This window comes from Juglans regia, chromosome 4, assembly GCF_001411555.2.
Source record: "Juglans regia cultivar Chandler chromosome 4, Walnut 2.0, whole genome shotgun sequence".
NCBI lineage: Eukaryota > Viridiplantae > Streptophyta > Magnoliopsida > Fagales > Juglandaceae > Juglans > Juglans regia.
The window spans coordinates 6897514-6969602 of record NC_049904.1 but is presented as its reverse complement, the minus strand read 5'-3'; the positions used below and the strand labels follow the sequence as shown (position 1 = coordinate 6969602).

Here is a 72089-nt window from a genome sequence, read left to right as displayed (position 1 = left end):
CCAATCTGAGTCACAGTAACCTTGTAAATGTACTAATGAAGTATATGACAGAAGGATACCTTGACCAGGAGCATTTTTAAGGTATCTCAGGACTTTATGAGCTGCAGTGAGGTCGGTGGTGGTGGGTTTGTCCATGAATTGGCTGAGGACTTGAATGGGGTAGCTTATATCTGGTCTAGTGAGGGTGAGGTATAAAACTTGACCTATAAGTTGCCTATAGGAGGTGGGATCAGCTAAGGGAGTGCCAGTGGTCTTGCTTAACTTGTGATTTTGGTCCATTGGAATTTTCAAGGGCTTAGAAGCTAAGTGGCCAAAATCAGCAAGTATATCCTGAGTATATTTTCTTTGGCAAAGATGAATGCCAGTTGGAGATCTAGTAACCTCAATGCGAAGAAAGTATCTTAAGGATCCAAGGTCTTTAATTCTGAATTTGTGGTTCAAAAAGCTTTTGAGAACAGAAATGAAATCAAGGGAATTACTTGCAAGTGGCACTATTGATGCAAGTGAAGAGGCTATAGTCAGCCTTTGACTGTTTAAAACCAAACTGAATTAAGGATGTGGAGAATTTATCATACCATTGTTGTGAGGCTTGCTTAAGTCCATAGAGACTTTTAAGCAATTTGCATACTTGGCCAGGCTTGCCCTTTTGATATCCAGGTGGTCTTTTCATGTAAATTTCCTCCTTAAGTTCACCATGGAGGAATGCATTGTTGACATCGAATTGTTGAAGATGCCAACCTTTGAGTGCAGCTAAGGCAAGAATGGTTCTAACAGTGACTATCTTGATCACTGGTGAAAAGGTCTCATGGTAGTCCACTCGTTCTTGTTGGGTGAATCCTTTGGCAATTAATCTTGCCTTCTTTCTCTCGACAGTACCATTGGAATGAAACTTGGTTTTATAGACATATTTGCAATCAATAGGGACTTTGCCAGGGGGAAAATCAGTGAGGATCCATGTGTGATTAAGCTCCAATGCCTCAAGTTCATTTTCCATTGCTTTGCACCAGTCAAGGTCTTTAGTAGCTTGTTTATATGAATGTGGAGATCATGGGTGGATGAGATGGTAGCAGAAAATGAAGAGAAAATGGGTGATAAATGAGCATATGAAATAGAAGCTAATAAGGGAAATGGTATACCTGATGAAGAGGATGTCATGTCCACAAATTGAGCAAGTGAGATGGAAGTGGCCTGTTGGCAATGAAAGTCTTTAAGATATTCAGGTGCTTTCCTTGTTCTAGTTGACCTTCTAGGAGGAGGATGAGGTAGAGAGGGTGAAGGTGATTGTAAGGAAGAGAAGGGTGTAGAAACTATTGGTTCAGGAGACAATGATGATGGAGAGGAAAGTGCTAGAGATAATGACATGGTGGGAGTGTTTGAAGGTGATGGATTTGAGAATGGAGTGATATGTGAAATGGGAAGGGACAAAGGGGGAACTAGCTGATGATGGTCAGCTAAAGAATGAGATGAATTATGAAAAGGGAAAATATGTTCATAAAAGGTAACATCTCTAGAAAGGAAAACTGTTTTGGTGGTAAGATCAAGTAATTTGTAGCCTTTTACCCCAATAGGGTAACCAAGAAAAACACACTGCCTACCTCGAGGATTGAATTTTGTTCTGTTTTGAGAGAGAGTGGAGGCAAAGCATAAGCATCCTAATATTTTCATGTGAGAATATGTATGGGTGAATTAAAAAGAAGTTCAAATGGAGTTTTACTGGAGAGAAGAGGGCTTGAAACCCGATTGATAATATAAGCTGCAATAAGAATGCAATCAGTCCAATATTGGTTGGGAAGGTTAGATTAAATCTTAAGGGCTTGAGCTATGTTTAAGAGGTGCTGATGCTTTCTCTCGACAACCCCATTTTGTTGGGGGAGTTTCCACACATGTTCTATGATGGATGATACCTTTCTTATTGAAAACGTCCCTCATTTAAAATTCAAGGCCATTGGCACTTCTAAGTACTTGGATTTTGGTGTGAAACTATGTTTCTACTAAATTAGAGAAAGCTTCAATGCATGATCTGGTATTAGATTTGGCTTTAAGGAGATATATCCAAGTACATCTAGAAAAATTATCCACAATGGTTAAAAAATATTTGGAACCATCATAAGCTTCAACTGAGTTAGGTCCCCATATATCATAGTGAATAAGTGCAAAAGCATGGTTGCTTTTATGAGTGCTAGTTGGAAATGGAAGCCTATGATGCTTTGCAAGGGGACATACATGACAAAGATTTGTATCAGAAATAGTGAAAATGTGGTTTCTATTGAAGAGTCATTGATTACATTTAACTTTGAAATGGGTGTATGACCCATTCTACAATGCCAAACATCAGAAATGTGATTAACACTTGTGGAAATAGTAGAAACAGAAATTGTTTTGTGTAAGGAATTGGAAAAATGATCAAGTAGAGTTGTGGGAGACACTGGTTCAGCAAGCAACTGGTAGAGGCCATCCTTTCTCTCATCCATGCCAATCGTGGTCCATGACAAAAGGTCCTGAACAAAACAAAGTTGTGAAAGGAAAATGAAACAACAAGAAAGTGAATTGGTTAGTTGTTTTGCTGAGAGGAGATTAAAATTGAAAGAGGGAACATATAACACATTGTGTAAAATTAATGTGCTAGTGAGTTGGATAGTGAGTTGGACAATGCCAACATGGGTGACAGGGGTTGTGTGACCATTAGGAAGTCTAACTACACAGGAAACTTGAGAAATAATGGTTGAAAAAAATGAGGTGCTACAGACCATATGATCTGTAGCACCAGTGTCAATGATCCAAGGTGACTATGTGGAAGAGTGAAATGTTGGAGTGAAAGAAGTAAGACACAAATTAGTACCATTCATGGTGGAAGGATGATTACAATCTGCCTGGACATTGCTAACTGAGTGATTAGCAATGGGAACTTCCTTTGACTGCAATAGAGATAAAAGCTGCAGATATTGGTCCTTAGTAAAGGTCAAGTTGGCATCTGAGGAGTCCTCTTGCTCGAGTGAAATCATATTGGCAGAAGAAAAACCAAGTGGCTTACCCTTTCCATGCAACTTGTGCCCTGGTGGGTAGCCATGTAATTTCTAGCATTTATCTACTATGTGTCCTGTCATATGACAATGTGAGCAAGTTGGGGGTTGGGCATTTCCTGCTTTGAAGCAAGTGTCTAGAACATGGCCTTGAATTTTGTAGTGAGTGCAAAATGGCCTGTCACACCTTGATGGTTGAGATGATTTGAGAAAGGGTTTGTGTGAGGTATATGATTGTTTGACAGCAAGGACCATTGAGTCAGGAGAAGGGAGTCCAGACAGCATGAGATGCTGCATTTCTTGCTGCTGGATCATGGAGAAAATTTTATTAATGGGAGGTAAGGGGTCCAAGAGCATTATTTGAACTGGAAACCTGCCAAAGTAGACATTAACAGGATCATTCTCTTGTTGCAAACCTGCCAAGGCCTTTTTGAACTGGAAGATTCGATAACCATTTTGTTGGGTGAAACAATCTTTTAGCTCATCCCATATCTGTTGTGCATTATCCACTAAGGCAATGCCCGATTTGAGGGTTGGGTTGATTGAGTTGTGGAGCCAGGAAACTACTAAATCATTGCAGCATTCCCAAGCATCATGAAGAGGGTCAGTGGTAGCTTTGGGTTTAAGCAAGGTGCCATTGATAAACCCAAGCTTGTTCTTGGCATGAACAGCTCTGCACATGGCTCTGGACCAAGTGGTATAGTTTTCTGCAGTGAGAAGGTCAAGGACCAAGTGAAGGGAAGGGTTATCTCCATGGTCCAATCTGTAGGGGTAGAGAATATTGTTGAAGTCGAGAAAGGGGGATTTGGGTTTTTCAGCAGCCATGGAAGAAAAAAAAAATCTTAACCTGAGGCTCTTGATACCATGTAAGAATAACAAAAGAAATGGAAGAAGAAGAAACAGTAGAGGAGAGAATCTTCTGAAAAGTATTTCCTCACTTCATTAATCCGTGGAAGCATATTCAAGGTGCAGCTGCCTTTATGTACAGAAAAGGAAAACAGCTCTAACTAACTAAAGAATAAAGGAATCTGTACAGCTGTGTAACTAACTCTGAAAATACATAAAACTACATTACAATTCATCTAAAGAAGGGACTTTCTAGTAATTTGACAGCAACATTTACACAAGCAGTAGGTGCATTTGGTGCTGACTGAGGATGCAAATCAGGTCCATTGACATTGTCGTGAGCCGCTGAGCCTTGATGATCTTGTGACTTTGCGGTAGTGATGCCATCTTGTGCATACTGCTCTAATATAATTTGTATTTCGGGTTCGCTGCGAGGGACTGCTCTAAAGATGAATATGTGGTAAACGTTATAATTTGGCTTTGCCATTGGGACCACTGTCGAAGACTCAAAGCTAACATGGCTCCACTTGTGGCAGCACATGTACACACTCCACATTCATTTTCGATAATTTTTTTTTTCTTTTATTTTGAGCAATGACTAATACACATTAGAGGAGTTCCATTTTTATTTAGTAAAATGTGATATTTTTATTTAAAATTTAAATTCAAAAGATGATAGACAATATCATCTCATGGTAATTGAATATAAGTAAGATAAAAGTGTGAAATGCAAAATCTTTCTTTTACCTTAGCCTGAAAATTTTCTTTTATCTTAGCCCTCGCTCTAGACTAGATTATATATATATCGGCACATGGCAAGATTTCTTAAATTTTTGGTATGAGAAATTCTATTTGTAGTCCCCACTTGGGGACTGTATGTGCAGACTCTTTATTAAATGAGAAAAAAATCATTTTAGGAGGGATATTTTTATAATTTTAAAAAATTTTAAAAATAAAATTACCTAGGTTTGCATTGCTATCCCCAAAATGGAGATTGTACGTAGCATTGCTCTTTTAGTATTATACGCCTTAGTTATTGATTGTTGCATTGTTGGTACTCTACCTTTATTTGGATCATGGCTTATTATATTAATTCACTATGATAATGAGTTTGCTGATAATTTCTCTATGTTGGTATCCACGTTAATTAATGATAGCTTATTTTTACATATTAGATGTCCATCTATTCATTGTTACACGTGCTTTATTATCTGTGTACTATTATTTAGTCAGTTGTGATATGGTAATATGTATATATAACGTTTATCATATTTTTTTTTTCTCCACTGTAATACTTTTGTCAATAGTACTCTAAATTGATTTTTGGACCATTTTTTAACTTTCGCTACTATGAAATGATTTTGCTTCAATTAAGAAAATGATCACCTTTTGGTTGAGTTAACACGTTTGTTTGACAGGTACTCGCTTTGGGGATAGCACTTTTACTCTTAAGTGTGCTCTCCTAGATTGGCGAGCACTGTTACTCATCAGTGTGCTTGCCCATATTGGCGAACACTGTTACTCTTCAATGTACTCACTCGCGTTGCAAGCACTCTTTGCTCGCCTTGAAGGAAGCATTCTTTCCTTGCATCAAGTGCCAGCAGTTATGCTCGCCTCAGGCTTGATATCTTTCTATTCTATGACCAAGCACTTTCCTTTTTACTCTTTGGACGAGCTTCACACTCTCTTGCACTGCTCACTTTAGGGCAAGCGTTATTACTTTTCGCGGAACTCACCTGGATTGTAGGAACTCTTCGATTAGCTTGTTGCAAGAAACTTTTGCTTGCCCATGTACAAGCACTCTATGCACAGTAATTCATAAAAATATTATAACTATTCTTATATGATATTATCTAAAAACAAATAGCAATTATTTTCATCTTATTTTGTACAATAATTAATAAAAATAAAATATATTTTTACAATTTAACGTGAATGTGATATCTGATCACCCTCCGAACCAGAGTCCGTTTGGGGGCATGACAATCCAACCTTTCACAACTCAAAGTGATAGTTGCTCATCAATGCCCTCACAAGGTCACAATCGATAGTCACATCCTAGTTACCACCGAACATTCACTTTGTTGATACCTATTTCACTCCTTTGTCACTACAAGCTTGCGATACCCGAGTGATATTTTCTCATATATTCAAGATTTTTTTAAGATATCTCCCTTGATATGTTGATTTATAATTTTCATAATTTGGTTAGAAAATCAGACTCATAATTGATTTAGTGAAATAAGTAAATAATAGGGATAAAATGGCTTTAACTTTGAAGTCACACTCTCTCTCCTCCAAGTTTTCTCTCTTGTCGAAACAGCCACACATCTCAAATCTCTTTCCAATTTTCTCACTAGAGAGGAAAGAGGTGCCAGGTCATCATTTCTTCTCTTTGTTCCCTCCACTAGTATGTCCATAAGCTTTTTTCCTTTTTTTTTTCTTTTTTTTTTCTCTTTCTCTTAGTGCTTTTCAATGACTACGTTAGGCCCAATTCTTTCCCTATTGAAAGGGCCCAGTCCCGGCGAGTTGACTCGAGGGAGACAGTACAACCAATCAGCGCTACCGCATTGCTTGTGTCTACCGAGATGGCTTATATTTCCTAGTAGTTATAGCCCACTCATCATACAAATATCCTCCTCCCCCTGCTCGAATATACCCCTGGCAAAGGAACTCTATCAAATGATTGATGTCGAGCAATGAAGATATGCTGACACTAGGACTCCATAGGGAGGGAGATGCAGTTAAGTCTGCGTGGGACCGCACCTGGGATGAATGGTACAACGACCAGAGCCCGACCCAATGCGAGCCTCATCAGGATCACAAACACCGATGTGCTCAGGAAGCGTAGTGGTGGGCCTCTTCTGACCATGAGATGGAGATGTTTCTCTCGCCCTTAAGCTAGGGCAGCCGATAAACTACAATTGGTCTGAGGAGATCAGGAAACAGTCTATGTTGTCCCTAGTAAAGAGCGCATCATACCAAGTTGCCTTAGGATTCTCCGTAATCCTACTCTATGCGACCCCGTCTTCCCTCCTGGAGAGGGCACATTGAAATCCCAGTTTTTTATAACGCAACCCTATATGGCTCGAACTGGAAATTCATGATTGTTGGCCTTGTTCGCAAGCTACTCCAAACCAAAGCCAGACACAAAGAAAAACTTCTTATGCCAATCCTTAGCATGGGAAAATAGAGGCTCCAAACAAGCCACCCGGGAACCCGTCCGCTAGCGAAAACTGCATTGGTTCCCCTCTACCTGTCAGACACCATGAATATATACGAACTCGCTAACTGTGAGCTCTAGGTAGTCATCACCTGTGGGCTCTAACGCCAGATGCCATGCCACACAGCAGGAAAGCAAGATCCTCCAAGCATTAGGAAGAAGTTGGAACCGAACCAACCCATGAAATCCAAAACTCACAAATGAGGTGACAAAAAAGGAGCTGAAACTCTCTCGAAAACATGTACATCAAGGCCACGTGCCTAGCGAATCCTTCCGAGTCAATCATGCTTGGAGGAATCAAGTCAAACGAGTCCAGGATCCCATATAGACCCCTCACCAAATACAAGTTCATCAGGCTAGTAGTTGTAGACCAGTGAATTCCTTCGAACCTCTCAACCTAGAGAAATCTAACACTGCGAAACCGATCAAGAGACTTGTGGGAAGGAATGTTTCGAGAGTCGGGTTGCGGCACAGAAAGCATTACGAGGAGCCATGGGAATGATGGAACAAAAAGGGCCCAAGGATAAGGGAGGCAGATGAAGTAAGAAAACAATAGAGAAAGCATAGAAGTAGTGTGTAAGAAAGAGATGCAAAGGATTAAAGGGATAACAACGTCGGTTGGCAGATGACAGTCTGACCCAAGGAGGGAAGCTCCATGTGTCGCTAGAAACAAGGAAGGGAAGCATAAATTCCACGAAACACCCAACATGATGGAACGTGAGGAATGCGAATCTACAAGCATCATTCTCAACGCAGGGAAAACCAATCCTAATTATAAAATTTGAAACATGTGAGAAGGTAGTTAACAGTGCTGCAATGCAGCCAAACACAGCAGAAACAATAAAAAGCAGAGAGATGAGTGGATGGAAGAAGAAGAAGAACTTTATTCCTCAATTGCTCTGTGTATCGTATACAGAAGGTGCTAGCATATATACAGCAGAAGATTCTAACTAATCGTAAGCTCAAATGAGCTAATGACATATGTAAAGTAGAATAACAAATCAAAGAATAATGAAATGCGACAGCTTATATATAAGGGATAGTAGGGTCTGAACGGCTTGTAGTTAGGCCTGTATCCTCTAACATCCCCCTGCAAGATGGAGAATAGAGATTAACGATTCCCAGCTTGGAGAGGTGTAATTGCAGAAGGTAAGAGGGTAATGCTTTAATGAAAATGTCAGCCAACTGGGTTTGAGAGGAAACATGAGTTGTTCTAATAGTTCCTGCTTGAATTTGATCTCAAATCAAGTGGCAATTGAGTTCAATGTGTTTCGTTTTCTCATGAAACACCAGATTTGCAGCAATATGGAGGGCTGCCTGATTATCACAGAAGAGGACGGCAGCTTGTGGATGAGGGATGCCAAGGTCTTAAAGTAAATATCGAAGCCAAGTTAATTAAGAGCAAGTGGCAGCCATGGACCTATACTCAGCTTCAGCTGAGGACCGAGAAACCACATTTTCTTTCTCAGATTTCCAAGAACTCAATGAGCTACCTAAGAATACACAATAACCTATAGTTGAGCAACGAGAGTCTAGGCAAGAGGCCTAATCCGAATCATAATAACCTTGGAGCTAAAACTGAGTTGAGGAGGAAAGAAAAATTCCTTGTCCAAGAGCTGCTTCAATATACCTTAGAACCTTATATGCTGCTGCCAAGTGAATTGAAGATGGTTTATCCATGAATTGACTCAACAATTGAACTGCAAAATATAAGTCTGGCCTAGAGATGGTGAGATATAAATGTCTACCAATAAGCCTTCTATAAGTGCTTGTTTCAGAAAGAGAAGTGCCCTCATCTTTGCTGATTTTAAGGTTTTGATCAAGAGGTAGCCTGAGGGGTTTACAACCGAGCATACCAGAATCAACCAAGATATCTAAGGCATATTTCATTTGAGAAATGTGAATGCCTTTGGATGATCTAGCAATCTCTAGGTAACAAATAACGTAGGCATCCAAGATCCTTAATTTTGAACTTACAATGAAGAAAAGTTCGAATGGAATCAATAGAGGTTTGAGAATTGCTAGCAACTAAGATATCATCCACATAAACTAACAAGGCAATGTAAGATTCTCCATCTTGCTTTGTGAATAAGCTATAATCAACTTTTGATTGGATAAAACTAAATTCAAGTAGATGAGAGGTAAGTTTAAAATTCCATTGCCTTGATGCTTGTTTAAGACCATAAAGACTCTTAAGTAATTTGCAAACTTGATGTGGCTTTCCCTTGGTGTACCCAGGTGGTCTCTTAATATAAATTTCTTCTTGTAAATCACCATTAAGGAAGGCATTATTTACATCAAATTGATGTAAATGCCATGCTTTAATTGCAGCAACAGTGACTAGGTTGGCAACTAGAGAGAATTTAGGTAAGTCAATGAGTGTCCAGGTATGATTGTTTTCCAAAGCCTCAATCTCAGCCTCCATAGCTTTGCACCAACCAGGATCTTCAAAACTTGTTTATAAGAATTAGGCTCGGATTGGAGAGAAAGAGAAGAAGTAAAGGCTAGAAAGGAAGGATTGAATTTATGATAAGATAAACATTTACTTAGAGGAAATGACTTACCATTTGAAGCAGGAGCATCCTTGGAAATTGATTGTTCAGGAGGAGCCAGCAAAGCTTGATGATAGTGAAAGTCTTTCAAATATTGAGGGGCAATTATAATCCTAGTGGACCTTCAAAGAGTGGGAATGGGGGTGTGGGGAGAAGCAGAATGAGAAAGGGATTCATTGGTTAGTGAAAGGGGTGACATGCTGACAATAGAGGGGGTAGAATGGGCAGGAGTGGAAATAGTTGAAGGGATGGAAGGTGCAATAGAAAGAGGCTGAAAATTAGAGGCAGGAGGTGGGGAAGATGAAAAATGGGTAAGTGTGACTCTAGAGGAGAAGGTGATGGGGAAGTGTGGGATTTTGGAAAGGGAAAATGGACTCATGAAAAATTACATCCCTTGAAATGAAAATGGTGTGGTTGGTAAGGTCTAACAATTTGTATTCCTTGATTCCAAAGGGATAACCAAGAAAAACACATTTTTGACCTCTAGGGTCAAATTTATTTCTACCATTTAAACAGAAGCTCATATGGAGTTTTATTATTTAAAAGCGGGGTTGGAAGTCTGTTGATGATATATGTGGCTATCAAAAGACAATCACTCCAATATTCTAAATGCAAATTAGCTTGGAAACGAAGGCACGAGCTACATTAAGCAAGTGCTGGTGTTTCCTCTCAACAATGCCATTTTATTGAGGGGTTTCCACATCACTTTTGTGATGAATAATGTCTTTGTCATTAAAAAAATCTGTCATGCAAAACTAAGCACCATTATCACTTCGCAGGGTTTTAATTTTGAGTCCAAATTGTGTTTCCACCAAATTATAAAAGGACTTGATACATGCTCTAGTTTCAGCTTTGGTAGAAAGTAAATAAAGCCAAGTGGTACGAGAGAAGTTATCCACTATTGTCAAAAACTATTTAGAACCATCATGTGCAATAGTGGGACTAGGTCCCCATAAATCACAATGGATTAGTTCAAATATTCTAGATGAAAGATGAACACTGTCAGGAAAGGGTAATTGATGAAATTTTGCTAATGGAAAAATATGGCAAGGTTTTTCATTAATGGAATATGTGTGCTTGCTTACAATAGGGTCAGAAACCAACTTTAATCTAGAAACAGATAAATGACCCAGGTGACAATGCCATAGATCAGCATGAGCAACAGAGTTAACAACAAAAGCTGAAGAAATAAGATCTATGTGAGTGTTGTGAGTAGAATCTGAGAGGGATTGTGCAAGGGCTGAATGAGAGATGTCTATGCAGACCAAGTAGTACAGGCCATGTCTTAGCTCACCCTTCCCAATCGTTTTCCAAGAAGGTAGGTCTTGAATGAAGCAACAATTTGAGAAAAAAAAAACAAACAACAAGTTAGAGAATGGGTTAATTTGGTTGCTGAAATTAAATTAAATGAAAATGAAGGGACACAAAGAACATCCCTCAAAATGGTAGTACTTGTCAAATGTATGGAACCAACATGTGTTACCGAGGCTGAGCTTCCATTGGGAAGCTTAACTAAGTAAGCAACAACTGAGGTAATTGAAGTGAAAAGAGAAGTGCTACAAACCATATGGTATGTGGCACCAGTGTCTATTATCCAACTGGAAGAAGAGTTATGCAGGAAACTGTGTGTGTGTGTGTAGAGAAGGATGTATATATACCAGACATTTTGGAAGAATGGATAGGAGAGTTAGAGGGTTGAGGTTGAGTGCTAGAGTGAAGAACATTGGCTGCAATTAAAGAATCCTGAGATTGAATTAAAGAAATAAGTTGCTAATATTGAAGCTTGGTCAAACCAATCCTGTCATCACTAACAATTTCAGATTCATTAGCATTAGAATGAGTGGCCTGATTAGCAAGAAAACCAGGACTCTACTACTTGGCAAGAAACTTGTGACCAAGTGGGTAACCATTCAACTTGTAGCACTTGTCAACTGTATGGCTAGTTAAGTTCTAGTGTGAACAAATGGGGGCTACTGCATTGCCAAGTTTGAAGTAGTTTTCCAATGAATGGCCAGAGATTTTATAGTGGCTGCAATAGGGCCTTTCCTTTTAGGAAGAAGGATTTGTTTTGAAAAATCTTGCAGGGGAAAAAGGTTTCTTAATGGCCAATGCCATGGTTTCAGTGGAAGGGACAGTGGAGATTATTTGGTGGTGCCTTTCTTGTTGCTGAATGAGGGAGAAGACTCTTGTGACAGGGGGAATGGGGTCCATCAACATAATCTAGTCTCGGATAGGAGAGTAGGAGTCATGTAAGCCCATTAGAAATTGAAGAACACAGTCTCTCTGGTATCAATCCAAAAGTGTTTTCATGGTGCCACAATTACAAACGGGAATAGGGTCATAGATGGAGAGTTCATCCCAAAGAGTCTTCAACTTACCATAATATATACTTACTAAATCATGTTCCTGAAGAAGGCCAGCTAATGCTTTCTTGAGTTGGAAAATCCGTGGGCCATTTTGTTGAGAGAAGCGGTCCTAAAGATCTTGCCAAATTTCCTTAGCATCATCCACAAAAACAACACTAGATTTAATAGAGGGACTTACAGAGTTCTGTATCCATGAAACAACCATGTCATTGCACCTTTCCCATAGGTCAAATAAAGGGTCCATGGAATCAGTAGGTTGCAAGAGGGAACCATTGATGAAACTAATTTTATTTTTCGCACGAAGGGCATGGCGCATGGCACGAGACCAAGTGGTGTAGTTGTCTGTAGTAAGAGGCTTAGAAACGAGGGTAATGATGGGGCTATCTCCATGATCCAAGCGAAAAGGATTGGTTGGATCAGAGAAATTGAGATAACGAGATAAGGTATTTGTGTTAAGGTCTGAATGGGATTTGGGGGAGGTGGGATTTTCCATCAAAAAATATCTCTCAGAGGCTCTATGATACCATGTAAGAAAGTAGTTAACAGTGCCCACCGCCCCTGGCTGTCCATGCCCAGTCGTTTGCTTACCTCATCTTTGTAGCACCGCAACCCCTGCCTGCGGTGGAGATTCCTTTTTGTCAACCAAAAACTTTAGATGGAGAGATTGTTTTCTCTTTTACAATGGATGAAATGGAAAAAACATCTAAATCGTTTCATTATTCTATGGTGTTGAAATTCCTTCGGCAACAGCCATCCCTGGACGCCATTAGAGCTTTTATCCACAGCCGCCAGGGTATGTCTAGTATTCCCGTTGTCTCTGCCATGGAACGTCCTCAGCATGTGTTTGTTCGCATGAATAATGAGCAGGATTTTAATAAGACGTTATCCAAAGAGTCTTGTGAAGTGAATGAGGTGTTTTATCGTCCTTTTGCTTGGAAGCCTGGTTTTGATGAAGATTTCGAACCACCATGTGTGCCGGTCTGGGTATTCTTGTCGGGTCTTCTATTGAATTTCTACCATTCCTCTATTTTGAAGATGTTAACAGCGCCGATTGGGAAATATATTCGTCAGGATAATGCCACAGGTTGAGCTACTCGAACAGATGGGGCTAGGGTCTGTATTGAAGTCGATTCTTCTCTGGAACCAATTTCATCATTCTGGATTGGTATGTCTGGATCACCTCTAAGCCGAAAACAGGAAGTTATTTTTTAGACTTTACCTGCCTACTGCTCCAAATGCCGCTGCCAGGGACATAATGAAAAAAATGTAGGAAAGGATCTGATCATAGAAAGAAAGTTAAGGGGGGCCAAACTTGGGTGAAGAATGGAGATAAAGGTGGAATTTCGGTTGCAGAACCAGAACCAGAAACGCAGGCAATGGATGTTCCATTAATGGTGCAAGTGGATGGTCCCGTGGTGGTAGAGCCACATAATATGGTTTCTATTGGTCCTTAAGAGCATGCCGAGTCTCTGGCATTGGTTGTAGGTAGTGATTCAAAGGAGGGAGGGGATGATGAGGGTTTTCGAGTAGAAAGTGAGGGCCTTAGTGAGGGCTTGTGACCACTGGTTGTGAATTGGTTGAGTTGGAAAATATTAGAGAGGGTGTCGTTGGGGATATAGTTATGTGTGAGAAGGGTGTAGTAGTGGAGGGAGAATCTAGTGGGACCCAGAAAATATGGGATAGTTGTGAAGGGGACCAAATCATGAGTGGTTTGTTGCCTAGTGAATTCGCCCCTTACGTTGAAGATCTGGGACCAGATGGGGAAGAATTGCTTCCATTGTTTCTTTCTTGTGGGCTGGTTGACATTCCAGCAACGGGATTGGAATATTCACGGGCTGCAAATGTGGAAGGGGAATTCAACGTGTCTCTTTCGGATACGAATGGAGAAAATGAGATTAAGCACTTGGGGAAAGAAAAAGATGGGGTCTCAGATTCGAAAATTGGAAAGAAGGTGGTGGCTCAACGTCGACTCTTGAGTAGTTCTACCAGGGCTCCGAGCAGGCCCTCTCGCCTAGATTTATGATTGGTAAAATTTTATTTTGGAATGTTCCAGGTCTTGGCACCTCGAAAAAATGACTTCGGCAGTTATTAACACATCACAAACCAAAAATTCTTATTGTGGTAGAATCGTTTAGAAGAGATAGTGAGATTTTACGTTGGCAAGGTTTTTTCCGTTTTGATGAATCTTTCTCTAATGGTGTGCAAGATGGGAAACTATGGGTGTTTTGGCATCAAGATATACAAGTTAATATTCTGGGAGTATCCAACCAACAAGTTACTTTACTGATAAATTCTACTATGATTGTGTCAGCTATTTATGCTAAATGTATGTACCTGGCATGGAGGTCTCTTTGGTTTGAATTGGTTTCTTTTGGATCTTTGGCTTTGACACGGATCCTTCTTGGTAATTTTAATATCATCTGGCATGATGGTGAAAGAAGGGGTGGGAATCCAAGGCTGCCTTGTCCAATAGAGGATTTTTCTAATTTTACAGATGATGAAGGGTTGATTGAAGTTCTTTTTACAGGAAATAAATTTTCTAGGTGTAATGGACAAGGTCGTTTGGCTAGAAGTTGGGTGCGTCTGGATAGAGCTCTCTGTAACTCCAGGTATTTGGATTTATATCCTTCAGTTTCTTTGACATATTTGGCACGCAGGTCCTCGGATCATTCTCCGTTACTACTTGGGTTGACGGACAGGCCGTTGTGTTATGGTCCCAGTGTTTTTAAATTTCAACAGATGTGGACTTCACATGATGATTTTCGGAGGATTGTTTTGCTAGTTTGGCAGGAAGGTAGTTGTGGTTCTGGCTTGTCGAAACTTGCAATTAAGCTTAAAAGGCTTAAAATAGCACTTAGACGCTAGAATAAAGAGATTTTCGGATGGATTGGGGATCATATTAAACGGTTGGAAGAGAGAGAGGAGGAAGGCGAGGCACAACTTCAAGAACATTATTCGGAAGACGTTGAATCTGATGTTTTAGCATCTAAGTTGGAACTTACGTCTTGGTTAAAAAGATAGGAAACTCGGATTGCTCAAAAAATAAAAAATAAAACATGGATAGATCATGGGGAGGTAAACTCGTCTTTTTTTTGCAGCCTTACAAGTGCGAAAACACATTACTATTCACAATATGCAGCTCAGTGACGGTTGGATTTTATCTTCCCCGGAAGCCATACATGAAGAAGCCGTGCATTATTTTGAGGAATTTCTTCAGGCCCGCTCAAGCATTTCAGCTCCGTCTCTTTCACATTTAATTCAGGCTGAAGTCACATAAATGGAGAATCAGAATATTTGTAGGTGCCCTTCGGAACAGGAAATTAAGGATGCTTTATTCTCTATTCCAGTCAACAGTAGTCCAGGCCCTGATGGCTTTGGGTCAGGATTTTTCCGTCACTACTGGTCTTTGGTGACACCTGAGCTTCTAGAGGCTATGAGGGAATTTTTCTTGGGGTTATCTCTTCCCAGGTATTATACTTCTTCATACCTTGTCTTAATTCCTAAGATTCCTAATCCTTCATCTTTTGATAAATTTAGACCTATAAGCCTATGCTCAGTGGTTTATAAAATTTTCAATAAATTGTTGGTTGGAAGACTTACGTCTGTCTTGAGTCGATTAATTTCTATGGAGCAAGGTGCATTTTTTCCAGAAAGAAGTATATTTGATAATATTAATCTTACTCAAGAACCGGTTCATGATATTAACAAGCTGATTAAAGGAGGTAATATTATGATGAAAATTGACATGGCTAAGGCTTATGATATGGTAGATTGGAATCTTTTATTCCAAGTTTTGCATGCATTTGGTTTTTCTGTTGATGTTTGTCATCTCATTAAACAATGTGTCACACTACTTGGTACTCGGTGGTGATGAATGGTATGGCGAAAGGTTTCTTTAAGGGTGGAAGGGGTCTTCGTCAAGGAGATCCTATTTCTCCTTACTTATTTATTCTCGTTGAAGAAGTATTCACGAGGTTGTTACGTAGTAAGTTTCAAGATGGTCCAATTGGTTTTTTTTCCCCAACCACTCTCTGGTCCTTTGATCTCTCATTTACTTTATGTGAATGACATGGTGATTTTTGCTAATGGCGGTAAAAGGTCTGTTAAAATGATAAGAGATACGCTTAATGTCTATGCCAGCTGGTCGGGACAGGTCGTTAATGTAGAGAAATCCTCTATATTTTTCTCTTCCAAAATTTCTTTGTCTCAAAGAGGAGAACTTTTATCCATGACAGGCTTCACGGTTGGGAATTTTCCAGCTAAATACTTGGGTGTGCCAATTATTTCTGGTCGTATGAAATCCTTGTATCTGGAGAATTTGATTATAAAAATAATAAAGAAAATATAGGGATGGAAGATGCGTTTTTTATCTTTAGGGGCCCGGTTATTACTCTTAAAGCATGTTTTATCAAGTCTGATAGTTCACTTGTTAGCAGTGTTACATGCCCAGAAGTCTGTTATTGCAGTGATTAATCGGTTGTTTAGCACCTTTTTTTGGGGCTCGGTGGAGGGGAAGCAAAAAAAAAAAAAAAAAGGTGAGATGGGATTTATTGTGTAAACCAGTGAATGAAGGCGGAGTTGGACTTCGTAGTTTTATTGATGTTCAATAATCCTTGCATCTTAAGTTCGCATGGAAACTCCTCACAGAAAATTCTTTGTGGACTAATTTTTTTAAGGCCAAGTATGTGAAGGAACAACACATTTCTTTAGGCAATCCGTTAAAGGGGACCCAGTTTTGGAAGATTATCATGGAATCGATCCCTATTGTACTTTGGCACTCAACTTGGTTGGTTAAAGAAGGTAACCTTTCTTTTTTGAGAGATAAATGGCTTGAGCCAAAACCGATATGTGATGATCTTAGCATTGTGGATTTTCCAAATTTGAAGATTAAAGAATGTATGCTCGAAGACAGCTGGGATGTGGACTTGTTGGTGCGTCTTGTGGGGTGCTATTTATCGGACAAGATTCTGTCTAAGATACGGGGTACAAAAAATGGTTATGATATTTTAATATGGTTGGATAACTCGGATGGCAAATTTTCTTCATCGAATGCTTGGGATTTAGTCTGTGTAGCTGCTCCAAAACGACAATGTTCGGAGTGGATTTGGCATTCGGCTTTGCCTAAGAAATTCTCCGTGGCAATGTGGAAAGCTTTTTCACAAAGTTTGAGTGTAGATCGTATAAGGCACCTTGGTATTCCTGTGGTTTCTAGATGTGAGGGTTGTGAAGAAGGGGCTTTTGAGGATTTAAATCATGTTTTATATGGGGGGAGAATTGCTTCGAAACTGTGGAAGACTTGCTCTAATTTTCTGGGTATTTCGTACGTGTCTAATAGATCTTGGATTCTGACGGTGGAAGCTTGGTTTAGAAGAACAAAAAAATTATCTCAAGTTGGCAATTTGATTGGTTTGGTTCCGACGATTCTGATTTGGAGTTTGTGGTCATGGAGGTGCTCTGCTCAAATGGAAAGTCGTCGAGAGCATTTTGATGCTTTATGGAGGTCTGTTAAATACTAGATTGGTTGGGCTGGTAGTAGATTGAGAGTTTCTGACCAATGGAATAAACAGGATATGAATATTATGCAAGAGCTACAGTTGCCGATTATTCAAGCTTGTCCAAAACAGGTGCATACAATTTCTTGGCATAAACCAAATCGAGGATGGTTTAAATTAAATGTGGATGGCAGTAGTCTTAATAATCCTGGTGAATTTGGTGCAGGAGGCGTGTTACGTAATCATGAGGGCATTACTCAGTTTGCGTTTGCTGCATATATTGGCATTGGTTCTAATAATTGAGCTGAATTGATGGCATTGTTGTTTGGTTTGCGACGTTGTAGGGTATATGGTATTAATAATATTGTTCTTGAGTTTGACTCTCTTTTGATTGTTAACTGGTTTAAAGAAGGTCGATGTAATGTTTGGTATTTGGAGGATTTTTTAGAAGAAATCAAATGTCTTCTCGCTGGGATGAATGTGCAGCATCAACATATTTTTTGAGAAGAAAATTCTGCAGCAGATTGGCTTGCGAGACTGGGTAGTAGTGAAAGCTCTAAAGAGTTTACCCATGGAAATATTCCTCATATGCTTAAAGGAATTTTGCGACTGGATCAGTGTGGTTTGCCTACTTTGAGAGTTGTTTAGTGTTTTATTTATGTCTAGTAGTTGTTGAGGTTTGTTGTTTTTTTGGGTTAGGTTGGTCCTTTTTTTGCATGTTGGGTTTTGGTTTTATGTAAACCCCCAGCTACTGATGATGTAACCACGGTATTCCTCCGCCATAAATGAGGGTCTATTAATAAAATTAGAGAGAGGTCATTACTAGACATGTGGCCTAACTTTTTGAATGAAAAATAAAAAAATAAAAAATTTGCATAGTAACTATTAGGCCCAAATCCTACCCTAGTGAAAGGTCCTAGTCCCGTAGAGCCGACTGACCCGCATGCAGTGTGGTTAGATTAGATACCCTATACGCAAAATTGAGAGCAAGGGGCAGGCCCCACAGGGTCCGTTTATCGGGGATGAGAGCCGGCCCATCAAGGAAAAAATAGGAAACTAAGACGGCCATTCGTTTACTCCTAGGCAAGGCACCACAGGATGAAAGAGCACCTTCGAAACTGGCCAACATACTTTGGTTGGCCGGATCAATGGTAAGATCAAATCAGAATGGTCCCCCTTAGCTCAAAATCAGAAGGGTTTCCGTACTAATGCGATAACTTGCCCTCCGGTATCATAATTCAAAATATTGCGAGAAAAAATAAATAGGGAAAATCGACAAGATGCAAATAAAAAAATAAAAAGACAAGCTGTATATGAAACTGGAGCAGTGGTTATGTTACCAAGAGTTGGGCGGACCTGGTGGACTAGAAGGAGACTGGCATAGATGAGCCTGCTGGTGGACTCGATCTCCATCGCCACAGCTCAAATACCCTCACGCATACTTCCAGACTCTTCGAGCTGAACTCGGAAGTCCTTGAAGTGCTTCTCCAGCGAAGGGGACGAAGTGGGAGCTTGGGCTTTGTTAAGTGTAGAAGCTGAAGTGAAGAAAAGAATCGTGGTCGCATAAGGAAAGAAGGGAAAGAGTGGAATGGTGCGTTTAGTTTTAATGAAACGGGGAGTTTTGATTGTAATAAAAGGGCTGATGCTTAGTTATTGATACGAGTTTTGGGAATTAAGTAGATGGCTCGTAATTTCATCTTGACGTAATAAACCATATGATGCGTTTTACTTCTTTATTATTAGTAAGTAATACGGTGCGTTTTTGGGTTAGTTGGGTATAAATAGTTGGAATGAGATAAAGGTAACAATATCTGAGATTCTGAAGTGTATTGTTCTTCAACTATCTGAAGGATTTTCCCCTGAAGTAAGCTCCATCATCGCATTCTTGATTCATCTTCTTGTGTGTTCTTTTTTTCTTGTATCGGTTCTTGATCCCAGAATTCTCCTAACATTTGGCAGCAGTCATACATGATTTCACCTAGGGGAGATATCTATCTATCATTAGATACTCTACCTTTATTTGGACGATCATGGCTTATTATAATTCACTATGATAATGAGTTTGCTGATAATTTCTGTGTGTTGGTATCCACGTTAATTAATGATATCTTATTTTTACATATTAGATGTCCATCTATTCATTGTTACACGTGCTTTATTATCTGTGTACTATTATTTAGTCAGTTGTGATATGGTAATATGTATATATAACGTTTATCATATATATATATATATATATATATATTTTCCACCGTAATACTTTTGTCAATAGTACTCTAAATTGATTCTTGGACCATTTTTTAACTTCCCGCTGCTATAAAATGATTTTGCTTCAATTAAGAAAGGATCACCTTTTGGTTTAGTTAACACGTGTGTTTGACAGGTGCTCGCTTTGTGGGATAGCACTATTACTCTTCAGTATGCTCTCCTCGGTTGGCGAGCATTGTTACTGATTAGTGTGCTCACCCATATTGGCAAACACTGTTAACTCACCCGTATTGTAGCTTATTTTAAAAAATAAATATGATCAGAAGCAAACTAATTGATATACAATTAGTTAATACCTCTGATATACAATTTTTTCTTTTTTTTTAATTTCAGGTCATATAATCATGCAATTTACTGAATGTGTATTGAATACAGAAGATCAAGACGTTCCAAATAATGATCATGTGCAATTTAAATCGCCCACACATCACTATTTGATACAAAATCAATTGGTACCCAAAATGGCCAGAGAACAAATTTGCTGTGGATTTATCACCGAAATAGACATGTATCTTTACAACCCAAATGAGCTTAAAGGTATGTATCCAATACTTCATTTTTTTTCACGGTCTATGATTTTTTTTTTTTTTTTGGAGAAAAAGATATAATACTAATTGATTTTCATCTATTTCGAGAATTCTATATATGTGTCCAAGTAATAGTGATGGGAGGTTATACATAATCACTCCACAACAAAGAATCACCAATGGACTAAATAGAGAAGGGAAAGGTGGTTCCTGGAAACTATTCAAACCAGCAGAAGATGTGAATGATGAGAATAAATGCCAAGTTGGATTTGTGGAGACCTTCATTTGGTTGAAGACCGATGGTGGTTATAGTGATGGGTGGGTGATGGAGGAGCTGAAAGTGAAGGCCACCTATTTAATGGCATGCTGCATTCTCTTTCAAGCTGGTATGCAAACATTATGCATTTAATTATTATATATTGGTTATTTGTCTAAAACTTATGTTACTAATTGCAAGGAAAAATGTACTTCATGAATTTTCGTTCTAATTGCTACCTTTGTTACTTTTTTTTTTTTTTTAATCTAATGTTCTTTTCTAAATATACAGGCCCAGGACACTCAAAGCGAAAGCGACAATAAAAAAAATAAAAAAATAATAGTGTTTTACGTACCAGTCTTTCAATTTCATTCAAGCACGACGATGCCAATTTCATATCCGATTCCTGGTGCTTCTTCCACACCAAGAAAAGCAAAGCTAAGAGAGATTTGTTACTATAAACTTGTTATTAATGGACCTGAGATTGTGGTGACAAATGTTTTGGTTATAGAAGTTCCAGATATGGTGTGAAATCATAATACATAAACAAAACAATTATACAAATACCTTTCATGTCCCTTGCGTTTTGCTCATCCATTGCAATTCCATTCCATATTAAGAGGAGGCAGGACCACATAGTTCAAAATTTCTTTACAGCAAGAGCTATTGGTACCATTCTAGATATTGTTCGAGCAATAGTGTTTAAAGAAATGCTGGAATAATTCCCTCTGAACCTTTTTTATTATTATTATTAGATGTTCCAATAAAGAATTTAAAGCGTCCAAATGCAATTGCTCGTTAGAACACTAAACTTTAATCGTTCGAATGAATATTATTTTTTTTATATATATAAAAAAAAAAATCCTTGGAGAGATACTATAGCCATAAATTTATTACATAAAAATAATTTTACAAATTATTATAAAACAGATCTAACAAATCACATAAATATACGCAAATTGTGAATTTACTTTTCTATAATTCTTCGGTAACCGTAGCATTCCTTATATCCTTTACCATTATAACGTAAATTTCATCCAAATAACACCGTGAAGATTTATTCCCAAAAAACCTAGCTATCCTCCCGTCTCCTCTATTTTTCTTCTCCCGCCTTCCATTCCCCCAACTCTCTCTCGTTCAGAATTGTTGGTGCCTGATTTTTGAATCTCAGTATCAGAGTTGTTGGTGGCTTGACATCTGTGAGCCGTTTTCTCAATAGCTCCCAGCACCACCACCATAGCCTCCTTTGAGACTGAGAAGAAGAATGTTTTTTTTATTTCATCAGTTGTATTTGATTTGTGTAAACCTTTACAAATAAATAGATAAGACAGATTTGGAGAGTGAGATGAGAATTTTATATTTTGTTTAAAAGTTTAAAATATTATGTTTTAATATTATTATTGTGTTGAGATTTGAAAAAATTAAATTAAAATTTGAAAAAATTAAATTATTTATTATATTTTATATAGAAATTTAAAAAATATGTAATAACGAAATGAGATAAGAATTTTGTCTCATCACACCTCCAAAACCTGCCTACTCGTATAGGAGGTGAGATGAGATGAGAAATTTTGAGTTGAGATATTTGAGTTGGTTTTAAAAGAGTATATGAGTCCCATGGTTGCCCCCAGTAGTTGCTGAATTATACAGCCTTCTATGTTGATGGGAAAAAAATGCTTGTAATTTTTTTTCTTCCGTTTTATAGGCATTACAGTCCTTGAAAAACTTAAAAAACCTAATGCTTGTGGTAAATACAAAGGTCAAAACCCTCGTCAGTAGTCCCTGATTTTGACAGACAACTTGGGGTTCGCAACACAAACCTGCCAACTACTGTACTCTAAGATTCCCCATGATTGCCTTGTTCTTCAATTGGATCACCATTGGCCGTCAGACCTCGAATCTTAACATCATAGTATACTTCTTCAACTCTTTTTAGGTCATACTTCATACCTGCCGCAGGTGAAAGGTTAGAGAATATTCACACAAAAGGACCACAAATATCATACAACATTAAGAATTATAAAAAAAGAAAAAAAAATACCAGACATGAAGATGTTGCATTAATTAAGGAGTATTTGGGAATAGAGTTCTAATTAGATGGCCTACCATCAAACTTCTTGCGCAAAAAATCATTTCGAAGATTAAGCATACGAAAGGCTGCATGAAGATCTGTTAAGAACTTCAGCACCTTTCTTGGGCAATCATAGTCTCCAGCCGTCACTTGGTTCACCACGTACCTTGGCTGCAACGGCACAATCCATAAGGAGCTCTTACCTTGATTACTTCTATAAGATGTTAATGAAAAACTGAGCAATATAACCCAATGTCTTTGCTCACCTTTAGCACATTATAATTTCAAAATAATGGTCTGAGACTAGCATCGAGATGACAAACGTGCAAAAATTATTTTAAGCTTGTATAACCAAGATGCCATGCTAGTGGTTTTGGAGAACAGTTCTTACCAATTCATTGGACATGAAACAGACACCTGTACAATTAAAAAAGTTCAAACATCAGTGTATAAAAAACAAAAGAACCTGCATTAAAAAAATAGAAAAAAGAACCATCAACAATACAGGCTAATTTAGTATCTACAAGACTACAATAAAGAGTAAAACATTGGATTCTTGATAAGTGGTTATATAAGCATGAGGATCCAATAACCACTAAGTGCATGTGTTATGGGCTGAAAGAAGGGTGCCTGGGCAGCAATGCTATGTGGTGGAGGTTGATGACAGAAGTGGAGGTTGTGTGAAGAAGAGTTGCAGAGCTTGTGAAGTCGAGATCATGGATGGCAGTTTAGTTAGTTAGTGAAATGTGATACGCTATTGTTTTATTAGTGTAGTTTTATGTGGGAGAGTTGTGTATAAGTAGAACGGCGTTGTTTGGTTAAGAGGTAGCGTGTCGTCGTTTTGAGGAAATAAGCTTGAATTGTAATATGAATTGTGATACGCAGCCGTTTTGGTTTACATCTTGATTACATGGTATAAAAGCATCCACGAGTTGGAATGGAGGCCAACTCTGGAATTCAGTGCACTTCTCTCTCTCTAACTCTCTTTCTCTCTCTCTAATTCTTGACCTTGTTCTTGGAGGGTGACTACCTGGAAGCAGTCAATCTGTAGTGTAGCAGAAGGGTTCATGGTATCAGTAGTCAGTAGCAATGGCAGAAGGTACTCGTCTTATGCACAAATTGTTGCTTCAGTGAATCACATTAGGCAGCAACAAGAAACGCAGCAGAAGCAGATTAAAGAAACCATTACAATTCTGCTTCAGCAACAAGAAGCTGCTAAACTGGAAAGGGAATATCAAGATAAGAGGTTCTCGGAACTCTTGCAACATATTTCATGAATTTCTTGTAATGGGTCTGAGGGTAATGAACAGAATGTGAGAAATCATCAAGAAAGTCAGCAAGTTGGTAGAAATGGTGATTTTTATGAAGGGGTCGGTGAAGGACATGGTCGTGATATGGGTGACAGATCATTTGCTAAGGGAATTACACTAGACTTTCCAAGATTTGTGGGAAAGAATCCTTTGGCATGGATTTACAGAGCTAATCAGTATTTCTTGTATCATTAGGTGCCTCCTGGCCAGAGGATATTCGTGGCATCATTTCATATGGATGAGGAAGCTTTAATTTGGTTCTAGGATGCAAGTGAAGCTGGTACCTTTCATTCTTGGGAGGAGTTTACACAGGCTGTTCAAGTACATTTTGGTTCATTAGCATACGATGATCCAATGGAGGCATTGACACGTTTAAAGCAAGTTAGTTCTGTTACTTCCTATAAAGCAAAATTTGAATTACTTTCTAGTAGAATCAAAGGCATCTCTGAGAGAAATAAATTGAGTTGCTTTTTGAGTGGCCTGAAAGATAAAGTAAGGTTGCCAGTGAGGATGATGAATCCCACTACTTTAAATTATGCCTTTGGTTTGGCAAAGATCCAAAAAGAGTATGTTTTGACTACTAGGAGGTCCTGAAGGGGTAATTCTACGGATTTTAGCAGTCAGTCTTCAGGAGGATCTATTGGGTACGCCCAAAACATTGCCTACTGCTAAGTTACCTTGTCAGAAGTTGTCTGAGGCTCAAATGCAGGAAAGAAGAAAAAAGGGCATGTGTTACTTCTGTGATGACAAGGGGCATCAAGGCCACAAGTGTGTTAAGCCAACGGGAGGGGGGGTAGGATCAAGATAAGGTTGAATTAAATAGAGAATCTGAAGAGTATGGGGATGTTGCTTCTATATGTTTGCAGGCTATTGTTGGCACTCCAAGTCCTAAGAAAATAAGGGTTGTTGGCCAAATTAATAAAAAAAAAAAATGGTGGTGATTAATTGATACTGGTAGTACTCACAATTTTGTGGATACTTCAGTTGTTACTAGATGTGGTTTGGTTGTGCAGAAAGATCAGCCCATTCAAGTGAGGGTTGCTGATGGGGAAGTTTTGAACAGTATGGGTAGAGCTACTTCAACAGCAGTACAAATGCAAGGCACGAAGTTTGTTGCTGATTTTTTTACACTTACATTGGGTGGATGTGATGTTGTGATGGGAATTCAATGGCTCTTGTCACTGGGATCTGTATTGTGGAATTTTGCTGAACTTCAGATGGAGTTTTGTTATGAAGGCAAAGTTGTATGTCTTTAGGGTATCACATCTTCTACCATTGAGTTGATTGATGATAAGGAAATCTCTACCATTTCTAAGGTGGGATCTAAAGGGTTATGGTTACAGTTGATGACAGTGGAGAACACTCAAGATCAGCCTACTCCTTTTGGTGAAATCACTGAATTGCTGCAGAAGTCTTTTGGCGTTTTTTATGAGCCTAAAGGCCTTCCTCCTCATAGGTCTCGAGACCATTAGATTGTGTTGAAGAATGAGGCACTCCCTGTGAGTTTAAGACCATATAGATATCCTTATCACCAGTAGACAAAGATTGTTGCTGAATTGTTGAAGTTTGGTGTCATAAGGCCAAGTCAGTCACCATTCTCTTCTCCTGTTCTGCTACTAAGGAAGTCAGATGATACTTGAAGAATGTGTATGGACTATCGGGTACTTAATGAAGCCACAATTAAAGATAAGTATCCTATACTAGTGGTTGATGAGCTGCTAGATAAGCTATTTAGCTCTACTATCTTTTCTAAATTAGATTTGAGATTTGGATATCATCAAATTACAATGAGGGCTGAGGATGTGCACAAAACAACATTTAGAACACAGAGGGACATTATGAGTTCCTTGTTATGCCATTTGGACTCACTAATGCTCCCTCAACATTTCAAGCTCTCATGAATGATGTTTTTAAACCATTCTTGAGGCAATTTGTAATTGTGTTCTGTGATGATATTCTGGTTTACAGCTAGGATCTCATGTCTCATTTGTTACATTTGGCCACTATTTTGGAGATCTTACAGTAGAATCAGTTGTTTGCCAGAAAGTCCAAGTGCACTTTGCATGCCAAGAGATAGAGCATTTGGGTCATTTGATTTCTAAAGAAGGTGTGGCGGCTGACCCAAGGAAGTTAAATTCTATGGTAAACTGGCCAATTCCAAAAACTCTTAAGGATTTGAGGGGTTTTTTGGGATTGACAGGATATTATAGAAAGTTCATTTGTGCCTATGGCCAAATAGCTGCTCCACTTACTGTTTTACTAAATGATGCTTTTCAATGGTCAAAGGCAGCCACTATGGCATCTGAGCAGTTGAAGAAGGCTGTTATTAGTCCTCCAGTTCTGGCCTTGCCAAATTTTACTCAAAAGTTTGTGATTGAATGAGATGCTTGTGGAGTGGGGATAGGAGTTGTATTGATGCAAAGTCAAAAAAAAATTGGCTTTTCTTAGCTAGGCTCTCAAGGGTAAGAATTTGCTGCTTTCTACCTACGAGAAAGAATTATTGGCTTTGGTGTTGGCTATAAAAAAGTGGAGGTCTTATTTGCTAGGGTCTGCATTTGTCATTAGAACTAACCACCTTAGTCTAAAGTACTTTTTGGAGCAAAATGTGGGTACAACAGCATAACAAAAATGGATTTCAAAGTTGTTGGGCCATGTATTTTCCACTGAATATAAAAAGGGGATTGAGAACAAGGTAGCAAATGCCTTGTCTCAAAGGGACGCTCTAGAAGACTGCTTCATTGTCTGCTATTTCATATCTCACCCTAGTTTGGCTAGAAGAATTGAAGCAAGCTTATGTAGCAGATATGTTGGCTCAGCAACAATTGTCACTGTTCAAGGAAGGCTCTTCTTCCACCTCTTCCATTTCTCTTAAGCATGGATTGTTGTTTAAGAAAGGGAGGATTTATATACCAAACTATCAAGAGTTGAAGCTTAAAGTGTTGAATTTCATACATGCTAGTCCATATGATGGACATTCTGGCTTTCACAGGTCACTACAAAGGACTAGACATGAATTTTATTGGTCTAGCTTGAAGCGTGAAGTGAAGAATTACATTAATAAGGAATGTGAAGTATGTTAGAGGAATAAGGTAGAGAACATACATCCTGCTGGTTTATTACATCCATTATCTGTGCCCCCAAAATACCTGGACAGATTTGTCCATGGACTTTGTGGAAGGCCTGCCAGTTTCAAAAGTGTATTTTGTTGCTATGGTTGTTGTGGATAGACTGTCTAAGTATTCACACTTTATGCCCTTAAAACACCCCTTCACAGTAGCAAAAGTGGCATTAGTATTTTTTGATAACGTCTTTAAGTTGCATGGTATGCCTCAGAATATAGTTTCTGATCGAGGGGCCACTTTCACTAGTTCATTTTGAAAAGAGTTATTTAGGCTACAAGGAGTAACTCTCTTATTCATCTACATACCATCCTTAGAGTGATGGTTAAACTGAGGCAATTAACAAATGTTTGGAGCATTTTCTGAGAATTTTTACAGGAGACAAGCCAAGGTTATGGTTTGACTGGTTAACCTTAGCTGAGTGGTGGCTTGCAAGCTTGAATTGCCTCAACATTCTTCCCTCCATCCAGTCTTTCATGTCTCTTGTTTGAAGAAGAAAGTGGGCCAACATATTTCTCCTTTATCAACATTGCCACCAGTCAATTTACAAGGGAAATTAGTACCAAAACCTGATTGTATTTTACAACGCAGAAGTAGAAAGCTTAATAATAGAGCTGTAGTGGAGGTCTTGACTCAGTGGAAAGGAGCTAGAGTGGAAGATGCTACTTGAAAGTCTTATTGGCAGCTTCATGACAGGTTTCTTCACCTAGTGAGCAAGGTTCTCTAAAGGGGGAGGGTATATTTTGGGCTGAAAGAAGTGTGTTTGGGCGCTGCAGTGCTATGTGGTGGAGGTTGATGACAGAAGTGGAGGTTGTGTGAAGAAGGGTTGCAGAGCTTATAAAGTCGAGATCATGGATGGCAGTTTAGTTAGTTAGTGAAATGTGATATGTTGTCGTTTTATTAGTGTAGTTTTATGTGGGAGAGTTGTGTATAAGTAGAATGGCATCATTTGGTTAAGAGGTAGAGTGTCGTCGTTTTGAGGAAATAAGCTTGAATTGTAATATGAATTGTGCTACGCAGCCATTTTGGTTTACATCTTGATTACATAGTATAAAAGCATCCGCGAGTTGGAATGGAGGCCAACTCTGGAATTCAATGCACTTCTCTCTCTCTCTAACTCTCTCTTTCTCTCTCTCTCTAACTCTCTCTCTCTAATTCTTGATATTGTTCTTGGAGGGTGACTACCTCGAAGCAATCAATCTGTAGTGTAGTAGAAGGGTTCATCACAGCATATGTATCATGATATTGATAATCATCTTTCTTTATATGCATCTGCATTGAGAAACCATCCACAAGGAGGGACTTCGATATGCATCTACAATATAATCATATGTCTGCGCATTCATAGTGTTTGGCCCATAGATAGAGGAAGAAACATAAAGACCCTATCTATGGCTGATGTGGATGATAAATATTTAAATTGATATGACAAATTATTTTTTAAAAATAGTTGACAAAAATATATATCTGACACTGCTAGAAAACATACCAACAAGATAATCTTCAATATCCAGGCCAAACCCAGAATTGTTCACTGCGTATTTGAAAAATGAATAATATTAGCATAGATTTTACTGCATAAGTGATCAGAAATTACTCTGGCAATTCAGACTTATATGACCAGACACGAGGCAAAACATTATAGGCAAGAATAAATTGGTGACAAAGATTCAAGAATGCAAAGGGAGTAAGAAAAGATCAAATGAGCAAGTTTTTGCCACTTCTTTCTCATCCCTATATAAAAAGAGAAGTAACATCTAGAGACTACTATCATTTACTCATAAAAAGAAATGAAGACAAAATATTAGAAAAAGAAACATATAACAAACATGAAACCAAGTCATAAGTTCCTTCTGGCCATAAACTCAAAGATGGGGGAGTTAGCTATAGGTTATGGCGAAATGCAGTGTGGGCAGTGTAGCATTGCGCTGATGTGAGAGGTCCTAGGATCAAATCATATGGGAATATGGTCCTAGCAGTTTCAGCTGTTTCTATAACTTGGAAAGATATGAAATGTCATGTGCATAGCTCAAGTAACAATGAGTCATTTCCTCACAGAGTAGTATCAAACCAAAGTAGTATTATCAGAGAAGCAAAAATAGAGTAAAAAATATACACCCAAGTTTTTCCTCGGCTTCAGAGTGCATAAGAAGACTTCCTGTTTCCAACCAATGCATGAAAGCAAGCAACGAAACTACGGTCTGTGTCTCACTCCTCCAATCGCCATGATACCTTTAAGACAACAATAAAGGCAGTTGCCAATCATACAGAACAAAGTAAAACCAGAATTGAATGGGCTTCTAAAATGTCTCACTCACCTGTAGTACTGCCCATCGCATTCACGAAGAACCTCAGAAAGTCGATTGTAAAGCTCCTTCAGTACACCAATCTGCGCTTTGGCCTTCTCTAAAAGCTCTTTTTGCAAACACAAAAAGAATCAAATTTTTTTAATAGTCCGTGATTGATCTCCTGAGACTAACAACATTAAACTTTTTTTAAAAATAAAAATTGGACGCTCGTCTTGTTCCAGTAACCAGAGTCATTTTCTCCTCAATTTTTCTCACTAAACAAACAGATAGAACCCATCTTACTTGTATTTGACCTTCAAAGCCCACCATAACCTAACAAGGTTTTTGTAGGTGGTGGAAAGAACCCAGGTTTCGTGATTCCAAATATTACACGAAAACAAAAATAGGGAAAATCGACAAGATACAACAAAAAAATACGAATACAAGCAGTATATGAGACTGGGGCTGTGGTTATAGTACCAGGAGTTGGGCGAGACTGGTGGACTAGAAGGAGACTGGCATACATGAGCCTGGTGGTGGACTCGATCTCCATCGCCATAGCTCGAATACGCTCGCGCAAGCTTCCGGACTCTTGGAGCTGAACTCGGAAGTCCTCGAACTGCTTCTCCAGCGAAAGGGACGAAGTGGGAGCTTGGGCTTCACCGCCACCCGCCATCGAAGAGGAGCAGAGAGAGAGAGAGGGAGAAAGAGTACGAAACGAACCGCTTGCGAATCGAAACGTCGGTGATTGAAAGGTAGAGAGGGTGAGGAATGCGTGGAGAGGGAAGAAGATGGGTATCTTAGAATTAGGGTTTAAGGATCGAGAGAGGTTGAAATAAGAGTTTTTAAAAGCCGGTCTCATATTTTTCTAATCCTGTTACGTTGCATTTTGGCTGTGCTTTACAAATTCCAAGTTTATACTTTACATGGCGGGGTTCATCTCCGGTAAACGGTACTGTGTTTACTGGCTGTGCTTTACAAATAGTAATACATATACTGTGCTCTAATAAAGTCAAGAGCACAGTTACGCATTAACCGCACTTTCTGCGTACTGTAATTATTTTTTATTTTTTTTTAAACTCAACAATATTGAGAGGACGTTTAGATTCGAAGATAATTTAAGATGATTTGAGATGAATTGAAATAGATTATAAATAATAATGAGATGAATTATGAATAGTAGTGAGATTTGTGAGTTAAAGTTACTGAATAGTAGTGAGATGAGTTGAGATGAGCTGAGATGACTTACAAATCCAAACGTCTCCTGAGTGTGTCGAGGCTTACATCAATAATAGGCTGATGTAAGTAATTTTTCTAAAGTCAAATTGTATTCTATGTCTTTTAACTGGTTAAGAGGTTTCGTTTGATAAGTAAATCTATTTTATTATTATAATTTTTTAAAATTTTAATAAAAAATATAATAAATAATTTAATAAATTTTAAAATAATAATAATATTAAAAATTTATATTTTATTATCTCAACTCAACTCAATTCAACTTAACATTTAAATGTAATTAAAAAATGATATTTTCTCCGTTTTATTTACCTCTTCATTTTCTTACCTTATATATTTTAATTTTTGTACTTAATAATTAAAAAAATAATTATTAATATATTGATAATTTTTTTAATATTTTTTAAAAATATTTTAAAATAAAAAAAATATGAATAAAAAAATTAAAAAAAATAAAATAAGAATTCTGATCAGGTTGAGCGGTGTAAGAATAATGTTATTATCATTTTAATTTTTGTTATTTTATGATATAGCATTAGGTGATAAATTTAAAAATAAAATATTATTAGAAGAATAATGATATTTTTACTGAAAAATATTATCTACAAAAATTATGAATGAAATATTTTTTCATGAATTTATAAAAAAAATGTTTAAAAAATTAAAAAAATGTTTAAAGAATGACCCTTCCGAGCCTCAGTGGGTCAGCACTCAGCAGCACCCTTTTTATTAATAAACTGTTATAACTGTTATAACAGCACTAATGGCAGTTTGATGTTATTTGACAGGCCAAATGCGTGATAAGTGTGTAAAACATAAAAACAAAATAAAACAAATATATATAAGAGCATAAAAGAATCATTTAAAATGTAAAATGATTAAAAAGGCCAAAAACAAAAAATTGAAATACAACAAAAATAGAAAATAAAGAATAAGCTTAAAACAGAAAATAGAAATAAAATACAAAAGCCTTAAAATATAAAAATAATCTTAAAAACATAATATCTAATAAAAGCCCGAAAATCATTTAAATAAAAAATAAAATGAATTATTTTATAAAACAATATGAAAAATTGGGGGGACCACCCTTACTATATCCAAGGGTGGTCGCCTAACTACTACTTGGTTTTTGTTAGGGGTGATTCAGTCCGATTTGATTTGATTTTAGATAAAATTTTAGATCGAACTGATAACATCAGTTTTACATTTTTAAAAATCGATTATGTATCTGTTACCTTTCTAAATTAGTACTTTCGATTTTACCGGTTTTCCTCTGATTTTCCAATTTTAATAAAGAAGTAATTTGTCATAATAAGTTTGTTTTTAAAAACTGTTTCTTAAAAAAAAAAAAATGTTCTATTAAAAATCTGCTATAAAAAAACTATTTATAAAAATCTGCTTTATAGAAAAATCTAATATGTAAATGTTATAAAAAAATCTGCTTTGCTTTATAATAAATGAAATAGAAAAAGTCTGCTTTTATAGAAAATGAAAAAAAAAAACTGTTATAAATGCTATAAAAAACTGAAAAGAAAAATCTGCAATAAAAAAATACTAATAGTATATTATATCATTGATGGTAATGGTATTTGTATTACTATATCATTATTTCATATATAATTATTTAGTATAACTAATATTATAGTGATTTATATAGTAATTTATCTATAAACTTAAAGTATATTACTAATAGTAATATAGTATTAGACTATTAGTATTAGGCAATAAAATGTAAATTATAACTAATATATATCATATATTAATGTATATTGATGTATATTAGTATTACTAATTTACTAATGTACTTATCAAAATGAATATATTAAGAATTTATTAGTCCATAAAAAGTTATTAATATATATTTTATATTTAAAGTATATGATCAAATAAATGTTCATGTTTAAGATTAAAATTTTATGTTATAAATTATAATAACATTATCTTATATATAATTATAATTTATATTATTATATATATTATATATAAAATATATATATAATGTAAAAAATATTATATCTAATATTAAAAAATTAATTTAAAATATATAATGTATCGGTCCACTCCTAAAAAGTGTAGAACAAGTACCGACCGGTTTTGAAACTAAGGGAACGGGTCCTGACCAGTGGGGACCGGTTCCACGGGTTTGAGGGACCGATTTTCCAGTTTTCCAGTTTATTTTTGCACCCCTAGTTTTTGCATAGTGTCACCTCCTCATGTTTGCCCCATTTTTTAGGTTGTGTTTGGAAGATAAACCCAACTCAAACTCATATCAAACCAATCATTGATGAGACTTACTACTTTTTCAATTTTTCATAAAAAAAAATTAAACTCCTTTCAATCTATTTTATATATTTTAATTTAAAAATTTAACTCTTTTCAACTAATATGAGGTATCAGTTATTTGGGAGAAAATAACTGATACCCCATATTAATTTGGATTTGTACCATCAATCTAAAAAGTTAAATCCATCTCAATGAGACTGATAAAATACTTATATTTACAACTCAATTCAACTCAACTTATCTCAATATCCAAATATATTAATCATTGTCATTGTTCAATGCGTAAATTCGATTGTCAAAATTTAAATAAAAATATGTTACGATGACTTGAACCAATGTATGCCTCTTGAGGATATGAACCTTAACCACTTCGTAACCAAACAAAGGGTTGTACCCTTTGGTGAAATAAAAATATTTTCAATATATTTTTTATGAATTGAAAAGTTGTGACTTTTTACAAGTATTATTTCATTTATATAAGTTGTGACATTTCACAAATACCCTTTTAGTTATATAAGTGTGACTTTTCGCAAATGTCATTTCATTTTAATTGTAACTTTTCACAAATACATTTTCATTCTCTATAAATAGGGAACCCTACTTACAAATTTAATTATTTAAAATTCTCTACAAAAATTAAAAAAATACTTCTACATTCTTTTTGTCTTTATTTCTTTACGTTTTGGCTATTTTATATCGAGTTCGAGGATCTCCTCTTGTATGCTATAAAAAATGAGATTAACGGGAACTGACGTTGTTGTATCTTAGGAGCAGACTGTCAAGAAGCTTAGTGCATGTTTAGATTTGGAGACGACATAATATACTCTAAGGAAAGCGTTTATTACAACGTGCCTCAAAATTGAGTTCTCTCTTTCTAATTTTTTATTGTTATTTTTATATATTCTTTAGTTTACAAAGCATTTTTACATATATATATATATATATTATTATCTAAAATTTTTCCAACAATCTTAGCGTAAAAACTCTCTTTGTTAAACTAGAGGAATATTGTTCATTATTTGACTGTTACAATGACTATTGCACATGAGAAATTTAAGCATTGGCAATAAAAGATGAAAATAAAGATACAAATCTTTATTTCAATGCTTAGATTATATTTTTTATTAGAAATTATCCTCATTCTGATGATTTACATGAGCTCGCATGTACTGTTAAATTGCAAACCCAAAGAAGATAATTTGTGTAGATATGAGATTTTAAATTATTTAAATGATACACTTTTTTATATTTACCTACACATTAAATCTACTGAAGAAAGTTGAAATGCTCTTGATAAGAAATATGGTGTACAATATGCGAAAATGGATAAATACACCACAAGACAATATCTTGGCTTTAAGATGGATGGTTCCAAATCCATTGTAGAGCAAACCCATGAGTTAACTATCATTTACTATAAATTGGGCTAATGGGGAATGAGTATTACTGAGCGTCTTCAATTTACTTATACAATAGACAAGTTGCCTCATTTATAGACGAATTTTATCCTATCTCTTAAAAATAATACTAAATATATTAACATGGAAACCTAGATCTCCACAATTAGGATCCAAGAACAACACTTAGAAAATTATCATATCTCACCATTAGTTTATAATTTTCAGTCTAAACCAAAAATTGTTGAAGGTCATAGAACATATAGAAACCCATTACACTAGAAGTTCAAATTCAATAAGGGTAAAATTAGTTATGGACACAAATTGAAGCCAAAGTCTCATATCAACAAGGATGATAAGGGACCCATTTGTTTTAACTATAACAAACTGGGTCATTTGGTCAAAGATTGTCGCTATAAGAAGAGGAAAGATCAACGCAATGAACAACCAAAATTGTCTAACCCACATGCTCATATATTACTCTCCGGGACTGACTCCATTGGTATGGATGAATGGTATGTAACCATAGTTTTTCAAATTTATCTAGTTTATAGTGCCACTGATTGGACAATAGACACAGGAGTCAACATACATGTCACTTCTAATTACAATATTTTTTTAATATATCAGAATACAAGCGGCATGAAAAGTGAAGATGGATAACTATACCTCTACAAGTATTTGGAATATGAAAATTTGAACTCAAAATAATGTCTAGAAACACTCTTCCATTAGAAGAAGCGTTTTACACGCCAAAAGTAAGGAGGAACCTAGTTATTGAATCTTTACCTAGTGCGGCAAGCTACACATTGTTATTTCAATCCAATAAATTTATTATAACTAAATATATGTCATTTTTTGGGAAAGATTATGTGCGTGATGATTTGTAATAAATATTCAAAACAATGTAGTAGACAAATATGATTCTAATAATAAATTTACATTTTCTATATGTTCCTATTCAATATAACATGCTAGATTAGACCATGTTAATTATCATAATGTTAAAATAATGATGGATTTAGATATTATTTCTAAAGTTCCTGTTGATTTGGATGAAAAATGTTTAATATGTGTTCAATTGAAACAGTCGAAAAAACCATTTAAATCTATTGTAAGAAATTCATCACTACTTGAATTAATTCATAGTATTGGTTGCTATTTAAATGGTGTATCTTCTAAATGTCGTAATAAATACTTCATTATTTTTATAGATGATATGTTAAAAAGTTTGTTATGTTTACATGATGAAAATAAAATATGAATATTTTAATAAATTTGTCGTCTATAAAAGTGAAGTTAAAAACCAATGTGAGAGAAATATTAAGATTATCAGGTTTGATAGAGGAGGTGAATACTCTTCTAATCAATTGGTTCAATATTATAAAAATAATGGTATTATACATGAGGTAACTACTCCATATTCAACTCAATCCAATAGTGTTGCTGAAAGAAAAATAGAACCTTAGAAGATATGGTCAAATGCATGCTCTCTAATTCTGACCTATCTGAGCAATGATGTGGGAAGCAATACTTACATGTTGTTTTATCTTGAATAAAGTACCATTTAAGGGTTGTGAAAAGATATCACATAAATTTTGGAATGGTAGAATACTCAATATTAATTTCTTCAGAGTTTGGAGTTATCTAGTAAAGGTTAATGTTCTAAAGATTAAGAAAATGAAATTAGGTCCCAACACAGTAGATGCAATATTTATTGGGAATGCTAGACACAGTTATGCATATAAGTTTTTTTATTATCAAATTAAAAGTCCAAAGTATTGATCCCAACACAATTAAGGAGATGTTTGGATTCGAAGATGACTTGAGATGACTTGAGATGAGCTGAGATGAGTTGAGATGGATTGTGAATAGTAATGAGATGAGTTGTGAATAGTAGTGAGATTTGTGAGTTAAAGTTGCTGAATAGTAATGAATAGTAGTGAGATGAGTTAAGATGAGTTGAAATGAGCTGAGATGACTTGCGAATCCAAACAAGCCCTAAGTTTTCCTTCCACCAATATTCAACCGACCATTTTATCTAATTTCGAAAGTTCATTTGGATTAGAAAATAAACTTGAAAGAGAAAACGTGTGAAAAAAGAAAATGATTTTGGACATTATTTTTTTAATTATTTTGTGGAGGAAGACCATTTGTCTTTCAAGGATGATATGTTTTCTATTAACTATGCGTTCTGAAAAGAAACGGTAAATAATAAGATAAAATCTCTTAAGACTAATGACACCTGAAACTTATGTGTTCCTCCTAGATGTAAAGACATTAGATGTAAATAGATTTTTAAAAATAAATTGAGACTTGATGGTACTATTGATAAATTTAAAACTAAGTTGGTTGCAAAGGGTTTTACACCCATAGAGAATACGATTATTTTGATACGTATTCTCTTGTTACTAAAATAACCACAATTCGTGTTCTAATTACTTTAGCTGCGATCCATAAACTTGAGGTCCACCAAACGAACATAAAGACTACATCTCCTAATGGAGATTTAGAAGAAGAGATATACAAGGATCAACTAGAGGGTTTTGTAGTTCGAGGACAGAAAAGAAAAGTTTGTAAACTTAATCTCTTTATGGTTTAAAGTAAGCCTCTAAACAATGTCACCAAAAGTTTGATGAAATAATTTTATCTTATAATTTCAAGATAAATGAGTCTGATAAGTGTTTATACACTAAAATAGTTTATAGCGTATGCATAATGCCATGTCTTTAGGTTGGTTTCTTATCTTTGGTACCAATATAGATATTGTTTTTGATGTTAACAACTTTATATCTAAAAGTTTTGACATGGAAGACATGAGAGATGCACAATTAATTCTTGGTATTAAGTTCATGAGATCTTGGGATGGTATTAGCATAAAACAATCTCATTATATTGAAAAGATTTTTTAGAAGTTTGAGTGATTCGAATGCAAAACGTTAGTACTCCTCTTGATCCTTCTTTGCATTTAATTAAGAATCTTGGTTATCTTGTGTCACAACTGAGATATTCTTAGATTATTTGTATATTGTTGTATATTGCTAATTAGAAGGCATTGGACAGAATGCCAGAAAGGATCCATATGTAAATGACAGAAAAAGTATACACCAACTGGGGTAATGTATATTTTTCTCCTATCTAAAACCCACATCTGACCCATAAAGTGAAAGCTCCTGAGCTTATATTGTTTTCAACTCCCAGCAGGCAAAGACAATATTCAACCACCAAAAACATAAAAAGAGCTAAACAGGCACCCATCAGGAAGCATATATGGATTAAACTTGCATACACATGCACAGAACGATCCAAAAAACCCATATCTAGCCAGAAAACAATCTGTGAAAAACAATCTAAAAGGAAAACATGGCGACCGAGATTTCTATCAACCAGTTAAAATGTAGACCTACTCATGCGCAAAACGGTGTAAAAGAGAAATGATAGTTGTAGTCGTTAGTATGCAAGTGCCGTGCAATCACTTTGAAAAAGTGAATAAATACGACTCACATGAAAAAAAAATTGAATAGTAGATCTCAATCTTTTTCAAAGCGATTGTACGTCGCTTACACACTCCACGACTGTATGTAGCATTATTCCGGTGTAAAAATGTAATATGGACTCGATTGTAAGAGCATATGTTTATTACTTCAATTTTTTTTATGTTTTTTTTTAGCTTTTTATTTAAAAAAAAAATCTTTATAACACTTTTTTTTCATTCATGTACACAACAAATGTATATATATAGAATATTATTGACAGTTATCTATCTTACCATATACTTAGCCTCTAGAAAATCAGCAATCACCTTTAGTCTAGGCATTAGTCTAATTAGTCCACTTACCATATGTAAATGTTTCTATACTAGTCCACTTAAATGTTTCTATACTAGTCTAATTAGTCCACTAATATAAGTGAGAAAACACCCATTTAAACAAATTACTCACATACTATTTTACCTGTAAAACTAATGTCATATAACGAAATGAAGTAAGAGTACTATTAATGCATGCCAAGTTGCCCTTGAAAGATTAACACTAATTATGGTGTTCGGAAGAGTTCTCAAAACATGTCCCAGAAGGATGTGCAGATTGCTCCAAGAAATGTCGAGATCAAAAGGCCATATATAGTCATAGATAGTAAAGTTTTTAGAATTAGTAGAGGAAATATAGAAGCTAGCCCAACTGGTCACAAACCGTTGTTTATAAATACCACAATGAACAACTTGCCTCATTTTTCATAAAGGATGAATAAAAGCTTAGAAATATCAAGGGAAATGATAGTTGGCATGACCAATGACAACCCTAACATCTAGAAAAATATTAGTGATATCTTAAAATAATAAAATGATTCTTTCTTTTGTAATTCTTTTTTCAAAATCTTGCATTTTCAAAGAAGACAATATCTTTTAGGGCTGTACAAGAAATCGTAAAACCGGCTGGAATCGACTCAAACCGGCTGCCGAAGTTCGGAATTGGCCTAAACCAACGTAGGAACGGTCAGCTGGCGGTTGAATTTGGCCAGAACCGATGTCCAGCGGTTCAGTCCCGGTTTGGGGGGGCTTCATGTCCACTATTGCACCAATCTCCTCTGGCTTAGCCTCGATCCCTCTTTCTAAGACCATAAAACTTAGGAACTTGCCCGATTCTATGCCAAAGACACATGTGGCTGGATTGAGTTTCATCCTGTATTGTCGAAGGACGGCAAAGGCCTCTCTAAGATTTTCCACATGGTTGTCAAGCTTATCGCTTTTGACTAACAAATCATTTCTATAAACTTCCATACTCCACCCGATTTGTTCCTTGTACATGTAGTTAACCTAGCCTCTAGTATCGCTCCAACATTCTTCAGACCAAAGGGCATCATTTGGTAATAATATAGACCCAAATTAGTGATAAAAGCAATTCTCTTGATCACTCCAATTCATTCGATTATAGCCAGAGTATGTGTCCATGAAACTTAGCATTCAGTGGCCCACCTTAAAGTCGACTATTAAATCAATGCGAGGTAAGAGAAAGTTATATTTTGGGCATGCCCTGTTTAGGTTAGTGAAGCCCACGCGCATCCTCCATTTACTATTGGGCTTATTCACTAACACGACAGTATAGAACCATTCCGGATAATGGGCTTCTCGGATGAAATCCGCGACCAAGAGGCATTCAATCTCCTCCACAATTTCAGCATACTTGTCCATGCTGAAACACCTTCATTTTTGTCGAATTTTCTTGACCTCAGGGTCCAGGCAAAGACGATGTCCATTATTACAGAAAATTCTCGTGACTCCAGATGAATACGTACATGTGTTTGATCAAGAGATATTCCAACTGCTACTTGATTTCGGGAGTCATTCTAGTCCCAATTCGTGATGTCGTTCCCGGCCAGTTTGGGTCCAGGACTATCAGCTCTAAAGGCTCGTCGGCTTCTCCTTGCTTTGGGCGTTGCTTGTCCAGTGCTTCTACCCCCTATTTGATGAGTTGGAGTGTCTGGGGAGGAGGGATTCCACTCAACCAGTGTGTTTTCGCTGTGCATACATCCTTTCCCCCATTCTTGGGCTCTTGTACGTAACATTCCCTTGCCATGGAGCTCGTCATTGCCCGTTTCCATTCAAAATTTCATCTTTAGATGATAGGTGAAGGTGACAACTTGTAAGTTGTTCAGGGTTGGACATCCAATGATTGCATTGTATGATGAGTGGGCTTTAACCACTAGAAAATATGTCATGATTGTAGCCAATACGTGGTGCCATCTCAACATACACATGCAATGCGATAGTGTAGATAGGTTGTATAGTTCCCCCGAGAAACCTTTCAAGGGAAAAGCCTGCTCTGGTCGATTCTCATCCTCACAAAAGCTCCCCAAAACAAGACATTGGTCAAACTCTCATTGTCTATCAAAATCCTTTGGGTGGTGTAGTTGGTGATCAACAGTGTTATTACTAAAGCATTGTTGTGCAGGTATTATGCTTCTTCACAATCTTTGTCGCCAAAAGCGATAGTGGTAGCCTCTCGAGTTCTCACCCACTTGAGTGACTTTCCTATTGCAAAGATTTCCCCATACCTTGCCCTCTGGCATAAGCTTTCCTACCGAAGGTGATGGGGCTACCTCTGGCGAAGCCTCCTGCTATGGCTTAGATTTCACCTAGAGGCACATTTCTCTTGGCCAAGCTGTGGCGAGGGCTTTTCTTGGTACCATCTTGTGTGGTCCTCCTCCGTCTCAGGCTCTTGCTTCTCCGAGGTTCCCTAACTCGCTCTCGCCATCTATTTTTCGATTGCCCCATAAGGGGCTCTTACCGGGCGACAAACCTATCTAGCTCCCTGGTCCCTTGGATGGTTTCTATTCTCTTCTTGAGGTTGTGGTAATCATCTGTTCTATGTCCTTCTCTTCGATGGTAGGGGCAATAGAGGTGTGTGACTCACCTGTTTATGTCTCAATCATCGTCCTCTGATGGTTATCTCTCACATTCTGCTTGGATGCTTAAACTTGAACACACTGGCCTCGACTTTTACCTTCCTGATAGGGTGTTCCCTCCCCCTCCTTCTCTTGTATTGGCCTTTTCTCTCATTTTCCTCCTTTTTGTGACCCTTGTCATTCTTTTCATTTTTCGACATCATGTTCACTTGCTCAACCTCGGATCTCCTAGGGGTGGTCAGCACCTTTAAAGTGTCCTCCCCATTAAAAAAGTCATCTGCCCTATCAATGAACTCACGTAGAGTCATCGGTGTTTTCCTCACTGGCTCCGCCATAAAAGGGCTTCTGGGCAAAATCTCTCACAGGAGCGCGACAAAGCATGATTTTTTCGTCTTGATCATCTGATGTAATTCACTTCTTGTTCAATTTTGCCAAGTATGACTTCGCACTTTCGTGCTCTTGTTGTTTTATGGTGAGAAGGTATGCAGCTAGTCTCCTCCTTCGTCTACTGACATGAACTATATCAAGAATTGCCTACTCAGTTCGTTAAAGCTACTGATGGAGCCTGGCTGAATACTCTGAATCATCCCTTAGCCACCCCTTTAAGAGTCAGGCTTGGCATGCGATCTCTTCTAGAAACATGTGTAGCATCCTGTGGGTATTGAATGTCTCCAAGTGCTCAACAGGGTTTTTCGATCCATCGTACAACTCGAACGATGGGACTTTGAACTTTGGAGGAAGGGGGACTACCATGAGCACCGCGTCATACAGCAGGTCTGTGCTACTAAGTAAGCTATCCACAGAGGACGACGTGCCTATTTTATTGGCCATCTCCTCGTATTTATCCATGAGGTTGTGGAAATTGATGTGTATTTTTCTTTTTTCCTCCTCATCACTTGGAGATGGACCACCTTCACCCTGCAAGTTCTCTCCGTTCAGTCCCTTGTCATTCAGTGCTATATCTCCACCAAGTCTCGTGTCTCTGCATCTCAGGGTCTCATTTTCCCGTCGTAGGGCTTCCATTTCTAATGTCACCTTTTTAAGCTTGTCTTCCATTTACACGAACCTCCTCTCCATCCTTACGCTCGTTCATTCAGCTATTGTTGTGGCCTCCTGATCACGAGTTGCCTAAAATCGCCAATCGTTCGCCTTCGTTGTGACCAATCGTTCACAAAAACTACACCAACTATTGATGACATGTTTAGCATCCCTGTCTTAGAGTGTCTACCTACAAGCCGCTCAAAAGAAGCAGGGCCCTGGGTGATGGCAGGGATCGCCACTCTAATGCCTAAGTCAATCCTTGTGCATGATGTAAATTCTAAGAAGAATTGGAAAAAAGTATGTACCTCCCTTACTCTTTCTTTTTTGGCTATATTTATCATATTAGGAGGTTGGTGCCGCTTCTTCCACTCCAAGTGGCCTGATAGCTCCTGCCTCTGTCCCACTCCGAGTGGCCTGATAGCTCCTGCCTCTGTCATAACATTGGGCTGGTTTGGATTTAGAAATGAGATGAGGTAGTTTTAGCTGATAGATGAAAGTTGAATAAAATATTGTTAGAATATTATTTTTATTTTTAGATTTGAAAATGTTGAATTGAAATTTGAAAAAGTTGAATTGTTTATTATATTCTGTGTGAAAATTTGAGAAAATTGTAATGATGAGATGATATACTTTTATAAATCCAAACGGGGCCTTCATGCGGTAACCCCTCAGGATTTTTGGATCAACGTGGCCTAACACAGGCACGTTCCTTGAGAGGGCAAATTACCTCATTTAATGTGGTAACCCCTTCTTATTATGAGATAAGGGGGCCATGCTGATCTAATTTGACCACAGACCTAGCCAACTGGGGTACGTTGACCAGTTTTGAAAGTGCCCTTTCATCCTGTAACGTCCTGCTTGGGTGCAACTGAATGGCCATCTTAGTTTGCTATTTTTTCCTTGATAGGGGTAGCTCTCGTCCCTAGTAGACGAACCCTAAGGGGCTCGCCCCTCGCTTTGATTTTTGTGTATATGGTATCTAATCTAACCGAACCTCATGTGGATTAGTCAGCCCCGTGGGACTGGGCCCTTTCACTAGGGAAGGAATTGGGCCTAACATAGTCATTGCAAAGTACTAAGAGAGAGAGAAAAAACTTATTGACATGCTGGTGGAGGGAACAAAGAGAAAAGGAAAGGAGGACTTGGCTTCTCCTTCCTCTCTAGCGAGAAAATGGAAAAAAGGAGACTTAAGATGTGTGGTTATTTCAGTAAGAGAGAAAACTTGAAGGAGAGAGAGTGTGTGACTTAAAAGTTGATTCCATTTTACTCTAATTCTTTACTTATTTCCACTAAACCAATTCTAAGTTTGCTTTTCTAACCAAATTATGAAAATTATAAATTAAGAGTTCAAGGGAGACATTTTAAAAAATTCTTGAATATATAACAAAATATCATTGGGGTACCAAAGCCTATAGCGACCAAGGAGTGAAATATGTAGCAACAAAACCAATGACCGATGGTAACTAGGAAGCGACTATTGATTGCGACCTTGTGAGGGCTTTGATGAGGAACTATCACTTTGAGTTGTGAGGGGATGAATTGTCACGCCCCCAAACAGACTCTGGTTGGGAGGGTGATCAGATATCATGTTCGCGTTAAATTGAGAAAAATATATTTACTTTTTATGAATTATTGTACAAAATGAGATGAAAACCATTGCTATTTTTTTTTTCAAATAATATCATATAAGAATAATTATAAATCAAATAATATCATATAAGAATAATTATAATATTTTTATGAAATACTATGCATAGATTTCTTGTACTGTGGCAAGCAAAAGTATCTTGCACATAGGTAATCGAAGAGTGCCTACAACTCGGACGAATATGCAGAAAAGTAATAGTGATTGCTCTAAAGCGAACAATGCAAGAGAAGTGTGAAGCTTGCCCAAAGAGTAAAGAGAGAAGTGCTTCTCACAAAATAGAAAGATATCACGCCTAGGGTGAGCATAAGTGCTAGCACCTGAAGCGACTAAAGAACACTTGCTTCAAGATGAGCAAAGAGTGCATTGAAGAGTAACAATACTTGTCAACATGGGTGAGCACACTGAGTAGTAATAGTGCTCGCCAAACCTAGGGAGCACACTGAAGAGTAATAGTACTTGCCCCAAAGCGAGCACCATGTCAACCCAACTAAAGAGTGTTCTTTTCTTAATTCAACTTAAATCATTTCATACAGTGGAAGTTCAAAATTGGTTCTAAAATCAATTTAGAATATTGACAAAAGTATTATAGTGGAGAAAAAAAAAACAAATATATATGATAAACATTATATATATATATATATGTATGTTTTACAATATCACAACTAACTAAAAAATAATAATTTCTCACTTTTTCCTCTTCTATTTCTCCTAGTAAGTGAAATCAATATATAGTAAAAATTGCATTGCTATAGCTCATTCTTCCTCATACAGCTACCTCACTATCTCATTGAGGCTTCTATCATAGTCATATTTTGCTTTGAAATCATTTCTTCAGTTATTCTTTATAATTAGTAGCATCTGATATATTAATCAAAGAGGTGAGTTCAACAAATTAGTAAGTGGGATGACTCGATGATGATAGTGTGAACAAGTGAGAAGATTATAATGAGCAGATTATATTGATCATATATTAGTTCGCAAATAACATTCATTAAATAATAATACACAGATAATAATGCACGCGTAACAATGAACAGATTGACATCTAATATGTGAAAATAACCCATCATCAATTAATGTGGATACCAACACATATATAGAAATTATCAGCAAACTCATTCTCATAGTGAATTACAATAAGCCATGATCCAAATAAAGGTACAATACAAACAATGCAACAATCATTTACTAAGTTTTACCATGATTGGATATGTATAAATGAGTCATGATCAAATAAAGAGATCATCAAACAATCAACAATTATCTCAATAGCCTTTTTTTCATCTTCATCTTATCTTATTCCAAGTTTTCACATTTATCATTGTTCACTGTTTACAGTATCCTATAACCTGCATGTTTGGTTTCCCCCTCAAGTGGGTTGTGTGCCATGTACTCCCTTTTACTATCTAGGGTTGTCCTATCAAAGAATTTAGTTGTCTCCTGCTATATGGGTATGCATTCTCCCAAGGATTATATCCACCATTAGATGTATTATATTGGCGTAGTTTGAGTCACAGAGTTTTTGCATGGCCTCAAAGTGTAATTTGACAAAATGTGATATTTTAATGTAAATTGATGATTTTGATGAGTTGGAGTGTAAATGATTCATTTTACTAGTTAGTGGTGTAATCGGTTCAGTTCGGTTGGTCCATGGGGATTTTTGGTCCGGACCAAAAATTTTGGTACACCTATTTTCCAACTGGATACCAGACCAATTACACCTATAGACCAGACCAAATCGTTGTCTATTAGTCCGGTAGGTCCAATTCGGTTCGGGCCAATGCAAAATGGGCCAACATATAAAAAAGGCCCAAAATTATCTTTCAAATGTTTATTTTGGCCCAAAATTATAATTGTAAATAGCATATTAGTTAATATTTAATATTATATTTAACATATATAGTCAATGATCATAGTTTAGATAAAAGTTACATAATAAGTTATACAAACTATATAAATATTATATAAGAAATAATTAAAATATATATATGTATTTCGGTCAATTCAGTCCGGTCCAAAAAAGCCATAACCCAGGATCAGACCAAAAACCAAACTTTTGCAAACTATTGGATTGAGACCGAACCATTAATGTTATTAGGCTGATCTAGACTACTAAAATCATTCTGTCCAAACCGATTAACTTACACCCCTAGGACCCTATTACTAGTTGAGATATAAGTTATTCATTTTAGTAATCCAGGGTATAAGGTTAAATAGAATAATGCGATAAACTACATTCCTATCCAAGTTTCATCCTATTAACTTTTCATCACTCTTGGATCATCCTTTATAATTTTAAAAGAAACATTCAAAAGCTGATAGTCTATGCTACCTTATTATAGTAAGATATAATAAGATAAATTTATAGTTTGTAGAATTTTCTATTTAAATATAAGAAATTTTGCTATATGTCCATATATATCTAGTCTAGATCGAGGGGCTAAAATAAAAGGAAAATTTTGCATATCACACTTTTATCTTACTTTGTTAGGAGCCCTAAAGTTGAGAGGAGAAAACACGAAGTGAAAGGAACTGAAGTGGAGAAAGTCAGCGAAGTGAACTTGAATTGAGAAGTCTAGAACTCAGAACGGTACCGTTTGGAGTTAAATCATGGTGGAACGTAGCGTTAAAGAAGAATAAAAGAGGATGCAGCTGTGCAGCGTTTTTATTTGTTTTTCATTATGTAACACGCAACATTTTGGTAGTTATAAACCAAAACAATGTGTTTTCAATTACTGTGAGTTTTCATTAAGCATCTAGGGTCATTTTATCTTACTTTTTATGGCTGTTAGACTTATTGGTATAAGGGAGGAAAAAGGACGTGTAGTGAGGCGTCTAAAATGTGGAGTCTAAAGTTGTTAGTAATTGTAGCAGGAGAAAGGAATTGTCTCGAACTAATTCCGGTGTGATTTATGTTTATGAATTCAATCTTCAACTTCATCCCTGTATCTCTTCATCATTTCATCAAATAGTTTACATGCATCCTCCTTACTGCTCGCAACAGCCATAGTCCATTTATATATTATTTCCTTGTTATAAACAGTGGTTACAACAGTGAAGAATATCAAGGCTCTTAACAAGTGGTATCACTTGAGTACCGATCCTGCCAAAATCACATTCTGCACCCTCACCTTTAACCATACAACCAATGGATTTACAGCCCAGAAAAACAATACAAAGCCTAAAAAAAAAAAAAAAAACACACACACACACACAATCCAGAGAAACAATACACATCCACATTCCATCAACCAACCCAGAAAACCAGAAAATACAACCCAGAAAAGCCACAAACAGCCATACACATTTGCCATCCAAGAGCTCAGAATCCTTCAACAATGGTTGAAGCCACTAGATCCAAACAAATGCAACAACAGATTGATGCCTTGGAGGAGAACCATCTAGCCACTTAAACACGCTTCAACACCATTGATGAGAGGTTGGACCAGCTCACTGAAATGGTTCGAACCTTGGTTGCTCACCAGGGGAATATGGCACTGGACCTGCAAAACCATCAAGATAATGAACAAGTGCAGCAAAGGGGGCTAGCTTTAAGAGGTATTCATTTGGACTTCCCTCACTTTACTGGAGAAAATCCATCTGCTTGGATCTTTAAGGCATCACAGTACTTTGAATACCACCAAAAAACTCCTGCCCAAAAGCTATTATTGGCCTCATACCACATGGAGGGAGAAGCATTAGTATGGTATCAAGAGGCCTTGGATACAGCCCAGTTGTGAGTTGAGAAACTTTGGTGAGGGCCATGTTGGTTCGCTTTGGATCAACTGTCTACGACGACCCTATGGAAACCTTGACAAGGTTGAAGCAAGTAACCACAGTAATAGCCTATAAGGCTAGTTTTGAGGCACTCTCGAATAGAGTGAGGAGCTTATCCGACTAACAAGCTGAGTTGCTTTCTCAGCGGCCTTAAGGACGAAATAAGGTTGCCTCTTTGCATGTTTAACCCACACAACTTAACGGCAGCATTTAGATTAGCACGAATTCAAGAAGAATACCTTAATAGTGCTAAAAAACCAATGAAGTTTTTAGGTGAGAAATGGCAGTTTAGTTCAAGTAACAACTATATTTCTTGTGGGAATAGTGGTGCTACTAGGAATAACAACCAGAAATACAACCCTCCTATCAAAATTTTTTTTTCCACGGCATGGGATGAGAAGCGTAAGAAAAGGCTGTGCTATCATTGCGATGAAAAATGGAACCCCAACCACAATTGCAAAAAAGCTAAGGTATACCTTCTACAAGGAGTGGAGGACTCGGAGGAGACGGAGGAATGTGAAGAGGAAATTGCTATGGTTGCTGATTTACTTATTGAAGGGGACTCAAAACAGAAAGGGATTGTGGTAGAACCCGAGATACCCTTAAATGCAATTATGGGGACCCCTAGTTCTAAGACTATCCAACTCATGGGGTGGATGGGAAGCACACAAGTGGTGCTTTTGGTCGATTTCGGGTCAACACAGTTTTGTTGACCCCTCTATTGCTCAAACAGCCAAGGTGGTGGTTGATGAGGCGAAGAGACTTGCTGTCAAAGTTGCTAATGGATAGATTGTGCAGGGCCTAGGCTTTTGCAGCAATGCCAAGCTCAAGGTGCAAGGTATATCATTTCAACCCTCTTTTTATGTTTTACCCCTTGGTGGTTGCGATGTAGTTCTCGGGGTGGATTGGTTGGAGACACTTGGGCCTATTGTTTGGGATTTCCATGAGCTGTTCATGAAGTTTGTGTATTGTGGACAAATGTGGAGTTGTTGGGGCTGAAGTTAGAATGCCTAATTGTGGCAACAGGGGGAAAGGCCATGCTTGCATCTATGCAAAAGGGAAAAATGTTGTTTTTACAGCTGGTTACTAAAACTAGTGTGGGACAGCCTTCGGGAGGGGGAGAGAAGGTGCAGAATCTGATTTCACAGTTTGCAAAGGTGTTTGACATTCCGAAATGACTTCCACCCTTAAAGCCCCAAGACCATAGAATACCCCTTAAAGAAGGAACCCAACCCATTACCACTAAACCTTACCGTTACCCACACTACCAAAAGTCGGAAATTGAAAAGATAGTGGCTGAGTTACTAGAATCGGGTGTAATAAGGCTCAGCTCAGGTCCTTTCTCGTCACCGGTGCTTTTAGTTCGCAAGGTGGATGTGAGTTGGCGTATGTGCGTCGACTATCGAGCACTTAACCAAGAAACCATAAAGGATAAGTTTCTTATACTCGTTATTGATGAACTCTTGGATGAGTTGCATAGGTCGGTGGTTTTTTCAAAACTAGATTTGAGGTCCGGTTACCACCAAATCCTGGTGGTACCCGAGGATGTGGCAAAAAAAGCATTTAGAACTCACGAAGGGCACTATGAGTTCCTCGTGATGCCATTTGGTTTGACTAATGCCCCCATCAACTTTTCAAGGGCTGATGAATGAGGTGTTTCAACCTTATTTGTGGAAGTTTGTTTTAGTGTTTTTTGACAACATCCTAGTGTACAACAGCTGCTGGACAGACCGTTTAATGCATTTGCGTGTGGTGTTGGAAGTACTACAAAGAAACCAATTATACACTAAATTGTCCAAGTGTCAATTTGGGGTCGATGAAGTAGAGTATTAGGGGCACATAGTAAGTGAAAAGAGGGTGATGGCTGACCCAAGGAAGCTGGCTGCTATGCTGGACTGGACGGTACCAGTAAATGTAAAATCCTTAAGAGGATTTTTGGGATTGACGGGATACTATCGGAAATTTATAAAGGGGTATGGGACGATTGCTGCACCATTAACAGATTTACTTAAAAAGCATGCCTTTGTGTGGAATGAGGCTGCCTTAAAAGCTTTTAAGGAGCTGAAATTGGCTGTGACACAACCTTCGGTTCTTAGATTGCCAGATTTTACTCAACCATTCACGATTGAGTGTGATGCAAGTGGAAGAGGAATTGGGGCGATTTTGATGCAGGTGGGGTAGCCACTTGCTTATATGAGCAAGGCTTTGAAGGGTAAGGAACTCCTTCTCTCCACATATGAAGGGTAAGAAAATGGAGGCCCTATCTTCTAGGGCAGTCTTTTGTAATTAAAACGGACCAGCAGACCCTGAAATTTTTGTTGGAGCAACGTGTGGGCACCGTAACTCAGCAAAAGTGGGTGAGCAAATTAATGGTGTATGATTTTGTTATTGCTTATAAGCAAGGTAAGGAAAATGTGGTGGTGGATGCATTGTCGAGGAAAGGGAATGAAAATGAAGTAGAGGGTGGATCCTTAGCAATGATAACATTTCCAACACCCAAATGGGTAGAGGAACTTAAGGCCAACTACGAAGAGTTAGTTGAGCTTAAGGAGGTCCTTAGACACCTAAATGAGGGTACTGTTCCAGCTAAAAGTTATCAATTACAGCAGAGCTTGTTATTGAAGAAGGGCAAAATTGTCATTGCAGTTAACTCATCATTTAAATGGAAGGTTCTGCAGTATATATATGATAATCCTATGGGGGCCCACTCGGGTTACTTAAAAACCTACCAAAGGGCAAAGCGAGATTTTTACTAGAAAGGCATGAAAAAAGACATAAAAAAAGTGGTGAGAGAGTGTGTGATCTGTTAAGTAGTGAAATATGAGACATCACCATCAGCAGGGTTGTTGCAACCCTTACCTGTGTCTCAACAAGCTTGGACAAATATTTCTATGGATTTCATAGAGGGATTGCCTATGTCTAGTAGTTTTAATGTGATCCTCGTTGTTGTGGATAAGTTCACAAAATTTGGGCATTTCATACCCTTGTCTCACCCTTACACAGCAGTTGGGGTGGCCAGCTTATTTTTGAATCATGTGTTCAAGTTACACGACTTACCCCGTACTATTGTGACAGATCAGGACCCAATATTTGTGAGTTCTTTTTGGCAGTCTTTTTTCTCCTTACAGGGGTCAGCACTCAATCTCAGTTCTGCCTATCATCCCCAATTAGATGGACAAACAGAGGCCCTAAACAAATGCCTAGAGGGTTATCTACGATGCTATGCGGGAGCTAAGCCTCAAAGGTGGTCACAGTGGCTACCATTCACTGAATGGTGGTACAACACATCTTACCACACAACCATTAAAATGACACCCTTCCAAGCCCTCTATGGGTACCCACCACCGATGCTATTATCCTATGTACCAGGAACCACAACAAATCAGACAGTTGACCAAACACTACAAAGCAGGGATTAGATTCTCAAAATATTGAAAGAAAATCTTGAAGGGCAAGAAATCGTATGAAGTTACATTCTGATAAACACAGATCAGAAAGAACATTTGAAGAAGGAGAATGGGTATACTTGAGGTTGCAGCCGTTCCGACAGAAATTCGTCGTCCACCGCCTAAACATGAAGCTGTCTCCTCGATTTTTCGGGCCCTTTCAGATGGAGAAGAAAATCGATGATGTTGCATACCATCTCAAGCTACTGTCGACTTCCCGAATCCATCCCATTTTCCACTTCTCGTGCCTCAAGAGGAAGGTGGGAAGTTCGATCTAGCCTCTGGCAACCCTGCCTCCTGTGGATGCGCTCAGGAAAATCCAACCAGAACCAGAAGACATTGTAGAGCGACGCCTGATAAGGGAGGGAAACAGAGAAGTTACCGAGGTATTAGTCAAGTGGAGAGGAATGACAGAGGAAGAAAATACCTGGGAAAGGCTGTGGAAGCTTCAACAGAACTACCCACATCTTATGGGCAAGATGCTATAAAGAAAGGTAGGAACCCTAAAGTTGAGAGGAGAAAACACGAAGTGAAAGGAACTGAAGTGGAGAAAGTCAGTGAAGTGAACTTGAATGGAGAAGTCTGGAACTCGGAATGATACCGTTTTGGAGTTAAATCATGGTGCAATGCAACGTTGAAGAAGAATAAAAGAGGAAGCAGCTGTGCAACATTTTTATTTGTTTTTCATTATGTAACACGCAGCATTTTGGTAGTTATAAACCAAAACGATACGTTTTCAATTACTGTGAGTTTTCATTCAGCAAGTAGGGTCATTTTATCTTACCTTTTATGGTTGTTAGACTTACTGGTATAAGGGAGGAAAAAAGACGTGTAGTGGAGCGTCTGAAATGTGGAGTTTAAAGTTGTCAATAGTTGTAGCAGGAGAAAGGAATTGTCTCGAACTAATTCCAGCGTGATTTATGTTTATAAATTCAGTCTTCATCTTCATCCCTGTATCTCTTTATCATTTCATCAAACAGTTTAGAGGCATCCTCCTTACTGCTCGCAATAGTCATAGTCAATTTATATATTATTTCCTTGTTACAAATAGTAGTTACAACAGTGAAGAATAGCAAGGTTCTTAACATATTTCTATTTCATTATAATGAGGTGTTATTGTCTACCAGCTTTTGAATTTATTTTTTTAAATAAAAATATCACATTTGATCTAATGAAAGAAAAATGGAACTCCACTAATGTATTAGGTTTCATTCTTCTCGAGATTACGATTTAAGTAAGAGGTCATGCTTATGGATTGTTGTGCTAGTTTCTCCTGGAATTTAATTTCTATTGGTAAATCTTAAATACTCTGTCGTGAGGTGGTTTTCGTCAAAAAAAAAATTATCATTAATCATTACTCCAAATAAAAGTAAAAAAATTTGTGGCTAGAGCGGCCCGATGGCACGAAAAGAATTTATCGAAGATGAATGTGCGGTGTGTGTGCCATCGGTGGAGCCATGTCAGCTTTGAGTCTTCGACGGTTGTCCGAATGGCAAAGCCAAATTGTAATGTTTACAACGTGTTGATCTTTAAGACGGTCCCTCGCTGCTGACCCCAAGGGTCCAAACACAAATTAGGTCACGTTCTGTGAAAAATTACATAAATAAACAAAATATTTCAGATTCCGTCTAATATATATATATATATATATATATATATATAAAAGAAAGATTAAAAAAAGAAAATAAAAAGAAGCAAGGAGTAGCCTGTAGCCCCAATTTCGTGTCGCTTTTTGGCGGTTTTGAGGCTTTTCGGTTTCGAACATTCGCTCGAATTTATCTGACATCTCTTTCTCGCTCTCTCTCTACTGGTCACAGGTCAGATCTCTTTCCCCACTCTCTCTATCTCTCTCCCTCTCGCCTTTTTTTTTTTTTTTTACTTTTCTTCTGATAGATCTCGAATTTGTTTATTTTTTGTTTAGAATTTCTGAGCTCACAGATCAGAGAGTTTGAGCTCGTCGGGGCTAACTTTACTGATGAATAAGGTATCCATTTTTATATATTATTTCTCTTACTTCCTGTTTATATCCTGGCAAAACGAAGAATATGATTCAGACAGACAAATCCTGAGTTCATATTTTCTTTCTTTGTATTTTCTATTTTTTTTTTCCTTTTGTTTATTAAAATAGTCATGTTTGACTTAACTTTGCCAAATAGTTCTTAGCTGCTTGTTTATCGTCTCTCTTTCTCTGTGTTTTTTTTTTTTTAAAAAAAAAAAAAGGAACTGTCTTTATGGCCGTGAATGGCTTGTTTGTATGTGGTCCTAGATAACGAAGAATATAATGTTGGATCATTGTGATTCTCTGGTTTACTTCAATTTCTCTGCCGCCTAACTTAGCTTTCATTTATTTTCTTTTTAATACTTTATCTTCTGCTTGGAGAGGCTTATCTATACTTAATTTGTCCTAGTACTGATTCCTTACATGCATTCTTTTTTACAGTTGTAGCAATATCTTGATTTTATTTCAATGATTTCTTCAGTGTTGTCGAATGACTAGTGCAAGTCAATGCAGACTGTAAATTTGTTTTCTGCCTATCATATTGACTTCGTTATGATATCAAAACTCAATTAGCAAGATCTTCCACCTTTGATGTCCCATTCTTGATTCTCTGAAATTGTTACCTATCAAAAAAGAAAATAGTGTATTAGTGTCCTCACTTATTATGATGCAATTGGAAAATAAAACGGTATATGAACTGATGTGATCTTTTAGGATCTTTAGATATACTCTAGTACAGGAATTGTTACACCATTGTTTGGTAGTGTGCACCAGAGAAAAGTCTAGGATGGTAGTAAAAAAGATGTACTGGCGATTGATTGGTATATGGGATGATACGTGATTGTTGATTGAGAGAGTGCGGTGTTTTAATCCTTATGCTTATGTTTTCACTCCCCCCTGCCAATTGTATCCTTGTAATGGTGGTGTTTGGAGTTAAATTTCTGAAAAATACCCCACTTGGGCCAGGTCCATTAACTTACATGTGAAGTGCTAGATCAAGATCCGCAATCTTTTGGGCGTTAGCACAATTAGTAAGCACTGTATTGTCTAAGAGAGTAGTAGAAGCAATTTAATTCTTACCATAGACCCAAAACTAAATGCTTCACTAGTTCCAACAACTTGGGGTAACCCTATCATATCAAAACCTAGAATATTAGATTCTACAAGAGGTTATATACTTCAAAGATTGATTGATAGGTGTGGTTTAGATTTTTCTGTAATGAAAAAGACTTCGAAAAGATTAGACTATCCAGAAGAATCTACTCAATGGCAGCTATAATGTTAGAAGAGATGAATGGAAAATGCCTTTTTTTTATCCTTTTAATTTTTTAAGTGTTCACGAATATGTTAAAGCCTTTTCTTTCTTCACTAATTTCCCTTTTCTATGAAGCTATTCATCTATAAGATTTTGTGTTTTATTCTCATTTTTCGGCTTCCTCCTTATTTCGTATTTTTTGATGATCAATCCTTTTTTTTAATAAATAATATTTTGATGATCAATCTTATCTGCATAATCTGGCTAACGGCGGGATTTATGATGGCTATGAAAATTATCTCTACCAATATGCCCCTTCCTTCTAAGTGGTAGGCAAAACGAGCAAAGCGGTGCATATATGAATCTGTAAGGCCAAGCTTAAGAGTATAAATGAAATGGGGAAAGAAGCTCTGCATAAGAAGGTTGCCAACGTTGAGTGCCAGAAGGTGAGAATATCTTAATGGGGTTCTATAACTACGCAATTTTGCACGTAACTCAACTGCATCATTTTTTTAATTTGGCATGACTTATTTTCTTCCCACATTGCAACTTGCAAAGAAAGGAATTACATACATTACTAATTTCTAAGATTTTGTGGAGCCATTATGGGATCGATGGGATAAATATATGTGCGAATTGTTTGATTTGAAAATTATTATAAATAGTTTGAGATCATGAACCTTCCTATGGCTACAATTCATTATAAAACCCCCGAGATTCTGTGCTTTTCTGTCAAGTTTCCACAGATAATTACCAATATGATTTTTTCCCTGCTGGAATGAATCACACCACCATATAGTTGTAGGGTATTTACATTCTGTTGGTTTTAGTTATGTGGAAGCTCTTTAATATGTGATGTTGATTTTATTAAAAGCATAGGGGGGCAACCCAAGTATACAAAAGAATTCACCCAAGCATAATGATTGTTGAATACAATGGCTTTTAATTCTGTTATGAACAGCTATCCAAGCATAAAGATTGTTGAATCAAGAAATAGGTCTGAGAATTGGGAGTTGTTATGAAGAGCTATCCAAGCATAAAGATTGTTGAATACAATGGCATTTAATTCTGTTTTCTTTTCAAGGTCTTCAAAAGTTCTGGCATTTCTTTCTTTCCAAATACACCAGATTAAGTATGAAGGGACCATCCTCCAAATGTCTAAATTTCCATGAATTCCATAAGGGTTCCACCAAGAAGCCAACTTCACACGTTCTAGGGCATAACCACTCAATTCCAAAAGCACTAATATTACCGCCCATAAGTCCCTAGTCAACTCACAATATAGCAGAAGAAAATCAATACTTTCTCCATTCTTCTTGCATATTCAACCCCACCACAGATGTATCTTTCTCAAATTATATCCATTCTTCCTAAATAGGTGTAATCACATATATACTTCCTGTGTACTTGGGCTATGCCTATCTTTATATCAATAAAATATCTTTTACTTATCACAAAAAAAAAAAAAAAAAATTATATCCATTCTTAAGATCTTCCCTAAAATGGCCATCCACACAAAAAAGCTACCCTCAAAGGGCTCTTTGTTTCACCAAATACATTTCCAAGGAAATGAAGAGCCAACTTGAGAGATGACCAGATGTGTGCATTGAAAAGGATTTAACTCCAAAGATCCATGACCTAACCTCGAATGCAACCAATTGAAGAGCGAAGGGAACAACTCCATCTCTCAATCATGGATTGATCTCCCAATCATGGGCTGATCAAATAAAAATAACGACCCATTGGGGAATTATCAAAGACCTGTGAGTGTTTTTGCAACTGAAGCCTCCTTGTGATAGATAATCAAAACAACTGCAGGTAGCTTGTAATCAAGGGCTGATCCAGGTACCACACATCATACAAAAGTCTAATTCTAGATTTGTCATCCCATTACTGTATGACCCGACCCAAAAGTCTCATTAACCTCATTTGAGCAGCATCCTCCCAACATGATACCGTATTTGATTTCCACCACCAAACTCCACAACGCTTACCTCCATAACATAACGCCATAATTATTTCCCAATAGAACTTTGTTGAACAAAAACAATTTCTTATGCCAAAGCCACCGGATAAAATTGAGATGCAAATCTTAGACCACTTGATTGGGTGGAACTTGAACTCATCACAATTCCTCTCTCAAGATTTCCCTTTGAAGCTCCTCAAAGTGTTGGGCTTTACCTACAGGGTTAGGGAAGAGATAGATAAGAAATAGGTTGGTAGGTACGAGAGAGTACTCATAATGAAAGCAAGTCGCCCTCCTTTGGATAAGTATAGCTGTTTCCACTCTGCTAAGCGGCGTTCCATCTTTCCCATAACGCCATTCCAAATGGATTTTGCCTTAAATGGCGCCCCCAATGGGAGACCCATATACTTCATGGATAAAGATGATACCCTACAGCCAAGGATGCTTGCCAAACTGCCACTATTGTCCACTGCTCCAGAAAGTATTAATTCTATCTTGGCCAAGTCGATTTTCAGCCTTGAGACAACTTCAAAACATAGGAATAAACAATTCAAAGGATGGATATGGTCCGGATACCTTCACAAAAGATCAGACAATCATCAATGAACAAGATATGAGGTTTCATGAGCTCTTGGTTATTCTACAGCACACTGAGAAATGGAATATTCACAGCAGCTGATAGCATTCTACTCAATGCCTCCATTTCCACAACAAAGCTTATATGGTAACATAGAAATTTTCTTTTATAGGTATATGGTGAGTTAGATTATAGGTATGAATATATCATCAAGTAAGAATCTTAAAATTAGATGAAGTAACTAGGAGGAGAATTGAGTGTGTTGAACTGAAAAAAATGAGATAAGTCTTCTATTTAATCATAAAAAGGTCTTAATCAAACTCATATTATTTAGTAAATAGAATAATAAAAAGCCGTTTATTGATGACATCCAATCTAATCAAACTCCAACATTTTGAAAGCAATTGGGAATCCTTTATTTATGAAACCTAATTGGAAACTTCTGCTCTAAGTCCAGTAAGGTATTACAGTGAAACTCATTTTAAATAGCAGAAATATTATCAGAAGTTGGCTTGTCAACAAAGAAAAAAGGATTAGAACCTGGTAGGATATGATAATGGATTGTAGTTGGTGTTACTTGGGCCATGCCTTTTGCAAAAGTTAGTTATGGGAAATAAGACGTCAAATAAGTTGAAACAAGGATTTTGAGAGATTTTTCAGAAGTTGAAGCAATGTTTTTCATAAATCTATGGGAATCGAGCTAGTTAACTCCTAGGGATTGGATCAAATGGTAAGGACCTTGGTCACGAGGGTATGCTTCCCCGAGGTCTAAGGTTTGAGCCTTGGGTGCAACAATTTCTAGGGGTCGCGTCCCATCAGTGAAAAACTGATCATTTACCTAATCCATATGCTGTGGGTACATGACGTGGGTCCGAGGTTTAACTGGGTAAAAGACAGGTGGTGTTTGTATGGTCTCCGGAGTTCCTCTCCATCAAAAGTGGGAATCGAGGTAGTCATCATCCTTGTGGTAAAAAGCACTTACTGGCTCACTCACTTTGGATATAGTTCTTCTTCTTCTTGAACATGCAATATATCCTTGAATTTTTCCTTTGCATGATGTTGGCACAAGTAAAGAGTGTAGTGGTGCCTCAAGAGTACATATTTGGATCTCTTGCATGAAGCATGTCTTGATTCATATGAAGCACATAACATGCCTGTCTGTTTCCTGACCTTTGGCCTAACTTTTTTGCTGCCTCTTTTGATGTTTCTTTTGTGACATCCTTTGGTTGTGTTTCTACAGGTAAAGAAAGATGAATCTTGTGTTTCTGCTTTAGAAGATGAAGCAATTGAAGTTGAGCACTTACTTGCGGAACCAAAAAACGAGCATGTTTCAGTAGATGGAGTCTTAAGTTTTGGTGAGGAGAGTCTGGAAAAATGCTTTCAAATTGAAGATTTTTCATGTGGATTTGGGTTTGGACTAGCATTGAATAATGGTAATATTCTATGAATTTAGTGTCCTCTTTGTTGATGCCTTTATCTTTAAAAGTTGTACTTTAAACTCCTCACGTTTAGTCAGAGAAGAAAATAGAAGTTTCTTGTGTAAATAAATTCCCTCTATTTCTTGAAGCCATCATCATATGAGCAAATTCTATAATCCTACCTCTGCCCTTCTCTCTCTCTCTCTGTCTCCCCCCCTCTCTCTCTCTAAACCAACCATTTGTAGTTGAATATGAAATTAGTAGCACAGAAGTGAAACTAGAATGAAAGAACATCCATAGGTTGCACAGAAAGACAATGTTGGAGTAAAGAGTTTCTAAGAATGTTCAGAACTCCATCATAAAGTTTGAAATAGATTCCTGATTCCTTCATGGTGTTTCTACTTAAGTTGTTTCATAGTTTGCTGTGTCTGAACTAAATTACAAGTGGAAGGCAGATTCTGTATTGACTTGTGATACTGCCTTTTTAATGCATGCCTGTACATATTACATTGTTGAGTGCACTAAGGGTTTCTAATATTAAACAGACATGATATCGGCACCAGTACCTAGGTTGATTCGATCTACAAAGATAATCCCAAGACTTATAAAAAAGATAATCCCAATAGCTGTACATGAGGGATTGAAGATTTCTTTGACTTAACAATTTTCCTTTGACGTTATTTTTCCCCTTTTTTTGATTAGTTTGTTTGTATTTCTAATACTGGTGAATATCCTTCTTCATCTTAAGGTGGTTTGGATTCTAATACAACTCAGGAAGGAGAAGACTTACAACTTGAAGTACGTATCTCTTTTGGTGTATATTTACATGTCAAAATTATTATTCTGTACAATCTTCTCTTCACCTTGTGGAAGCAACCGTTATTATTGGCTTGCTGAAAGTTTGGATTTTCATCCCCCTTTGTGAACTATTCCAAGATCGCTATTCTGTGACCCTTACTAGAATTATTCTTTCTGTACTTCATCTCTGATGGATTACTGTTTAGTAGGTTCTTGATGGATTGCTGGATGAACTTGATGAAGTGGATGATCTGGATGCAACAAATGGTCTCTCCAGCGCATGTGACTGTGAAGATTTTCTTCTGGGTAAGTTTTTTAGGGCTTGTTTGGGGAGTGAGATGAGATGAAAATTTTGTGAATAGTAGTAAGATAGTTTGAGTAGTATTTTTTGGGATTTGGGAAAGGAGAGAGAAAAAGCTGAATTAAAAATATTATAAAGTTAAAATATTATAATAATATAGTTTTATAATATTATTTTTGTTTGGGGATTTGAAAAAGTTGGAATTGTTTTTTATTTTTTATTTCAATGTTTGAAAAAGTTGTAATGACTTTTTTGAAAATTTTGTATTTGAATTATGTTTAAGAATAAGATGGGATGAGATGAAATGAGATCATATGAGAATTTTGTGTCTCATCTAAGGCTCCAAACTTGCCCGTCTTTTGTGTTTATCAGCTATTGTAATCTGATCGTATAACAGCCAATGTAATTATTTTTTTCCTTTTACTCTCCAAGTACAGACATTGAATTTGCTGAAAAGGCTTCCAAATTGGATTCTGGTCCCAGTGAGGCAACGTGTTTGGGAAACTCGAGTTTAGAGAGTCTGTCTCCTGGATTAAGTGGAAGTTGTAATGGTGCTGTAGGGATATCAGAATCATCAACTGCAACTATTCTAGAATCTGAATGCAAGAACAATGCTCTTGACAAGATAGTAACTTGCAAGTTGCATGGTGGCTTCATGAGCAAATGTGGGTGTCAACCACCAGCTGAAGACAGTATCCACATGGCTTCAATTGAGTTAAGAAAACTTGATGACTTGGATCATGACGAAAATCTTTTAGCGTGTGGTATCTTGTCTACTGGGACTGGAAAGCGATCTTTAGAAGTGAGCAGGATTGACGAACTTCTTAGAGAGAAGAGATTGCGTAAGCCTACTCGAAGGTACATTGAAGAGTCTTCAGCTAAAAAATCAGGATATTTGAAGGGAAGAGAAAAATATCCTGTGGCATCTACAAAAGATACGAGTCTGAAGGTCAAATCTTGTAATGAACTTCATAATACAGGACGTAGAGCATCGACCGTGATTCATGAGGAGAAATCTTTATGTGGTATTAGAGTGCGGAGGGGACGTCCAAAGAAACTGGTGCCACAATCGGTAGGGAAAGTTTTTAACCCTATAGATCCTCCATTTTCTTTCAGTAATTTAGAAGATTCGTATAACCTATAATGGAAAATTCTTAAAAGTTTTCTCCCCTTCTACCCTACCCAAAAATTGTGTGCACGAGCTTATGCAAACTTTCACACGTTTTCATGACTTAGTTGACGTGTGTCCGATTCTCAGTTTGGTAGATAGATTTTTTTGTTTTTTATAAGACAATAACAGATAGAAATTATAAAATTATCTGTTGCCAGTTGCACATTGCTGGCCTTCTTTTTGTCAAGATGTAAACAGATAGTGTAAGCAGAATGTGGGCATGGGGCTATGATGAAATTAGTCCCTTGTACATGCCAATATCAATATCTGAATGGTCATTATAATATATATTTAACACTTTCAGTAGCGGATGTCCAGCTACAGTCCAGAGGGATCTGCATGCTGACATTTGTAATAATCATGCCTGGGATCATATCCTTCAACATTCTTATTCTTTTAGGCTTTTTTTTTTTTTTTTGAGTTCTTTTGTTGTACTGTGCTGGTGAAATCATCCTTTTTTTGTCTAAGAGGATAGCTGCCTGAAAATCTTCAGGAGGAAAAGTGACTATAGATTATATGAATACCTAATCTTCCACATCTAATGGTAGATTAGTTTCCTGTCCTTTTCCACCCTTTTAAGGGGAAAATATTGTTTTCCTTGTAATGCTGAAATTTGTCAGTTAGCTTTATAGTGCAGCAGTTTCAGAATATCAGCTGTGTATCCCTCTGTACAGGGGCTTGAATCTGACAAGGAACCCCTCTCATCTGAATCTGAAGATAACTGTGCAACCAAAAAGAAAGCTAAGAAGCATGATAGGAGGAAGCATCAAAGGATGTGGACTCCTTCCGAGGTGATAAAGTTGGTTGATGGTATTTCTGAATATGGAGTTGGCCGATGGACTGACATAAAAAGGCTCCTGTTTTCAACAAGTGCTTATCGCACACCCATTGATCTCAGGGTATTTTACAATGCCTTTTTCGACGAAGCAGTTGTATTTATAATTCAAGTTTTGTTTACCGTCTTTGCATGATACAGGACAAGTGGCGAAATCTTTTAAGAGCTAGCGGTGCTGAAAAACCAAACAAGAAAGGGGTTAGCTTTTCTCGTTTTCTTTGATTGCATTATTAGGGCCTTTTCCATTATCTAGCTTGTTCTGATATTTTACTACAATTCTTGTGCCACAAGGAGTTAATGCTGCATTGCTCTAATATGTTATGCTTGTTTGTCAAGAATTCACATCCCCACAGAGAGAGAGAGAAAGAGAGAGAGAGATAGACACATAAAGTTGGATCTTACAGCATTCATGGCTACTCGAGTGAATTTCTTGAGTAGCATTAAATGTTCAATGATTGCTTAAGGACACAAAGTGCCTATCTCTCTCTCCCTGGATCCTAAACTGTGGGGGATCCAAATTCGTTTCAGAGATAAGTTGCAAATGTAATCTGGACTTGTTTTGGTACAATGATAATGCTAATTGCATGGTTTATACAGGTTGAGCAAAAGCAGGAGCATTCCTTGCGGCCCTTACCAAGTTCCTTGCTACGCAGAGTCCGTGAGCTGGCCAAAATTCATCCGTATCCAAGGGTGCGCATCTCTAAGAAATCATGCATTGGCCAAGTTGCGCCTGCAATGCATCCTGGTGCATGTAAAAGTGCTCCTCCATCTAGTCTTAGCGGGAGACGTGTGCGAAGGAAGAATTTTACTTGAAGCACCATTTCCATCTGCAGGAAAGCAATGCTTAAGAAAATTCACATTAATCTTAGTTGTAAAAAATCTGCATTTTCATTTACAGTATCTTCGTTAGCTATGCTTTACACATAAACATCTAATTTTCTGATAATTATCGAAATTCTGGTTAGAGAAATGTGATGTATGCTAGCATAAGTGTTTCCAAAGTTTAAAATTAAAACTGCCGGGAAACATCTAGCTGATGTTTATGCAAAAGTAGTTGTCTTTTTTTTTTATTATTATTTTATTGAATATCACTGCATTACTTAAAAAAGAGATGATGCGGAGTCCCAGTAACTACTAGAGTGCGTTGAATTAAAAGGTGGCCAAAAGGCAGGTAGCATTGGTCTCGACTGTTTCAAAGTGTTTGGAAGATTAGAAATTTTCTTATGATAAGTGAGGACGCAGTTATCTTTGAAGAGGGGAGAAACACCTGTGTCTGAGCGAGTCCAATGCGCGTAGCCTGGTGGATCAAACGGTGGCCGACCTTTGTGGACAACGTGTAGTGGTTGATGGTGGGTGACAATGTAAAAGAAATTGGTATTCCAAATCATGATAGGAGGTTGAAAACGCTCCAAAGGGGTGTCTGGTGGACATGCGGATTGCCTGTGATGGCCGCATCGGTGAAAATGTATCGTGGATGGGAGGGGTGTGGCGGTCACGCACAACACCTGTGATGACCCCATCAGTGGAAATGGACTCTGGATAGGTGGAATTCCGTAAGTAGAGAGGCGATGGTTTCATTGGTTCGGGGTGTGTGGGTTAATGATGTGCAAAATTGGCCTAAGGAAAGGGGAAAAAGATGAGAGGCCGAAAAGAAAGGAAAGGAAGAGTCTTTTCTGGAGAAACTTTTCTTTCCAAAGGAAGAGTTTTTTTATTTTTCAGAAAAGATATATTCAATTTTGTGCTTCTGCTTATTTTTAGTTGATGGCTTGTGGGTAACCGTGGTTTGCTGCGGAGAAAGGTATTCTTGAATCTTGAGCAAGGGTTTTCAAGACTTGAAAAGAGTTAAAGAGCATTATTAGTATTGGTCTGGTTAAAGTTTTAGTTAAATTTTGGCTAGAGAAATGATATTTGTAGTTGTGGAGTGCACAAACGTCGCATAATTATTTTGAAAAAAAAAAAGAAAGTAAACTCGGGATCCACAAAAAAAAAAAAAATTTTTTTAATAGTAAATTCCACTATTTTTTAAACAATTGCACAGCGCTTGCACACACTATAACTATATGTAACATTATTCTTATTTAATAATAAAATATTATTTTTTTTTCTACATACATTTTTATTTCCCCTTTCATAACTTCCAATAATCTATATGTCAAAATATATAAAAAAATGTCCACCAACCTAAATTAACTTCATTTTCAAACACAAAAGCGTCAAAATATATATAAACTCGACTTCATGCTCATATCCAACAAACTAGAAAACAAAAAATATAAAAATTATGTCCACCACATTGTACAAAAACTGTACCAACTTAATAATGCAAATAATATGAACAATATATATATATATATATATATATATATATATATAAATGTACAATGAAAAAATCGACATAAAAAAATGTAGCAGTTCTCGAATCATAAACAAAACTACCAATCAAAACCATTTAAATAGATATATTATACGAAAAAGTCTATTTACAAGCCGACGTCCTTAAACTCTCTACACTATAGACATGTCAGATTGAAAGAAATTTAAAATTTCTTACGAATCAGATTTTGCCATGTCAGCAATGTAGAAAGTGTTTTATCTGCATCAGCTTGCAAGTAGAAAAACGCGTACTATATTATACGCATCAAATACTCCGTGCTAGCTCAAACACCATTACCCACTTCCACCATTACTACCATCATCACTTTCTCCGCGAGAAGTGCTACTCCAGTCACTGTAATACTGTCTAGGTATGTTATGATGGTTGTCGATACTGCCATCAGCATACTGAACTCTGCTCTCTTCTTTTCTACTTCCCACTGCTTTTCCTTTCTGAACATGGTATCTCTTCGGCACCGCCAAGCAAGAGTTGATTCCAACCATTAGAACTAAGAGCAGCGCTACAAGCTTCAGCATGGCCATATTCTGCAACTTGCATAAGGAGTCAAGTTGGCACATTATATAAGAGTTAAATGCCACTGTCATATGGACGAAAGTATTAAAAACTAAATAATGGAGTCTCCACCAAGAATGAGACAAGACAGGGGGCTTTATATAATTCGACTAAAAAAGTTTGTTTAAGGGCTAATACCTCTGTAATGATGGTCGAGGGGAACTGTGTCTGCATTACCTGCCACCGGGAAACTCCACATCTTAAGTGGGATTCTTAGCATTGGCTAAGTCAATGAAGCATAATGGGCTATCTGTTTGAGTTGCTTTATGATGTCAAATCGTGGGGATACTATTTCATGTATTGGTACTGAAAAAATCTATTGGTATTTTGATTTTTCGATAATTACAATGAGACAAATAGTGTAGCATACAAATGACATAATTCATTAGTACCCATCGCCTGTGGAAGATATTAGTTAAGAGGTGGGAACCATTTTGGCCTTTCAACCTCATCTAGCAGGACTAGGGAGCAAAAATAAACACCTTGTGAAGGCCATCTGTCCATCCTTTTTTTTTATAGATAAACTAAGTGATTACAAGATACTAGATTCCATGGAGTGAGAGCCTCTGACAATCATCCCAAAACATACAAATGCAACACATGAAGAGAAATAAAGAAGAGGTATCCGGAGCAAAAAATTTGGCTTCCACCCATTTCCCACAAAGGGGAAGCTGCTTGAAGCTGTTTTTGTATAACTTGATAAACAGATTATAAAACTACGACTACAAGTCATAGTGGATTGTTGTGTGCTACATTTTGTTGGTCTGGACTGGCTGAAGGAGACTTTCACAACTGTTTTATCTTGATCCTTGGTTAGGAAAAGCGGGAATATAGGGAAGTAGTAACCGGAAGATGAGTCAATTTGTCGGCAAATGACCATCACTAGTAGTGGAGACGCCTGTGCTGTGTGGTTCACGCGCCACTCTTGGAAAGAAGGTAAAGGTTGGATCTAAGATATCTGAAGCCGCTAATCTCAGTGGTGCCGTGCGTGGTGGCGGCAGACTCCCCCTAGTGCTGCAGCGCGTGAGTTTCTCATGAGGTTCACATGGCGTGGGAGCCTTTCGCGCCGCTCTTTTGGTCAATTTTCTTCCACCGTCCGACAGATCGGCGGCTGGAGAGTTTGCTGGTGGGGTCTGTGGCAGTCGTAGGAGGCCAGTAGACAGCAGATCGGCACATCTTGCTGCTTCAGACTGAAAACTATAGAAAAATCGAAAAAAAATAAAAGCTCTTTGGTTCCTTTGGTAGAGAGAAAAAATGCCTCAGGAGAGAAAAACGAAAAAAGCGTCTTTCCCCTTTGTGCAGTCCATCCTTAATTTGCAAGTTGAGAACATATATGTGATCTTTTGTTAGAAAATGAAAACCATACTCAGGGAAAGAGAATCAAGATTGTTCTAAAAGTGCTTCCACAAAGATGTCTTAGCCATTTAGGGAAAGACGAGTGTGGACAGTGCATTTCTTTCCCTTTTTTTAAACTTAATAGTTTTCTCCATTTTTTTATATATAAAAATATATATTCAATATCAGTTATCAACTAATATACAAGAGGAGGGCTGGTGAACACCAACCAATACCGAAAAGAATCAAAACAATTGACGACAAAAAAAAAAAAAAAAACAATAACAATAAGAAAGATGTGGCTTTTTTTTAGCAGAAACTTTTATTCAATACTTTGAAAAGAGTTACAACATAGAATCAGACCAATTAACTTGGGCAATACAATGAGGATAAGAACCCCACCAAGTTATTAAATCATCAACATTCCATGCATGTCTAGCCATCCCATGAGCTGCACTATTGCCTAAATGGCCACTATGTTGTATATAGCACTTTGGAAATCTTTGCATAAGATGTTTTATCTATGTCACAAGATTTTCATGAAGTGATCTTGAAGCTTTGTCATTTCGTATTTCATCTACCAGAAGCAAATAGTCACTCTCAATAACAAGTTGTGGTATCCCAAGAGGAAGACAAATCTGGAGACCTCTCAAGATTGCAAGCAGCTCGATCTCAAGAGGGTCATTAATCTCATTTTCCTTCTTACAAGCTAAGAGGATTACACCACCTTTGTCATCTCGTAGGATAACTCCCACCCTCGCCCTTCGTTGGTTTGCAAACACTGCCCCATCCACATTAAGTTTTAGCATCCCTTGTTCAGGAGGCAACCATCGACACACTGTCTTTCCACCATGAGGTTCTTGGATTTGCAAGTGAGATTTATAGGTGATCAGAGCATTCTCAGTTGCCTGTCTAGAAGTAAGAACCACGTCTGCTTGTAGTCTCTGGTTTCTTCTATACCACATACCCCATGCTATCAAAAACAACTTCTCCAAGTCGCCATTGTTACCCCTATATTGTATCTGCATTACAATATCTAACAAGTTTTTATTTCAAGCATCTGTGGTGGCCTCTGGAAGCAGATCAGCCCACACCTCTCTGACAGTTTTACAATTTAGTAGAGCATGATTGATATCTTCATCATCCTCATTACACCACTCACAGATAGCTTCCTCAACAACCTTGCCTGTTTTAAGGTTTAGCAAAGTTGGTAGTCCATTCCTACGGGCCCTCCACGCAAAGACCTTGACTCTACTTGGCACATTCATCCTCCAGAGTTTTGGCCAGAACTTCCTTTGGTTTTGAGCTTCTTAGCATTCCCCCACCTGTCCATCTTTCCTTTGTGAATGGAACAACCTGTATCTTGACTTAACACTATACTCAACTCTCTTCTCATGTTCCCATATTAGACAGTCAACTGTAGGTTCTGAGCTTAACAAATTTTTGAAAATTTATGTTGCTTGTTGGGCAGGGATGAGGCTTTGAATTTTTTCCACATTCCACCACTTTGTTTCTGAATCTATTAGGCTCTCAACTGTATCATTTTGGTGACCCAACATTGTTGCTGAAAGCTTTGGAATTAGCTTGTGTTGTGGCAGCCAGTAGTTAGTCCATACATTTATAGACTTCCCACCCCTACTCACCATCGACAGCTTTTTAGCATCTGTTCCTTTGCCTCCCAAATTCCTCGCCAAACAAAAGAGGGGTTTGATCCTATTCTAACTTCTTGGAATCTGTTCTTAGGGAAGTATCTGGATTTAAAGATCAAATGTAGCAGGGAATCCTCATTAGTCAAAATTCTGTAGCTTTGTTTTGCAATAAGGTCCAAGTTAAAAGTCTGCAAGTCCTTGAAACCCATACCCCCATTTCCTTTGGTCTCACACATCCTCTTCCAACTTAACCATCGAATTCTTTGTTCCTCATTCCTTTGACCCCACTAGAATTTTGCCATCATACTCTCTAGCTCATTGCATAAGGTTGAGGGCAATTTAAAGCAGCTCATGGTGTATGTAGGGATAGAGAGAGCTACAGCTTTAATCAAGACTTCCTTGCCCCATTGAGATAGCAATTTCTCTTTCCACCCTTGCAGTTTTGTCCACACTCTATGTTTCAGATCTGAGAATGCCTCTTCTTCTCTCTACCAACCATAGGAGGGGGACCAATATATTTTTCATACCGCTGATGGCTTTGTACCCTCCAGAAACTGAGTATCTCCTGCTGCTGTGTTGGGAGCACATTCTTGCTGAAAACCATGGAGGTTTTCTCTTTATTCACTCTTTGACCTAAGGCCTTATCATAAAGTTGTAGCAGGTGTTGGATCAATAGGTTAGTCACCATATTTGCCCTGCAAAAAAGAACATTGTCATCTGCAAAAAGAAGATGGTTTAGCCTTGGTACTCCTCTGCAAATGCACAGCCCTTCGAGTTGTTTTGTCCTTTCAGCTTTCTGTAATAGGGAGATCAATCCCTCTGTGCAAAGCAGGAAAAGATAGGGGAATATGGGGTCCCCTTGTCTCAATCCTCGTGAAGGAACTATTGGACCTTTTGGCTCTCCATTAACTAGAATTGAGAAGGAGACAAATTTGACACACCATCATCATCAACTTTACCCATTATTCCTTTAAACCCATCTTCAACATTACCATTTCTTGAAATCTCCACTCAACTCTATCGTAAACTTTGCTCATATTGAGTTTCAAAGACATATAGCCATGTTTACCCTTTCTCTTCTGTCTCAAGAAATGGGCCATTTTTTTTTTCATTAAAGAGTGAGTAATCGCCTGTCCAATAGTGACCCCCATCCAAGTTTATTAATAAGCCATCACTTGTGGCGGATGAATACCGTGGTAACAATTAAATATACTCGAGCATTACAATAATAATTAGCCCCAAGCACCAGACACCAACACAAATAACTCAAACAATATAACCAAACTTACAACTGAACAAAACCAAATTAAACATGCCTATATAAAGGATTCTTATGCAAATAAGTGCACTGACACGCATGCCGTCCTTCCTAAAAAGTATTACCCATACTAAAGACATCCACACTTCCTGAGATAAGCCAATCCACATGAATCTGTTCTAAGTATACCTTTTAATAGATGAGGAACTTCTGTCTGCCCTAACCATTCATGAGAGACCCCATTACTTCCCAGTTGTGCCAAAAAATCTGCAGCTTTATTCCCTTCCCGATAGATATGCTTAATGGAAAAATTCATCTTTGCCAACATATTCATAGTGTCTTCCCAAATATCCTCTAAGTCCAAAGACTACATCTTCCGTCCTGAACCCAATTAGCAACCAAAAGCGAGTCCATTTCAATAATTATATTATTAAGCCCCAATCTTTTACAATGCTCAAGCCCTCTTCTCAAGGCTATAACTTCCGCAAGATTATTGCTACCACTTCTAATGGATTCGGCAATCGCAAAAACCATCTTCCCAAGCTCATTTCTTACTACTCCCCTGGCACCCAAAATTTCAGGATTATTAATACTACTTCCATCCACATTCAGTTTAAACCAATCTTTCTTCGGCCTCTCCCATCTTACTGCCATTAAAATCTCATTCTTTTTTGAATTAATAGAAAGATTCAAAGACTTCAAGATCTGTACATCCTTTTCCACTAGTCGGGAATCCTTATGAATCTTAATACCCACCCAATTAATCCAATACTTTATCAATCTCCATAGAACCTGAACCTTCTCTTTCCTACCTTCCATCCGCGTAGTACATCGCCACTTCCATAAATTCCATGTGATGATGACAGGTATAACTCCAATAAGAGTACCTAATTGAGACGACTTCGATGCTCTTCGAAACCAAGCCTCAACAGTTGCCCTCCAAGACCGAAACGGGACAAACGGGATACCCAAAGTATTTGAACTAAACTTACATATAGCCTTAGCAATATTCCCACTATATAACTCATGATTAATATCCTCAACAGCACCTTCCCGACAACATTCACATTTCGAGACTAAAGACACACCAAGTCTCCTTATACGATTATCCACAACAAGGCATGAGTTTAAGGCCTTCCACATAAGCACAGAAAATTTCTTTGGTAAAGCTGAATTCCAAATCCAATCCGACCATTGACATTTAGGGTTACTAATCCAAACAAAAGACCAGGCGGTTTTAGTCGTGAAAGACCCATTCGAATTTTCTAACCAAATAAGCTGATCCTTACCAGTCCTCCCACTACTGATTTCATTGACTATTTCCTCCTTTTTCTCAGGCCCTACTAGCTGCTCAAGTTACTCCATATCCCAATTGTTGTTAATCATACAATTCTTCACCTTCAATTCCAGATCTCCCACCATCGGATACTGCTCCATTAGCGGTCCAGAATTAAGCCAACTGTCTCTCCACAACAACACGTTCCCCTCCTTAATCTTCCACTTGGAATGTGAAAGTACAACATGAATCTCTTTTACAATTGCTTTCCAAAACCTGGTGCCTCTGGATGGACAAATCTCCAGCAGATGCTGTCTATGCATGTATTTAGCACAAAAAAATCTTTTCCATAAAGAATCTGAACTGAACAAATTCTAGGCAAATTTAAGATGCAACGATCTTTGTACATCAACAAAACTACGCAAACCAACCCCTCCTTCATCCACAGGTTTGCATAATCTTTCCCATTTAATCAATTTCCTCTTGGGACTCCCATTAATAGAGCCCCAAAAGAAAGTGCTAAATAACTTATTAAACTGGAGCAACACTAATTTCGGAACCTGCATCACAGATAACAAGTGAACCAGCATACTTGACAACACATGCTTTAATAAGATGACTCTCGCCCCAGTGGAAAGAAAACTCAACTTCCAACCTTCAATCTTCTTCCGAATTTTTTGAATAACATCCGGGAAATGAATTAACTTCAATTTGCCAAAAACAACTGGCACCCCTAAATACCTGACCAGGAACACCCCTTCCAAGAACTATGTAGTCGATAAGAGATGTCGACGCCTGATAGAATTAATTCTTCTAGAGAAAAAAATAGATGATTTGGCACTATTTACCTGTTGACCTAACCACTAAGCATAAATGAAAAGAACGTCAACAATCTCTGAAACTGAAGACTTCCCTCCATTTACGAAAATCACCATGTCATCGGTATATAAAAGATGAGAAATAACAGGACCATGTCTAGGATGGGAGAAACATTTAATTCTACCCAACTCAAATTTCTTTTTTAATAGCCGAGAGAGAACTTCTTCTACCAAAATGAACAAATAAGGAGATAGAGGATCCCCTTGACAGAGACTGTGACGCCCTCAAATTTCGTTTGGGATCGGACGAACATTTGAAGCGTCGAGACATGCAACACAAGGTTACCTGCCCCCGTTCATGACATATAAGATGCAATATTCCTAACATGCATCTAGCATTATGTAATATTCGCAGCGGATAATTTTTTTCTTCAGCAATACTATGCACCAAACTGAAATATCCCAAATACTTAAAACATAATTCATACATAATGACGTACTAAACAACTGAGATCACAACACTAGTCCAAAATGGTTGTGATTAAAAGAGTGTTGGAGATTGAACACCACAAATACAAGTAGTAATGAGGTAACTGCTGTACTACCATCTACATCACACCATTGTTTAGTCGATCGTTTCCAATTGGTCGATTTTCGTTTCTCCTTCAAATCCTGTAACAAGATCTACCATTTGGGGGGAATGGTAGTTGAGACTACCACAGTGAGATTTGATTACAAATCTCAGCAAGTTAACAGGAAACTTCCACACAGGTTAATGATGTATGCATGGCAATAAAGGCATGAATGCATAATCAAAGTCAATAGAAAACAAAACTTATCATGGCATAACATGGCATGAAATAATAAGCATAACATAACTTGACATAACATGGCATGAGCTGACATAACATGGCATGAGCTGACATAACTTGAACCAGAACTTAAACTTAACTTGACGTGACATGACATATACGTGAACATAAAACATAATATGGACTTGAAACATAGCATGAGCGTGACCTTGAAACATAACATGGACTTGAAACATAGCATGAACGTGAACATGCATAATTTGAACATGAACATGAACATGAACCTGAGCATGACATAATATAAATGTGAACTTGAAACATAACGTGAACGTGAACATAACATAACATGAACTTGAAACATATTCTTGTCTCATGGGATTACCATGATTGCGTGAACATAAACTTGAACATAACATAACGTGAAACATGACTTGAACGTGAAACACATGAACTTGGAATCTTATTCAATAGACGTAATCATTAAAGTGACCATGTGGGTGCTACACAGGTCCCCTTGAGCCGTGTGTCCCTGCCGATTACCGCATCACATCACAGGTGTCTATACCAGCTGTGAGTGCGTTAATACGTACTCCACAGTTGTTGTGGCCCCACATATTCTACGTGTCACAATTGCTGTGTCTCACATAGTGTTTGCTCCACAGTTGTTGTGGCCCCATGACTTATTTGTTTGTGCCACACTTGCTGTGGACACACGTAACATAATGTGTGGTACCATTGGCGTTAGTGCCTGGCGCGCTCCGGTGACCAGCTAATTAGGCCCAATTCGCAACATGTTGACTGTACTTCGTCAACCCAGGAAATTTCACACATATTTAGACACTCCAGCGTGAACAAAGGAGTTCCACTAGGATATTACCCCATCCTAGCGCTTAGGGTCATGATTGACATGAATGATTTAACTGGCATACATGACATTTCGTAACGTGACGTAACATGAACGTGACATAAAAGACAAAAGTCCTGACGTAGCATAACGTGACATGAACGTAAGATGACATACATGACATACTTCAAGACATAAATGTAACATAGTACATTTCATAACATGGCATACATATAACATGCAACATTTCGTAACATGGCAT

At 37.4% G+C, this 72089-nt stretch overlaps 4 protein-coding genes across 6 annotated transcripts; 1 reads left to right on the top strand and 3 right to left on the bottom strand.

Annotated features, from left to right (window-relative positions):
- Positions 1–22171: 22171 nt before the first annotated feature.
- LOC109013736 (translin-like) lies at positions 22172–30229 on the bottom strand. Its single transcript, XM_035689851.1, has 7 exons — positions 29819–30229; positions 29369–29465; positions 29167–29282; positions 28540–28584; positions 23013–23038; positions 22657–22792; positions 22172–22500 (listed from the first exon to the last, which is right to left on the bottom strand). The coding sequence occupies exons 1-7, from the start codon at positions 30198–30200 to the stop codon at positions 22388–22390; spliced, it is 915 nt and encodes a 304-aa protein (XP_035545744.1). The 5' UTR covers positions 30201–30229; the 3' UTR covers positions 22172–22387.
- A 22024-nt stretch (positions 30230–52253) lies between these two features.
- LOC109013738 lies at positions 52254–61961 on the top strand. 3 transcript variants are annotated; one of them, XM_018995933.2, is made up of 10 exons: positions 52254–52385; positions 52490–52552; positions 54156–54268; positions 57606–57798; positions 58532–58581; positions 58791–58887; positions 59320–59954; positions 60728–60952; positions 61030–61086; positions 61486–61961. In XM_018995933.2, exons 3-10 carry the CDS (start codon positions 54218–54220, stop codon positions 61699–61701), a joined length of 1524 nt encoding a protein of 507 aa, XP_018851478.1. In that variant the 5' UTR covers positions 52254–52385; positions 52490–52552; positions 54156–54217; the 3' UTR covers positions 61702–61961. The 3 variants fall into 3 exon arrangements, with proteins under 3 accessions (XP_018851478.1, XP_018851477.1, XP_018851480.1); XM_018995932.2 differs by having other exon boundaries at positions 54150–54268; XM_018995935.2 differs by lacking the exon at positions 54156–54268.
- Positions 61962–65691: 3730 nt separating this feature from the next.
- On the bottom strand, positions 65692–66438 carry LOC118348152. Its single transcript, XM_035689143.1, has 2 exons — positions 66265–66438; positions 65692–66192 (listed from the first exon to the last, which is right to left on the bottom strand). Exons 1-2 carry the CDS (start codon positions 66436–66438, stop codon positions 65692–65694), a joined length of 675 nt encoding a protein of 224 aa, XP_035545036.1.
- A 1993-nt stretch (positions 66439–68431) lies between these two features.
- Positions 68432–70288, bottom strand: LOC118348151. Its single transcript, XM_035689142.1, has 5 exons — positions 70238–70288; positions 70095–70148; positions 69785–69913; positions 69476–69664; positions 68432–69424 (listed from the first exon to the last, which is right to left on the bottom strand). Exons 1-5 carry the CDS (start codon positions 70286–70288, stop codon positions 68432–68434), a joined length of 1416 nt encoding a protein of 471 aa, XP_035545035.1.
- Between the last annotated feature and the right edge of the window lie 1801 nt (positions 70289–72089).

What these genes read in the sequence shown, in the direction of transcription:
- LOC109013736 (XM_035689851.1), bottom strand. Translation starts at nt 30,200, where the DNA reads ATGAGACCGGCTTTTAAAAACTCTTATTTCAACCTCTCTCGATCCTTA. An exon ending in TGCGATGGGCAGTACTACAG is followed by an intron (nt 29,283 to 29,368) that starts GTGAGTGAGACA and finishes GTTGTCTTAAAG; the next exon opens with GTATCATGGCGATTGGAGGA. An exon ending in TATTGAAGATTATCTTGTTG is followed by an intron (nt 23,039 to 28,539) that starts GTATGTTTTCTA and finishes TTAATTGTACAG; the next exon opens with GTGTCTGTTTCATGTCCAAT.
- LOC118348151 (XM_035689142.1), bottom strand. Translation starts at nt 70,288, where the DNA reads ATGGTGATTTTCGTAAATGGAGGGAAGTCTTCAGTTTCAGAGATTGTT. An exon ending in CAGTTTCAGAGATTGTTGAC is followed by an intron (nt 70,149 to 70,237) that starts GTTCTTTTCATT and finishes TAATTCTATCAG; the next exon opens with GCGTCGACATCTCTTATCGA. An exon ending in TGGGAGATCTGGAATTGAAG is followed by an intron (nt 69,425 to 69,475) that starts GTGAAGAATTGT and finishes TAACTTGAGCAG; the next exon opens with CTAGTAGGGCCTGAGAAAAA.
- LOC118348152 (XM_035689143.1), bottom strand. Translation starts at nt 66,438, where the DNA reads ATGAATGTGCCAAGTAGAGTCAAGGTCTTTGCGTGGAGGGCCCGTAGG. An exon ending in ATTGTAAAACTGTCAGAGAG is followed by an intron (nt 66,193 to 66,264) that starts GTGTGGGCTGAT and finishes ATTGTAATGCAG; the next exon opens with ATACAATATAGGGGTAACAA.
- LOC109013738 (XM_018995933.2), top strand. Translation starts at nt 54,218, where the DNA reads ATGGGGAAAGAAGCTCTGCATAAGAAGGTTGCCAACGTTGAGTGCCAG. An exon ending in CTGTGAAGATTTTCTTCTGG is followed by an intron (nt 58,888 to 59,319) that starts GTAAGTTTTTTA and finishes CTCCAAGTACAG; the next exon opens with ACATTGAATTTGCTGAAAAG. An exon ending in AGAAACTGGTGCCACAATCG is followed by an intron (nt 59,955 to 60,727) that starts GTAGGGAAAGTT and finishes CCCTCTGTACAG; the next exon opens with GGGCTTGAATCTGACAAGGA.